Raw genomic sequence first — 72,089 nt, 5'->3', positions numbered from 1 at the left:
TCTCTCACTGTAACTCTTTTTTTTCCTGTTTAAACTCCCACTCAGTGTCACAGCTGCAGCTGATCCAGAACTCAGCAGACAGATCACTGACTGAATCTACGAGCTCCTGTCGTATCACTGCAATTTTAGCATCACTGCAGTGGTTGCCAATCTAATTTTAGTACATGTTAATGTTTTATTAATTACCTACCAGGCCATCCACAATCTGGCTCCAGACTGTATTACAGAGCTTTTAACAAGCCAGACCCCTCAGGTCAGCTGATCAGAACGTTCTGTTCCACAGACCAGACTGAAAACCAGGGGTGTGTTTTGGGTTCTGGCCCTTGGCTGAGGAACTGCTTCATCTTAGTGTGAGATCAGTAGACTCCACTGCAGCTTTTCCTTAAAACTCAACTTTTCATTTCTCCATTATTGTGTTTAGTTTTTTTGTATGCACTTACGTAGATTTTGCACAATTATGCGTTTTAAATTCAGTTCATTTCATTTATTTGTGTATTTTTTTTTCCCTCTCATGAGATACTGGGCCACAAACAAGAAGCCACCTATGAAAAAATCTTATTTTTGTTCTTTGCTAGTATTCATTGATTTCTGGGATTCATCAGTGTTTTGTTCTTATGTTAGAGACAATTTTACAAGTGCTACATTACTACATACATTCTGTTTTCACAGTCCACTGTCCAACAAGTCAAGTTTTAAAAAAACTGAAATATTTGTAATACATGTTCTTAAAAGCACCCTGTTTCTCATGGACCTGGGTCTATTTTCCTGACTCCCTTCTTCACCTCCTGTGTCCCCTGTCTTGCTCTGTCTGTCTCTGTGTGTTGTGGGTGTGTCTCTCTTCTTCTCCTGGCTCCCAGCTCCGCTCCACACCTGCTCATCATGAGCAGCCAGCTCACCTGTCCAGCAGCAGTCATCATCTCTGCTACAAGATCCCTGCTCATCAGCCAGCGCTGGTACCACACCACACACAGCTGGTGCGCTTTTTATTTTTTCCACACCTGCTCCTCAAACAGCTACAGATAGATACATACTGAAAAATAATGTAAATTAAATTAATGTAATGTGAAACAAATGAATAGGCCTATACATTACACATTATAATAATAATAAATTGGTGTTTCCCAACCCTGGTCCTCCAGGCTCACTGTCCTGCATGTTTTAGATGTTTCTCTGCTCCAACACACCTGATTCAAATGATCAGCTCATCATCAAGCCTCTGCAGAAGCCTGATAACAACCTGATCATTTGAATCAGGTGTGTTGGAGCAGAGAAACATCTAAAACATGCAGGACAGTGAGCCCTGAGGACCAGAGTTGAGAAACAGTGAAATAAATAATGACAAACAGAACAGATCACTTGATTTATTATTGTAATATTCTAAAAATAAAATTTTAAAAAATAACAATGTGGGCTCACACACACACACAAACACACCACAGTCAGTAGTCACCATGGAAACAGAATGAGGTCAGGTATAAAAAGGCCTGCAGGTCATTCTAATTTCTCTTTTCACTGTGATTTTGTCATTGACCCGTTGACCTGCTGCAAACCCAAACTCTGGAAAGATTTAAACTCTCTTGGAGAATCTTTCTCAGAAGGACTCTACTGGAGAGTGGATGTTGTTATAAAAAGTAAACTCACGGACTAACTGGAGTGTAGTGGAAAATTGCAGAGCCTGAAAGAGGCTCCCAGTGGACCACCGCTCAACGAGGGACACCTGCTGAGGGGAGACGCCAATGAGCTGGAGTAAGACAGCTTTTACTTATAACTGATTTATTGTTGTGTCCCTTTATTATGAATCCATTTTTTCAGATTATAAAATGACAGATTAAGATGTTTTCAGACATTTTTGTGGTGAGGGATGGAGCTGAACCCTGTGACGAAGGCCACAAAGAAGGGATCCAACATGAATTCCAGAGAGCCATGTGACCTAAACAACTATTGCCATTAGATTTCTGAGGGCCCTGCCCCTTTTTTCAAGTATTGCACCATAATTGTGGACTTACAGGGCCTTATCTTACACTAATCTAAAGCGCAAATGGAAACCGTGAGGTGCAATGAATTCAGTTTATTCAAGGTGTGTCCAAATCCAGGTGTGTCCCTTGTGCCAGCAGCGCACTGCAGGATACACCTATCAGCTACACCCAAGTACCTTGATTAATTCAAAGACAAGTTTAGGCCATGCAATGAACCAATCAGAAAGTTGGCTCTCATCAACTTTAAGTAGCAACACTTGTTTTTATGGTGGTTTTTACTATTGTGTGTGTGTGTGTACAAACGTTCCCAAGGAGCACCATGGCATTATTTGCACGAGGACTATTACTGGCACTGATTGTTTGGGAGCTTCTGAGAATGTGCCAAACTTTTCCACACGTGGAGGGTGAGCTGCCACTTATCTACTCCAGAGAGACACTGTTGTCTCTCTGCTACACGGGAATAACATCGCTGCCCGCGGATGTGTTCAACCTGCCCAAGGCATTTAAAATCCTGCCGTCTCACAGAAAACTATGGAGGAGAGGCCGACGTGGGGGAGGTCCGACAGCATCTCTGCTGGAGAGGCAGCAGACCCCCGCTGCCCGGTGTTCCAGATTAACTGGTGGTTGAATTAACTGCTGATATTCAATGCATTAGACAGATGTGCTGTAGTCGCAGCATGCAAGGACCCATTGTTGACATGGTTATAAACTGCCTGCTGATGGTTTCCCAATGGCGACTTCAGAACTCACGGAGTAAAAGAATACAGCCGGTGTCTCTAGAAGTCACTGTAATGTATACTTATGTACATATTTCATTGAGTCTAGCTTCCACATCAATTCTTTACACAGATAGGTGACCATGTCGATGCCTGTTCAAAACATTGCAGACCGAAATAAATGAAATATAAGTGTTGTTCCCGTTATGTGTGTCGCTTTCTTAATGTGCTTGTCTCCTCATGCACTGCATACGTGAAACATACAGTGTGATGGCAAATTAAATGTTTAAATCATGCGCAGCTCGGACGCATGTGGCGATCACAGCTGTATCACAGTGCAGTATGCTCAGATTAACTTGTGACCACGATCATCAATCATCATGTTGTACATTTAAGTCCACAGACAATCCTCTCGCACCATGAAAAGTCCATCGACCATGTTTTATCAAGTCGTTAAACGTGTTACTCTGTCAACACTATATCCCACGGTATTCAGCACACTCCCTCATCCAGGTGTGATGACTGGAAACTCACTTGGCTAGAGGGAGGGGCCGATGGTGGGCCAGGTGGGCCTCCGAAACTACTTATGAAGAGTTCTCCCAGCTGTTTAATGTTGCATTAAGTATTAATGCAAATGTTACCAAAGCATTCACCACAATGCAAATGTAGTTATTAACTACAGTAAGAGATCTGATATATTCAAACCTTGCAGCAGCATCATTTAGTCCATGTTAAGTCAGTTATTTTGCAAAATGAGGAATTTCAAACACAAGGGTTGAATTGACCAACACATTGGTAAATGTGACACTAACACAGCTTGAATGAATGTAGGGCATTTTATTGTGTGTTTGTAATGTGATGCTGCAATTCACCCACCTTTTACAATGTCCAATGTGTTGATCTGCAGTATTCAGCATACTCTCTCAGTCAAATTAGACAAGATTAAGAACTCATTTGGCTAATAGGGGCAATCACTAGGCAGCTGTTATATACAGGTGAAAAGTAACATAATAAGTGAGGGGGAGTGGCACGTCCCTAGCTATTTAAGGTTGGTTATCACATCACAGTTTTGTGGGTTCTTGAGTAGGTTGGTGAGTGATAGCGAGGAGACAGAGACAGTGATTAGTGAGTGATTAGTGAGTGACGGTGAGCGACAGTTGTATTGAGTGGAAGTTTAATTGATTTCTGCTATTGTTGACCTTTTGAGTGATAGTGGGTATGTGTGGTGTGCTTGATTGCTGGTTGAGTGGTTCTGTGTTTGTGTGTGGAGTAGAGTGGAGTAGGTGTGAGACAGGTGTAGGTGGTGGGAGGTGAGACATGAGACAGGTGTAGGTAGAAAGTGGTGAGTGTAGGTGAGACAGGTGTAGGTAGCAGTATGTGAGTCCAGGTTAGACAGGCTGAGACAGGGAAAGGTAGGGATGGATTCCAACACTTTGCAAGAGGTTCTGGACATCAAGCTCCATAACCATTATTCTGAGGGAACAACGAGCAAACAACGTTATGTTATGAAGAGACGTGCTGACACCTTCAGGGTACAGGGTAAGGACTGATGCCACATGGACGTCAAACAATTATCCACATACCTTGTAAGACTTCCAATTAGTCTAATCTCTTGACTTCTAAACCCAGATGGAGAGCTGTACTATATCTGCAGGCGAAAGCAGCACCAAGCAGAACACCTGGCTGAAGTTGTGGCATCTGCAGAAGAGGCAAACAAACTCTTCATTGAGTTCATTGCCAGCCCTCTTGGTGGACACTGTGGTGTTGAAAAAACTCACAGTGCCATCATTACAAGATATTTTTGGCCAGGCATGGAGGGTGACATTCGCAAATGGGTTAGTTGGTATCCTCAAAATGATGAGGAATACACATTCAGGTTAAATAGCAGAGTAATGTTTGTTTTTGCATATATTGAGAGCCTTTATGTGGATGTAATACTGAACTAATATCCAGTTATGGTTATAATTCTTTGCTGTACTTGTCTGTTTTAGGTTGCTCAGTGCCCAACAATGTCAGAACAAGAGGGCAAATTTGAAGGAAAAAAAACAGTACAGCCCAGTTGAGGTAAAGGAAACCGTCAGGTTTTAAACACATCAGTGCTATCAATCTCACGTCCAAATTTTTCCTTTGTTTTTCTCTCAGATATCGGAGCCTCTTGCGCTTGTTGGGATTTATCTGGCGGGTAAACTCACAGTGACAGATGGTGGCAACCAATACATATGTGTAATGGTTGACTATTTCACCAAATGGGTGGAGGTTTTGTTTACTGCCATAATAATATTTCTTTCGCCGGCTTGTGTTCCACGAGTTTGTTGTTTCGCTGGCTTGTGTCTTTTCTACTGCCTTGTGTTTCACAAAATTGTTGTTTCACAGGCCTGTATTTCACAATATTGATTTTAGTAAACTAAAACAGCGCTCCAAGTATGGGCAGACAACAACAGGAGGATGGGTGGACGGTGGTTTCTTACCGTCGGGGCCGTAACACACTGTGCTGTGGTGCTGAGCCGCTGTACCACTCCTCCAGTGACCGCTACCACCGTAGCTTTGAACGTCCCAGTTATGCATCCATGACCAGGATGGGAAGAAACAGAGAAAGGGACTATTCTGGACGTCACTACAGAGAGCCAGGCTTTTTGATCGCTGGGGGTATAACCTACCCCCACGCACACAATACAAAAATCAGACCTCACGTAAAAAGCACAACGCAAATACATGGTTTGCAAAGCAGTACGCACACACTGCACCACGACAATTTAAGAAAACCCAAACCCTTATTGAAGGTAATGCAAAACATTGGGAATTTACAACCATGCTGATCCTCCGTGACCATTACACAGAGGTATTGGAAAGTGAGTTGGAGGCACTGACCCAGTTGTCCTCCTATGACTGACAGGAGCCCTTCCAGGTGGCTTCGTCCTGGGCCAGGTGGAACCTGGGGAACCGCCTGCAGGACAAGACACTGGAACAAGCAGAAGCCCTGATTATTGCCAGGCTGGAGGATGACAAAGCTGAGAGCAGTAAGAAAGGAGCTACTAGCTTATCACAACTACAAAACACAGCTTCACAAACGCAATCAGACCGATCTAAAATCATGGTCGAGGCAGAGATACACGCTCAGAAGAGCATTAACAAAGCTGAAGTGGTGAATACAGCCACTATGACGGATGAAACAGGGGGCTGGTTCCCCATGATAGAGGATGAACTGATGGACACAGCCATTCCTGTTTCTGTCCTCCCTTCTCCTCCTCTCCCAGACCCACCTCCATCCCTCCTTCCAAAACAACAAAGGGTCCGTCGTACCACCACCACGGACAGACTTACGCTGATCCCCCGTACTAACCAGCCTTCCTCCTCCTCTTACCAATCCGTCTCTCCCTCACCACCTCCCTCTCCACGAAATCAGTGCGTGTTTGAGGGAAATGACTCGATTTTAGACTTGACAACCTAGGAGCTCAGGGAAATACTACAGACGGAGCCAGAGGTGGCCCTGCCAACTCCACTCAGTGACCCTGGGGGAGAATGCGAGGATTCCACATTGGTCAAGGCTCACAAATTGAAGACAGCCATCCAAACCTGTCTTACTTTGCAACCAAGGGTCCCCCCACAACCATCCAGCACACAAAAACAAGCAATATGCAGACCTACCAGACATGTCAATACAGACAGGAAAACACAGGAATGGGGTCTCAGCATAAACAAAAAATAGGTGATTATTGGTGACTCAAATTTGGCGAGACTCCCACCCCTCAGCTATGATGATCTACAAATAGATAGCTACCCAGGTGCTACGCTTGGGCACGCTGTGACCCTCATCACCAATGCCAGCTAAGGTGGAAAAAATTGTTTTGGCTTTCGGCCTAAATAACCAAAGCCAAAAAGTGAGGAAGACCTCTGTTAAACAGCTCCGAGCCGCTGTAAAGGCGGCAGACACAAAGTTTCCAGAAGCAGAGGTTTGGATACCTCTCATCAATTACTCCAGACTCCTACCTTTGAAGGAACAGAGTAATTTGATTCATCTAAATTATCACAAAAAGAAAAACTGTCTACACATTCCTGAGCTTCCAACAAAATAGATATGACATGACACGACCCTCATTAAAATTGATCTGCAGCAATTTGATGACAGTTTTCGGCTCTGTAGGATGAGGCCCAACCTTACTGGGGGGAGGTTGAGGCCTTGAAGGAGCTGAAAAATAATAAATTATATTATTATAAAACTACAAAAACCCATCTACCCCGAAACAGCCAAATTGGTGAAACAAATCACTGCTAAATTAGTGGAAATGAAATTTATTAATAAAAAACAACAAAATTACTTGATAAGAAGCCCCAAGCCTAGAGCCAGACTTTTTTATTTGTTGCCTAAAATCCATAAGGAGCCAGCAAAATGGAGCATCCCATATGAAATTCCCCCAGGAAGGCCAATAATTTCTGACTGTGACAGTGAAACATACTATATGGCAGAATATATTGATTATTTCCTCAATCCCTTGTCGAACAAGCACCCCAATTATATCCCAGATAGCACGCATACATCTCGCTGACGTCGGCGGGATTATGCACGCCATTTCAAAGTCGCCGATAGGTCGGCTATGGATCGATACATCGCACGTCATCCAATTGGTGCCAACAGAACTGAAAGCAAGCCTTGGAGATGGAGAGGCTATTTCATGTCAGCCAGGACTGGTCTTCAGGTAAGCTCACTTAAAGTAAGTTGATTTAGGGCAGCACGGTGGTGCAGTGGTTAGCACTGCTGCCTCACAGCAAGAAGGTCCTGAGTTTGATTCCCCCAGCTTCCTGGGGCAGGGCCTTTCTGTGCGGAGTTTGCATGTTCTCCCCATGTCTGCGTGGGTTCTCTCCGGCTTCCTCCCACAGTCCAAAGACATGCATGCTAGGTTAATTGGTGACCCGTAGGTGTGAATGTGAGTGCGAGTAGTTGTCTGTCTATGTGTCAGCCCTGCAATGAACTGGTAACTTGTCCAGGGTGAACCCCGCCTCTCGTCCATTGTCAGCTGGGATAGACTCCAGCAGCTCGCAACCCTTATGGAATAAGTGGTTACAGAAAACGAATGAATGAAATAGTTGATTTATAAATATGACATTCAAGGTTAGCAAGATAAGTCGGGATTTAGCAACATAAGTTGTTAAGCCCTGACTGGGTATGTTAGCACAGGTGAAGAGCCCAGATGCCGACTCCTAACAGGCTAGCTAGCTAGCTTAACAAACGTTAGTTGCTTAGACCTGACCAGCAAATGTATCAACTAGCTCTAACTTCATTTAGCCATTGCTAGGTAGCCATAAGTCTTTCCAGCACGTGAACAGTCTCCATCTAGACAACAAATAAGTTTTGAATTTGGGAAAGGGTCAGGTAACGTTAGTTAGCGTTAGCTGTTAGCTAGTAGCTGGTGGGCTTCTGTGTTTTTACAGCTGTGGAGCCAACTTTAGCGGTTAACTGGCAGCTAACGAAGGGAAGCTCTGCTCTATTTGTAAATATGGTTCGGTGTAACATTTTCTCATAGTTCGGTACTGGTTATGGACTATTGTTGGTGTGTTTGCACTGTAAGTGAAGTTAATACCAACCTCACATAGGTGTGTCCAAGTTTAGTGCAACGTCTCTGGAAAACACAACAGACTCCAGTTATTTCTGACATGTCCCTCCAATCAACCCCCCCTGCCTCCGCCTCTCCTGTAGAGCTGGCCGGAGTTCAGCAGCTATCCACGGTCAAGCTGGGGCTGTCAGACCACACCGCAAAATAATTCACGCAAACTTTGTGGTTCATATTTTCAAGTCCTGCTTTCTGCTGGTGATTCATACAGTGTTGCTGTGACACTGTATTAAACATGGGTTATTTGGAGGCCTTGTTGTGGTGCTTTTCATGTTTAATAGCTAAAGAGCATAGGGGCTAATACTTTTAGCTACAGGTCTCTTATCAACTACAGTGGCTCTGTAAGGTCAAACAGCGGCCGGGAAAAAAGGCACAGCAACGTTTTCCTTCCTTGGTGTGTCTATTTGCACGTGTTTATTTGTGAAGTATGTAGTAGTAGTATTGCATAGCATAAGTTAATTGAACAACCTGAGCTGATGTGTTTTGTCTTTTTCTCCACCTTGCAGGCTCATAAGTCTGCCAGCATTCCAGACTGTGCTGTCCGTGTGAGTCTCCCAACCGGCCACCTGTATATTTTTATCTGTTCTGTCTTGTTTATCTTTTGTTTTGACTATACAGTCTGAAATAAATGCATGATCATTAACTTGAATAGTTTGTCTCTTTATTTTATTCACACACTAAATTAGGAAGCTATTTTGATGGTCAAGCATATTGTTTTTTTATTGTCTTATTGCCATATTCCTATCACATTATAAGTAAGATATTTGCTGATAGAATGATTTGACCTGAATAAATAAAGGTCATTAAAGCTGTAGAGAGGCTACGCTGTGCAGCTTTGATACATTGGCCAAACATCGTCTGGAGAGCATTTTTGACCAAATGCCAACAACTTCCCAATGAGCAAACGCTCTCCATACGATGTTGCGGCGATGCAACTTTATTCATCGTGCCGACGTCACAAGACGTAGGCGTGCTGTCTGGGATAAAGGATACTTATGATCTTTTTTTTTTCTAAAGGATATTTTTTGGGCTTTTTTGCCTTTACTGATAGTGACAGCTGAAGATATGACAGGAAAGGGGGGTGAAGAGAGAGGGGATGACATGCAGCAAATGAGCCACAGGCAGGATTCGAACCAGTGGCCGCTGCAGAGGACCAACAGCCTCAATACATGGTGCGCACACACTACCAACTGAGCTATAGTGGCACCCAAGGATACTTATGATTTTGTTGACAAAGTGAAACAGCCTCACATTCCTTCTGAATCTCTTCTTTTTACATTGGACATTGGACACAAATATTGACATTAATGAAGGCATATAAGCCATAAAAAATATGTTTATTAAATATCCTGATAAGAGGAGACGTGAGAAGGAGCTCCTTCAATTATTGACTGAACTTGAGAAGAAATGATTAAAGGGACAGCCATGGGGAAGAAATTCGCACCAGCCTATGCCACGATTTTTATGGCTGAGTGGGAGAATTCTGCCTTGGCCTCCTGTCAGAAAAAAACAACATATTATTTTATTTTTCTGGATGATATCTGGGGGATGATATCTGAAGAAGATTTCAAGATGGTGCCTGTGTGTACGGCCTGCCGTCTGTCTCTGCCAGCATTGTGTGTGTTTGCGCTGTTTCTGTCTCTTGTTACCCAATATGTCAACTCTCTACTGGTGTACGATCGCCAAACACTGATGGATCTTCAACTTTCTACCCAAGATCTGGTGAAGTCAGATGATACGGGACATAAAACTTTGCCCCCGTTTCTATCGGGGATCCCAGCTCACCTTTGCCACGCCCTAGCTCCACCTCTCCGGCGTAAGCGCCCCCGCCGCCAGGGTAAACGCAGCGGTCAGCTGGTGAGGCTGAAGGCCTGCATGGCGCGTTTTTCTACGGCTTCCTGGACCCTGTTTGGAGCGATGCCTCGCGTCTATGTTTCTTGGTGCCTGCTGGACTCTGTCGACTCCTGGCTGGTACCCGTTGTCGGCCCGGATGAGGTGTTCCAGACCCACGGCCCCTGCTCTCCCCGTCCCTGCCGGTGCGGAGAGAATCTGTGTAACCTGCGGCCTCTGAGTCGTGCTCCCCGGACAGCTGACGCCGCGGAACCACCGGTTCCTGTCAGGATTGGCCTGGTTAACGCTAGATCGCTAGCGAATAAAACTTTTGTTCTTAAGGATTTCTTCACGTCCCGAGAATTGGACTTTCTCTGTGTGACTGAGACCTGGCTGAGTGTTGGTGAGTCCAGCGCTTTCACTGAACTTTTACCTCCGAACTGCTGCTATTTTAACTCCCCGCAAACATCGGGCAGAAGTGGAGGAACTGCTACTGTTCTTAAGAGTCACTATAAATGTAAGCAGCTATCGTTACCATCCTTGTTCACCAGCTTTGAACCTATTTGAACTTTGTCACTCTCACACTGTGTTGTGTGCAGTGGTCTATCGGCCTCCCAATTACAATAAGGACTTTTTAAATGAGTTCTCTGATTTCCTGGCAGAAATCATGCCTAAATATGATCGTGTCCTTATTGTTGGAGATTTTAATGTTCATGTGTGTTGTCCTGATAAGCCAATGGCAAAGGACTTTTTAAGCCTCATTGACTCTTTTAATCTTGTGCAGTCTGTGTCTGGTCCCACACAAGAACGCGGACACACACTTGATCTTGTTTTATCTTTTGGTTTGCCTGTTTTTAATTTGGAAGTTTGTGACCCAGTATTTTCTGATCATATGCCTGTAGTATTTGAGGTTGCCCTTGCTTGTAAAACAGTTAAACCTCGCGCTGCTGCCTGACCTTGTCGCATTATTAACCCTTCCACTGCTGTTCAGTTCTCAGCCATTTTCAGTCAGACTCATAACTGTGTCACTGAGTGTTTGGACAAAGATACGGAGGAGCTCAGCTCATGGCAGCAATCCACCTGCCAATCCATTTTAGACATCGTGGCTCTGTTAAAAACCAGGCAGTCTAGGATTAAATCTGAACCCTGGCTAAATGACACAACCCGTGCTGTCAGACGCAAGTGCTGTAGAGCTGAGCGGAAGTGGAAAAGGGACAAACTGCAGGTGTCATTTCAAATTTTAAGGGACTGCTGGCGTCATTATCAAACAACTGTGAAAGATGCTAAAAGAAAACATTTTTCTGATATTATTCTGTCCAACTGTCATAAGCCTTGTGTCTTGTTTAAAACCATTGACTCTGTTCTTAATGCCCCACAGACTGTCTGTATTGAGTCCTCCCCTGCTGTGTGTGAAAATTTCCTTCACTGTTTCATTGATAAGGTTTCCTCCACTAGGGCTTTAATCTCACCCTCTGCATATGACACTTCAGTCTCTGTGTCCTGCTCTGCTGTCTTCAACAGGTTTGAGCCTGTAACTCTGTTGTTGTTACAGAAGACTGTTGGTCTGTTGAACCCCTCAGGTTCTCCGAATGATCGACTTTTTAAAGAGGTTCTCCCCACTACAGGGTCCTCTGTTCTGACACTTATCAATAGTAGTTTGTCCTCAGGTGTGGTCCCTAAAAATCTCAAACATGCAGTAGTACAACCTTTGATTAAAAAAACAGGACAAGATACTACTGTTCTCTCAAATTACAGGCCAATCTCTAAATTGCCTTTTATCTCAAAAATCCTTGAGAAGATAGTTTGCAGCCAATTAATGTTTTTTCTGGATGAGCACAACATTCTTGAGGTCTTCCAATCTGGTTTTAAAACCTTGCACAGCACCGAATCAGCTCTTTTAAGATTTTTTAATGATATCTTTTTAGCCACTGATGCCGGTGACTGTGATATTCTTGTGCTTTTAGATTTAACTGCTGCATTTGACACAGTGGACCATGAACTTTTAATCTCTCGTTTGGAACAGTGGGTGGGTATCAGGGGTGTAGCACTGGAGTGGTTCAGGTCATACTTGGCGGATCGAACTTTTTGTGTCAGCCTTGGTGACTCTGTGTCCTCCTCTGCTCGTCTCTCATGTGGGGTCCCACAGGGCTCAGTTTTAGGGCCTCTTCTCTTCTCTCTCTACTTGCTTCCACTTGGTTCCATACTGAGGAATCATGGTATCTCATTCCACTGTTACGCAGATGACAGTCAGATTTATGTCCCTCTCAAAAAGAAAGATTCCCATTCTGTCAAACCGCCCCTCAGCTGTCTTGATGACATTAAGGCCTGGATGGCTTTAAACTTTTTAAATTTTAATGAGAAAAAGACAGAGGTGATGGTGTTTGGTGGCACCACTGGGGCTCCCCCTGTAGATCTGGGTTCCCTGGCCCAGTTCATTAAGCCAACTGTCACAAATCTTGGGGTTAAAGTAGATGCTGATCTCAAGCTCGACTGTCAGATCAGGTCAGTTGTTAAGTCAAGCTTTTTCCAGTTGAGGCAGCTCGCCAAAATTAAACCGATTCTTTCAAGACAGCACTTTGAAACAGTAATCCACGCCTTTGTGAACACTAGGCTGGATTACTGTAATACACTTTATGTGGGGGTTAGTGGGTCCTCTGTCGCTCGTCTTCAGATGGTGCAAAATGCTGCGGCACGTCTTTTAACTGGCACACGTAAGCACGAGCACATTTCCCCCATTTTAGCCTCACTTCACTGGTTGCCCATCCATTTTAGGATCAGTTTTAAAATTCTTTTATTTACTTTTAATCCCTAAATGGTCTCGCCCCGCCCTACCTCTCCGAACTGCTGCAGCCTTACACACCCCTCCGCTCGCTCAGGTCAGCTGATCAGCTGCTTCTGAGTGTACCTAAAACTAAGCAAAAGCTCAGAGGTGACCGTGCCTTTGCTGTAGCAGCTCCTAAACTGTGGAATGATCTGCCTCTCCACATCAGACAGGCCTCCTCGCTGTCTGTTTTTAAATCACATCTTAAAACCCATCTTTTCTCCCTGGCTTTTAACATCATGTGAGATGTTGAATGTATTGTATGTATGTGCATATGTATGTGTGTATGTATATATATATATATATATATATATATATATATATATATATATGTATGTATATATATATATATACATATATATATATATATATATATATATATATATATATATATATATATATATATATATATATTTGTTTAATTTTATTTTTCTATTGCTTTGAATTGTATAGTTGTTTTATGTCTTTTAATCTGTTCTTGTATTTTATTTCTGTACAGCACTTTGGTCCACTGTGGTTGCTTATAAAGTGCTTTACAAATAAATTTGGATTGGATTGGATTGGTGTTTGGTCTTATTCACAGGAGGATTTTGATGAGTTCCTGGTCACTTTAAACAATCACAATCAGTCAATTAAATCTCAGCTTTTGAGATTCCACAGAATATGTACTCACAAGAATGATTTTTTAGAAGCCACAAAAACATTATTCAAGGCATTGGCTATCAGAGGCCACAGTCGCTCGTTTAGGAAGACAGCCCTGAAAAATTTCTTACAAACTAAACCCAAATTAACTTCTAAGATGCTTCCCCTTGTGACAACATATTCCTTACCTGCAGTGAGGTTGGTTAAAGTCATCAGGAACAATTTTAATCATATATTTGATGCTTCTGAGGTCCTGAAGGATCACAAAATAATCGCAGCTTTCAGGAAAAATAAGAACCTAAAGGATTATCTGGTCAAAGCAAAGGTTAAACCCTTGGTGACCCCAAAACCTAGGGGCTGTGGGGCATTTTTCAAACAAAAAACATCGCTACGCAGCAGGTCTAACAACAACGTTTTCAAAATTGAAAACTGCATTTACTTAATTACTTGTTTAAAGTGTGGTGTACAGTATGTTGGTGAAACCAAAAATATTTTATTACAAAGATTCACCAAACACTGTTACAATATCTTGCAGCAAAAGGAGACTCAGACTCCCTTAGTCTGCCATTTTTTAAACCATGGATGGCTATCGGTACAAGCCACAGTCATCCAAAGTAATCCAAAGTGGACACCGAATCAGAGAATCCGGGCTGAAAGACTCTGGATAACCAAATTGGACACAATATACCCCTGGGGTCTGAACCAGAAGTAAATCTACCTCAACAGAGGACAATGATGGCCAGTGCATTGCTCCAAATTTTTATTCTCCACTTTAAAGTAAAAATGCAGTAGAATTTTTACAAATTTGGTGCACCCAAAAGACTGCACAGACCAGGACACTGAGTTCTGCAACAAGGTAAACTAATGATGCTTTATGACTTCTCAATATAGACTGCTGTGCCTATTTATTTCATGTTTGTCCATCTGTTCTTTTTTAGATAAATCATGGCCTGTGTGACAAGTTGGGCATTGAAAGAAGCCTCTGCTCCCCTTACCATCCACAGACCACTTCAGATAGTTAAAATGTAAGGGAAATGTGTAAACCTTGTGTCCAGATGGGGGAGGAGAACAATAAAAGTGAATATAGATCACCTAATGCATTACATCCAGCCAGAGGAGAGGAAATTAAAAAAGTGTCTGGTCCCTCTCCTCTGGCTGGTCCATCACAGGTTCACCACCCCTGCATTGGCATGTCACAAGGCCCCAGAGCCCCCCTCAAGTGACACTATGGACCTATGTGAGTACAATTTCATAAAATGCAGCAGCTTACATTATGCCTTTCACAAATAACTGACATTTCTCTTTTTGCAGTGATCAGAGAAATATGGGCAGAGGGAAAGCCAGAGACCCTCTGGTCAAAAATAACTACTTACATGCTATACACTGAAGACCTGATGGTCCTTGCTCCAGGAAAGGAGTTGGAGGGTCAGGTACTGGTTATTGCTATTTGGATGCATATTTTTTGCCTGTTAGTACACAGTAAATCACAAGTCACTCTTGTACTCAGATAGTAAATGCCTGCATGACTCTTGTGGCAAGGAGAACAGGAGTGAAAATAATCGACTCCTATACCATGACTACAATCTGGCAAGGTTCCAAAAAGGATCACAGAAGGGTGAGTAGGGTGTCTTACCAAGCCAGCGCATTAATCTCATACAAATTGAAATTTGTGGGGTTAACTTTGTTTTCTTATTTTAGTTAGAGTGAACTGTGATGTGGCAGCTGGCGCAGTCTGTGACAAATGGCACTGGACCCTAGTAGTAAGTTGTTTTCAATGTAAACAAACCCAGAATGCACTATTGGACCACCTGCTGTATGGAGGGTGACCTGAAATTTCTGTTTGCATTTCCATAGATATGTATCTTAAGGAGATGCGCACAGTGTTTGTGGACCCATTCGGGGCCACTCAGGCACAGCTGGACCACTGCAGGGACATAACAAGGTGAGAAATAGCTCTACTGTATGCCTTGACAGACTCATGTATTTATTCACTTTGGATGATAGTTAGGGAGCAATGAAGCAAATAAGATGACTTTCCTGTAGACTGATATTGATTAAGCTAAAATAAGCTTGTTCTTGTAGCATCATTCTACTGGCCAACTGACAAATTTTGCCATTTAAACTGGCAACTTTAAACTTATCAACTGTTCTGTGTCCTGTAGAGCACTGGTCAGAAGACACTGTCCTGCTGTTGGGAAGTGGGTGTGCTCCACCGTTGCACACCCCAAACAGCAGGACACATCATCGTGTGGTGTGTTTGTGTGCAAGGTATCAGTTTGACTATTTATTTGACTATTCATCATCAAAGTCCTCACAATCATATTCACCAGAAATATTTTAGCTTGCAGAACAGATCCTACAAAAGGACACAGTCCAGTACCCTGTGGACGAGGAGGGCGTGACCACAATGAGGCTCGATATGGCAAAACATCTGCTGAGAGAGATAGGTGTGCTCTAGGGGTTAAGCCTTCCCTTCTTGCTGCTTTTGGATGTTTCTGTATTTCCATTGAACTGCATCAATTTCTGCATTTTTACAGATGACCTATCCCAACTCTGTCGGGCATGTGGGGAGGAAGGCACGGGGACAGATGTTGACAACTGGGTAAAATGACTAATTCAACTCAAGACCAACTTCTGGCTTGAAGAATGGGCTCCACATCAGCTAGGTTACCTCAGCATCACTGGGTGAACTCTCACAATCACACAGCTATTGGAAATGTGTGGTTTAATTCACCTAACTAGAATGTCTTTGCACTTTAAGGGCACGGGTGCAGCTGAAGTAACAGACTCTCAGACTCTTAAGACTTACACTCTTAAAAGACAACAGCTAAGCTTAAAAACCTGAGTCTGTCACATGTCATTACACATTTTTAATAGATAATGTAATGTCTGAAGTTTAATCTGCATTATTGTAGACCTGCATCTCGATGAAGGTCATGAACCTGTTGACTCTGGAAAATAATCCTTGTGTTTTCCCTTTCAGATTGAGTGCGCAGCCTGTGCCTTCTGGTACCACGATGCCTGCATGGGGTTCCCTTCTGCAGAGGGGAACTTTTTTTGCAGGATATGCAAATAAAGTGTTCACCTTATTGATCAGTGTCTTCTCTTCAGTCACAGTCATAATCACTGTAGCTACTATGTTTGGAAATGGTGTTTTCATTGCTTTCATTTGCTGTTGCTTGTGTTAGGATTTGCTGTTGTGTCTTAACAATTCTAGGTATGAACATGGTTTCTTTTTCATTGTAGGGCATTTTATTGTGTGGTTGTAATGCAATGCTGCAATTCACCTACATTTTACATTCATTCAAGCTGTCTTAGTGTCACATTTTCCAATGTGTTGGTCAATTCAACCCTTGTGTTTGAAATTCCTCATTTTGCAAAATAACTGACTTAACATGAACTAAATGACGCTGGTGCAAGGTTTGAATATATCAGATCTCTTACTGTAGTTAATAACTACATTTGCATTGTGGTGAATGCTTTGGTAATATTTGCATTAATACTTAATGCAACATTAAACAGCTGGGAGAACTCTTCATAAGTTTTATGGTGTCATCAGAATCATCAACAAACATCATACAAAACTGGCATACCTTGTCCCTCCTTCTTGATCAACAGTATGAATCAGATTATTTTAACTGAGGTAGAAAGTGGTCGGAGGCCCACCATCGGCCCCTCCCTCTAGCCAAGTGAGTTTCCAGTCATCACACCTGGATGAGGGAGTGTGCTGAATACCGTGGGATATAGTGTTGACAGAGGAACACGTTTAACGACTGGATAAAACATGGTCGATGGGCTTTGGTGGTGAAAGAGAATACTGAACATGATCGATGGTAAGAGAAGTATCACAAGTTAATCTCAGCATACTGCACTGTGATACAGCTGTGATCGCCACATGCGTCCGAGCTGTGCATGATTTAACATTTAATTTGCCATCACACTGTATGTTTCACGTATGCAGTGCATGAGGAGACGAGCACATTAAGAAAGCGACACACATAACGGGAACAACACTGACATTTCATTTATTTCGGTCTGCAGTGTTTTGAACAGGCATCGACATGGTCACCTATCTGTGTAAAGAATTGATGTGGAAGCTAGACTCAATGAAATATGTACATAAGTATACGTTACAGTGACTTCTAGAGACACCGGCTGTATTCTTTTACTCCGTGAGTCCTGAAGTCACCATCAGGAAACCATCAGCAGGCAGTTTATAACCATGTCAACAATGGGTCCTTGCATGCTGCGACTACAGTACATCTGTCTAATGCATTGAATATCAGCAGTTAATTCAACCACCAGTTAATCCAGAACACCGGCATGATCCTCAGCAACGCTCGCTCTCTTAGGAGCAATATGGAGGAGCTCTGCACTAACATGAGGGTATGTTTTAAATACTGTGAGGCGGGCTTGCTGGTGTTTCCTGAGACCTGGCTCCACAACGACATCCCCAACTCCTTGATCGAGCTGGAGGGTTTCTCCCTTGTCCATGCAGACAGGAATGAAACCTCAGGGAAGAGTCGAGGGGGAGGTATCTGCGTGTTTGTGAGTGACAGCTGGTGCAGGAAATATTCTGTGAGAAAGACTGCGTGCAGCCATGATACTGAACTGCTGTGCATTTCTTTAAAGACCCTTTTACCTACCGAGGGAGTTTGGTGATATTATCATCTGCTCAGTGTATGTGCCCCCCAGTGGCAACGTGGCCCGAGCTGCAGCTCACATTGCGGACTGCAGAGATCTTAATCACTGTCAACTGGAATTGTCCCTTCCCGGATTTGAACAATATGTCAAATGTGGCACTTGAGACAGCTGAGTGTTGGACAAGTTTTATGGGAACATAAGAAGTGCATACAGTGCCAGACCAAAGCCCCCTCTGGCAAACTCTGACCATAACACAGTCCATCTGATACCCGCCTACAAGACTGTTTTAAAGAGCAGTAAACCTTCAACCAAGACAGTTACTGTATGGTCTAAAGATAGTATAGAGACACTGAAGGGCTCGTTTCTCTGTACAGACTGGGACATTTTTCATGGTTTGGGTATTGATGAGGCCACTGACACTATTACAGAGTATATTAAATTCTGTGTGGATTGTGTGGCTACCAAGAAGGTTATCATAATCTATCCTAACAATAAGCCATACATCACAGGGAGGTAAAGGACTGTATCAACCGGAAAAAATGGCTTTTAGGAATCATGACAGGGTAGGGTTAAAATCAGTACAAAGGGAGCTAAATCAGTTGTTAAGGGAGGGCACAGGGAACAGAATTTTGCTTCAATGGACTTTGGGTCTCCATGAAAGCTACTACCAACATGACAACACATAGAAAGTGCCTCATAACATGGGATGAACTGAGTAAAGCAAATAAACTTAATGAACTCTTTCTCAGGTTTTATGCACAGGACTTCTGTTTGGAATGCAATAATGTACTACAGTCTATTTCAACTGCTGACCCCTGTTTAAGGTTGGTAGTTGATCCCCTCAAAATCTAGTTACTTTTTAGTCATGTATGCAAAAAGAAATCTGCAGGCCCTGATGGCATCTTGGCCTTTCTCCTAAAGACCTTTGCAGCGGAGCTAACCCCAGCGTGGTGCCCTGTGTTTCAGAAGTCTGCTGATTCTCATTTGGTTCCTGCCCTCTGGAAAAAATCTACCATTATTCCCATTCCAAAGAAACCCTGTCCTACAGAAAACGATTATAGACCGGTGGCTTTAACTTCTGTTGTCATGAAATGCTTTGAAAAATACATGGTATCCATGTTGAAATCTGAAGTTAATTCTGAACTAGATCCACTCCAATTTGCTTATAGGCAGGGGAGGAGCACGGACAATGCAATACACAGCATCATCCACCTGGTTCTTAAGCATCTTGAGAATCCCAAGGCCTATGCATGCCTTTTGTTCATTGATTTTAGTTCTGCTTTTAACACACTGTAGCCTCATCTGCTCTTACAGAAAATGACCCAGATGAATGTTAATCCTTTTATTATTAAATGGTTTTATTCTTGATTAACAGATAGAACCCAAAATGTCAGGATTAACAACTCACTCTCTGAATCCAAACATATCAGTACTGATGCACCTCAGGGCTGTGTAAGCTCACCGGTCCTGTTCACCCTTTACACAAACGACTGCACCAATAGTCTCCTGGGCAACTTGTTTTTTAAATTCTCTGATGACACTGCCATCCTCAGCCTGCTTCACCAGAACTCAGACCGTCACTGTACTTCACATAGATTAACAGATTTGTCCATTGGTGTGATGAGAACTATCTCATCATTGGTGTGATGAGAACTATCTCATCATTAACACTACAAAAACTGAGAAGATGGTGTTGGACCCTCGGTCAGTGGGGGATCATACTCCACTGTCCACACACAGGAAGGAGATCAAACAGGTCACATCTATCTGGGCATCCACATGGATAACCTTTTTAGCTGGAGTGATCATGTAGATTTTGATTTTGCAGGCTGAGGGTGTTTGGTGTCAGCCAGAACACCATGTTTTTATTTTTATCAGGCAGTGATGGAGAGTGTCATCAGGTACGGGATGACAGCATGGTTCAGCAATCTCTCCACACAGTCCAAATCTAAGTTACAGTGCCTGGTACAGACTGCTATGAAGGTGGGTTAGGGTTCCATCAAAATTTTAAATAATTTTAAATAGTTCTTGAGCTGTGTACGCTGGGTAGTGTTCAATAGTTTGGTGCTCTGGTTGTCTTTGTTTTTTTTATCCTAGCCGGGTTCATTTTATTTATTTTATTTTTATTTATTTTAATCTTTTATTAGATGTGTCATGAGTGTATGTATGTGTACATCTCTAGCTGTCACATGTATATTTATTGTCTGCAAGGGCAGCTACTTATATGCAATGTGAGTCCATGACAAATTTCCCCTAGGGGACAATAAAGTATATTCTATTCTATTCTATTCTATTCTCATCATTATTATGCAGCTCTGCTGGCTGAAGCTCCTGAAGAACGAGCCTTTGGGCAGGAGTGGGGGAGATGAGTGGCCACACAGACTAGGCTAAAGTTCTTTTGCTATCTTGCAGATATGGTAAAAATGGCAACTGCACTGGTGTAAGATAGCAAATCCATTGGTGCCATCAGTGCACTGTCTTTGCACCATGTCTAAAATGGCTTTGTTACCTAGAAGTAACACTTTACCACAGTGGGATATTCACAGTATCAACACAAAAGCTGCTCTTACAGTTGTCGCTCTCTTTTTTCCACAGATAAACCTACGAGAATGGAAATCTTTTTCTTCAAACAGGCCTACAGAATAAATACTGGTCTGTTTATCTGCTCTGTGTCTGCTTGTCAGCTCTGGGATTTCAGTGTACCCATCAAGTCATTACTCAGTCTGGATGAAGTCATGAGTCACTGGTGTTGCAATAATTTTGAGATTGTCAAGTCTGAAGTCATGCAGCTCAAATCCACCACTGGTACATGTGACATTAAAATTAATATACACTGTTACATTTCTCTCTCCGCTCTTCTCACATTACAGTACAGTGTAATGTTTGTATAATTCTGAACAATGCTGATGTGGCAGGTTGAGTCCTTTCCCGCTCTCACCTCCTCAGCCACTTTATTATCACCAGCTGTGGTGTGATGTTGCAGAGCATTGTTTGGCTCTTGGATGAGAGCAGCCATACGTCATGTCCTATGGCCACGCCCCCCCCGCCAGGTGAAAAGGTGCACTGTAAATGCGGCCAGTCAGTATGTGTGTCTGTGACTAACCCTTCATCACAGGTAAGTTAATGTTACTGAGTAAATGACATGTGCCGAACTAAAGGTTTTACTGTGAAAAAAATTATGGTCCCACCATTGAACAGCTACTTTTAGAATGGGGTTTGGTTCAACAGCACCAAAACAGCAAAATAAAGTGTCTTAACAATGTAAAAAGTGACAGGCAACCTGAAATACATGAGCTGAAGATTCAGTAAGGTGGTTCTACATCCACTTTGATTGAGGCAGACTGAAAGGACCACTATTTCTTTCATTTTTTTCCCATGAAGCACCGTTGATCACTGACTGCTCACCTGACAAGCCAGAGGATCTGGGCCCCTAAATGCTAAAAAGCGATACAGTTTTCTTATTTTATGCGTTTAATCTGACAAAAAGGGCACTGAATTTGTATTTACCACCAGTCAAATTAGAGTGGTTGTTTTCACCCAAAAAGAGGCATGTGCATGATGCAGGAGCCAGATGGGTCGCTGTCATCCGTCTCCTATAGCAGGTCCTTGGTGATACTGCTCTATTTTGAGCTCTACACAAGGCAGCTTCGCCCTGTTAAGGTCGGCTGGCTCATTTTTACTTCAGCTTCAACCCACTTCTATTTGGCCTGTAGTTAATACAGCTGTTGTCCTGGTCTCTGGTTGTCTGCTGTTCATATAGATTAAGTCGCAGCCCCCTCCTTCTCTCTGATATGTATGTACAAGTTCGCATTACCTACAATTTCATCTAGTTTCCAATCAGTAATTGTTAATGCTTTCCTGCACTTTTTTAGGAAATGGCACACCAGTGGCTGTACTTTTGACAGCCCGTCCTCCAGCCTCTCTCTGCAGGTGCACCTGCTGTTTTATCTTTACAAGCTGTCTTTCCAAATGCAGTGTCGACACTCAACTTCTGCCTCTACACATACACCGCCTGACCAAAAAAAGGTCACACACTCTAATATTTCATTGGAACGCCTTTAGCTTTGATTATGGCATGCATTTGCCATGACATTGTTTCAATAAGCTTATGTAGCGCTACGAAAGCTCTGGGAAATGGGGCCCAGTTCAGTTAAAATTTGTGGTGTTGTGTCTTCAGACAGACCCACAGGCTCAGGCTGAACGAGCCGAACTGGAAGCAGAAGAGTATAGAGTGAGCACAGAGTCCAAGCAAACAAAGCAGCAGGGAGCAGACAGAAGGTGAGGGACAGGCAGACAGAAACCAGGAACGCTGAGGCAGATCTTGTGGTCAGGGACAGAAAGCTGTGGCTGTGGTGACTTTCTGGGATACAAACAAGGCAGATAAGTCAGGGACAAGAAGACTCTGCTACAGGGACTATCCAGAAAAGACTGTTAGAGATACTGAAGAACAATCTGGCTGAGAGTGACTGAGAAGCAGAGGTTTAAACACTGGCTTGATTGGAGATGAGCAGCAGCTGTGTGCAGACTGGCTGGTTGACAGAGTGAAGCAGAGACGTAGTGAATGGAAAAGCACTGAGTGAGCTGGGGAACCGGCCTTACAGAACTGTGACAATTATGTAGAATTATTTGGGAATCACGTCTCGTCTCTAGTGTGTGTGAACCGCTCTGTCATTTTTGGTGTCCTGAGTATTACATTTTAGGTACTTCCTGGGGTGCAGTTCCTCAGGTGGTGTTGGCAACCTAAAACTAAACCAATCCTCCACTTTGGCTACACTGACAGTACACTGGCTCATTCCCAAACCAGCCCCTACACACATCTACTCCATGATGAGTGTGACTCGATGTGGAGTCAAACTCGTGGCTGCGGAGGGTCCCTTAATTTAAAGGGAAGGTGTAAATACACTGGCAACCTTTGGGACGCCTTCACCAGAACATTCATCATGATAGATATTATAATTTAATAAATATTAAAGCAATTATTGTAGGGACAGCATTGGCAAAGGTGCAAGTGACAATGACATAATGAGCTTGTGAAAGGAAAAGTGATTAATTAATTAAATAAAAACTCGCTCCCTCACTTCTTTGACACATCTGTTCTGTTGAACGTTCTTTTGTCAAATCATTCCATCATGTGTGCACAAAAATTCTGAAGTGTCTGAGGAAAAGTAACTGATTACTGATGGGCGGAAATAACCGCAACCTCGCACGGAACTAACTTTCATGGCGTTTCCTCCATCCTGGACACAACAGAAGAGCTGCACCTGAGAGGAGCGTGATTTTTGAGCCTGCATCGATGCACACTTCCAGTCGGAGGACCTTATAACCAATTCACCCTTCAAGCTGACTGGTTTCGGCTAACAGTCAATATGGCCGACTCTCCACGCAAACGAGTGAGAGTGGGTCGGGGATGTGTGGCAATTTGTGTTAATCACGTCTCCCAGAACAACATTTTGCTTGTGCAGTGATTTTGGCATCATGTGACAGCCTCTGGTTTAGAAATCCCTTTCGCCATACACATTCATTCTTTAATTTCACACATTTGAAATTTTTTTGAATTGACACCTCCTACTTTTGCAGACAGACAGTTTTTAGGACATAGGATTATGGGAATACAATGATCACGAGCAGGTAATGGAATGAATGGGCTGTCATGTTTGATACCCATAAGTTTCTTTTCCTAGAACATCAAAAAGATGGAGAACTGGTGAAAATGTCTTTAGCTGAGTTGTATTTTTTTTAAGTTAAGCCATCTGTATTTTATATGTAAAGTTCTCAGATCAAAGTATCAGTTTCATGGCCCTGCATTAGAAAGGAGCCAAAGACAAGCACAGAAATAACTGCCAGAAACACTTTTAACAAGAAAAGAAAGAAAGGACTACATGAATAAAAAATAAAGGGACAGCTATTCAAGGCCGATGTGGAGGCAATATAGAAACTTTATATGTGCAATAACTTGTTGAATTAAAAATGCAACACTGCTGATACATGACTTTTCCTAAAAGTGTCTGTTTTTTATATATATATTACACAAAAGGCAAAGAAAATGTGATCATTTTAACCTATTTCAGCCACAGGCAGTCATACTGACCACATGGAAGCTGCCACTTACACTGTTACTTTTTGCACAGTTGGAGATGCATCTTGGTTGCTTAGCAACTATTACTGTCTCTGGAAATCGAGACCGCTTGTGAAGTTCTATCGACAATTTCCCAACATTAAAATAAAAATAATTAATTAATTAGATGGACTTAAAAATCAAGTAGGGGAGACCAGGGATGGTTGTAAAACTTTTTGTTTCAGCACTGATAACTCACTGAATTTGCATGTTAAAGTTCTCCAAATTCGACCTTACTTATTACAAATAGAAATGTTTAGAACTTCTTCTGGCTGTATTTTGGTTCTCAATTACAGCCTTTTCCCACAGTTTATGATTATTTTTTGTGATGGTTCTTGATGGAAATTTGTTGTTATTAATGTTAAAATAACATGTTTGGAATCTTTTAAAATACATTTAACTGTTTCTGGCTCTGAGTAATTGAACAAAGAATATTTGCAATCATTACAGTTTACAACATGATGGTTGCATATTGATAAACATTTTGGTGTTATTTCATTTTTAAAAAGAAAAACTAACAGAATAATATCTTTGGTATTTATCATCAGAGATACTAAAGTCTGGAAGCCAAAGATCAAAATAAAGCTTATGGCTGTTAGTTATGGAATTCTGGCACTTCTAGTGTTAAAGCTGTGTGTATTATATGTGTAATGCTGCTCAGATGGCAGTAACAGTTTCATGGCCCTGCATTAGAAAGGAGACAAGGACAAACAGAGAGAAAACTGCCAGAAACACTTTTAACAGGAAAAAAGAAATGATTATATGAAATAAAAATAAAGGAGCAGGTTTTCAAGGCTGAGGTGGAGGCAATATAGGAAGTTAGTCATGCAGTTAGACTTAATAGCATATCATTCAGAGCTGAGAAAGAAGCACATGTCAGTCTGAATGTCACTCATCCAACACTGGCCACAGATTTATTTTATCCCTTTTTTCACTTGCCAAGTCATTTCAGTTCCTCTGCTTCTTATCTTTGCCCTGACAGTAAAGAGATATTCTGCCAATTCAGACTTTACTGTTGGCCAGATCACAATGCAGTTCACTCTTGCTCTTACTTTTTGCCTTCCATCCTCTCGAGTAGCTTTTTGGCATTGCTTTACAATCAGGTTAAGTGGAGTTAGTGTTTGGAAAGCGTCTGACTGATGATCATGTCTCTGTTCTCTTGGATTTGGAGAGATCTACAGTGGAGGCTGCCAGTGGAGCCAGACATCAGGCGGTCCAAAACATTTTGTGCATTTTAATTATTAATGAATAGCAGACTAATCCTGCCTGCCTGCCTGCCTGCCTCCTCAGGTGTTCTCCTTTGGATGTGGAGAAGACAATGCACAGTGGCTGAAATGACTGACAAACTGCAATAAAACAAAATTGATTTGATCACAAAGAAAAACTAGACTTGAGGAAATTACAGTTGTGTGGTTTGCTTTTTCAAATAGAGTGTGTTTTCTTCTTTCTGTGTCTATTCCTCTGTCTTATTGCTGAAGCAAACCACTCTGCAGTCTAATATGTCTGCGCCACTTCAACCAATTCAGTTAAACTGCTGGACTCATTTCTGACTTGGCTGCTTGTGTATGTGGAAGACAACAAATTAAAGTCTTTGCTGAGGAGAGAGATGCAAATGAGGTCATCTGACAATGTAGCTATGGAGCTTGATTGAAAATGCATGAACACGTATATCATCACACGCAGACCATCGCCTGAGCAAAGCTACACAGAATTGTTGAGATTACATGATAGTTTTATCTACTGGTGGACTCGGAGGGGGAACGGGGTGGGGTGGTGGGTGTGACTGTCTCGTCTGGAAAGCTAAAGTGGGTTGTAGGCTGTCTGTCTGGGACAGTGTGGAGCACTGACGCTACTGTTTTATGCAAGAGTTGCATAAAGTGATTAACAGAGCAGTTATGTATCCTGTAGCAGACAAAAAAATCTATTTAATCTCCTTTTGGACTTTGAAGAACCAGTGTAGGATTTAGTTGTATCTAGTGGTGAGCTTGCAGATTGCCCATCCGAACATGTAGGAGACCCTACAGTGGCCATGAAACTCCCAAATATACTGTATCTAGAGCCAGTGGTCACTTTGTCTGTTCTGGGCTACTGCAGAAACATGGTGTTTGGACAAGGTGGTCTCTATGGAAGATGACCCTGCGGCTCACACACGCTGTGGTGTCTACGCAGGCTGCCTTTCTGCTGCAAGGTGGCTGATGAAAGATCTATCTTTCTGCGTTCGAGAGAGAGAAGAAATTGTAGAGAAGAAAATAGCTGTTTTCTGAACGCAATCAGTGATTTCCCCCTCATTCAGAGTGGAAGGGAGGGAGGGATGAATAGATAGAGGGAGAAAAGAAAAGAGCGAAAGAAAAAAAAACTGCTTTGCACCTGATTTTTTCATGTCTGTGATATACTGCACAGATGTAGACGATGACTTAATGATTCTCACTACAACTGTAGTGAGAGCTGTTGTGTTGCTGATATAATGTCCACATGACTGTCAGTGGATCATTTTTAACGTGTTTTTACCGAGAACTGTGCGTATCATGCAGAAAAAATAGGTGAGCCTCCAAATCTCTAGATGAAGTGTGGTGAGAGCAGCACCTGCCACACACGTGAGTAGCGCTGCTCAAGCGGGCTGTGTGGACGCTCTAACTGGTCAATATGGGAGCTGAAATGAAAACCAGCAGGTAACAGACATACTGCTGCAGCGTGTAGTGTGGACAAGCTGAATGAACTAGCTCGGGGGTTTGCAACTGCAGCTCCAGTAGGGATGATAACAAATAATTGAGGAACTTTAATCAGTTGTTAAGAATTTGGTTGATCAAGTAAAATTTAATCCATATACTATCAAATAAAGATCTGAAGTATAAGATTATTTTATGACTGTGCTCAAGTATATGTGTTTAATATGTTGTCAGAGAATATACATTTGTGGAAGTAAAGTTTTGATAGAGGAGGAAAAATGCATTTGTTGCTGTTTGGTATAAGCAAACTTTATGTTTTTCTGACAATGATTAATCAATTAGCTGATCTTAATGTTACCAATGATCGATTTGCAAACCTAGTCTAAAGTTATTCTTACATTCTGCAATTGTAATAAAAAATGTATAATATTTCGTCTAAAATGAGTGTACAGTTACAGCTTTTCCTGGAAATTTTGAAGGTGGCTAGTCTTGAGTCTCCATAAGCTAGCCATGGAGCCAAATCCGAAAAAAGAATATTCTCTAAGGAAATGAGAGAATTTAATAGCTGAGGCTCTAGATATATTTACAGGTGATTTTACACCAATGGAAACATACTGATGAACATCATGTTTAAATATATTCTGTATTATTCTGCCTGTAAATCTCACACTCTGGACCTTTCAGACAGAAGTCTAATGAGAGAGTTCAGTTGTGTGGTGATGTCCTAATATAAGACAGAAGACAGCCTGTCTGAGCATTGACATTGACTAGAGTGCGTATTGATTTCCTCTACAGAGTGACAGACATGGAGACCTCAGTCCCTCTCTGTCCATGTGCAGATGCTCTGCAGTGTAACCTTACTCTGATTAATACGCCACTGTGGCCATGTCAATCAAATATGCTGATTCAATTATGACAGAGTCTCTGTCACAAAGCTAACACATGGCAGACAGCCCAACTCCATCCCAGAGCAACCCCCCCATCACATCTCACAGTGGAGGGGTCTCAGGGGACGGGGCCCATTAGACCCCATTATCTGAGGGGTGGAGGCATTGATCTGACAGTGGGCACATCAAATGGATGGAGTGTGTCAGAGATACTAATCTATGAAGCTGAAAACCAAGAATTCAGGGTCATTCATGCTTTTATCACATCGGGACTGCTTTAAAACCTGCAGCAGCTCAACTTCAACTGCTGCACAACCCTGCTTTAATAAAAAACAAGACAGTGAGCACACATTACACCACTTCAGTGGCTCCATTCTAACATAAAGATTGATTTCAGATTTTTTATTTTTTTTTTTTTGCCCACCATTAGTCCTGTAAGGAGTCAGATCAGAGTCTGTCTGAGGTCCAGGCTCAGTGATGTGTAAGTTCACTTCACAAGCAGTAGCTCAAAGTTCACTTCACAGAGATTCAAATGAACAACTGAACATTCATAAATCATTATTGTCAGCGGTGGGAAGTCACTAAATACAAATGTCTGTATTTTCTTCTCCTTACGTTTTCAAAACAGGCTTGTTACTTTAGTGTTAATCCATTTGAGGGGCATTATTGAGACAAAAAAATAAGTTTAAGACAAAAATAGTAACAACACAAAACATAACATAAACGACGTAACAAAATGAAAAAGATGCAGAAGACAAAAACAATGTAAAAGGCGTATCAGGCCCAAAACGACTACTTTTTACTTTTGTAAGAGAGTAACAGAGTACATTTCACAACCTGAACTTGTTAACTTTACTTGAGTAAAGAAGTCGAATACTTATAGTCTTTTTTTATACAGGTATCTGTACTTCTCCTTGAGTAAAGAAAGTGTGTATGTTTCCACCTTGCAAAAATGAAATAGTTCATTTCTTCAGGTTTTAGCACCGACCAGCAGCTCTGTAGGGCGTTCCAGCTACAAGAAATCCACAAAAATTCCTCACCCTTTGCCAGCCACAGTTTTCACCCAAAGAGGCTGAAATTTGCCATGGGGCTTGTGTGTGTGTGTGTGTGTGTGTGTGTGTGTGTGTGTGTGTGTGTGAGGGTGTGTGTTTCTGTTCATGCCAATTGGCTAAAAGGGGGTGTGACAATGGGAGTGGCCTATCCCCAAAACATGCATTACATCTGAATGGATTCACAGTCTCACACAAGCTTTAGTGGAACTGAAATGGTGGAAATGGTCACACCGAGCGGCAAAAAAGGAGACATGGTGTTTTTGAAAAGATTCATGTACCATGGCCAAACTCATGAACCATTTGTTGTAGACTCTTGCAGGAAGCATCACTGGTCTCAGCAGAATTCCTATTTCAACTGTGTGAGTTTGCCCCACCCCCTACAATTAAACCATGCCCTTAAATAATTCCTGAAATTTGTCAATAATTGGTTGCAGCTATTGTGATTTTGTGCTTTGTTTTTAATTTTTAAGAAGACAGGTTGGAGAAGCTAAATTAGAGAAAAGTTAAAAACAACAACAACAACAAAAAGACAGTTCTTTTCCTTTGGACAAAGCCAAGCAGTGGCGGACTCAGGTTCTCTGAAGAGCAGGGGCGAAAAAAAAATAAGAAGGGCACCAGCTGTGCTCTGAAAGTTGCGATGAAATTGTATCCTAGTGGTCACTTTATCATGTTGTCTTGAGCACTGGGCCACTCTAGAGGGACTGCTATGGAACTTTAAGTTTTATCCACTAGATGGACACTCTAGAGGGCACTTTATCGTGTTTTGTCCACTGGAAGTACACTCTGGAGGGCACTTTATCATGTTTTGTCTATCATAGGAACATCCAAGAGGGCACTTTTGCAATGTTTTTTTGACCATGGGGGGACCAGGGGTAGCAATCGTCTTTGTGCTAAGCTAACCTAACCAGCTGCTGGCTGTAGCTTAATATTTTCACTGTGCAGACTGGAGGGTGGAATCGATCCTCTCCTCTAACTCTTAACAAGAACGTGAATAACTGTAATTCCTAAAATGTCAAACCATCCTTTTAATACCCATTGTGTTGGAATGGTATGCTCAACCATTGAATGTCAGGGCTCTGTTCAGGTGTCTACACATTTTGTGTGGCTTTCGTGTTTTTGGTTCAACCTAAAACATGGATGCATTACTGCATATGGATGTGTTTGCAGCATGTGTGTGTCAGATCACACTGCACTGCCAATCATTACCAAGCAACTGAAATGAGGCTCTAAATATGGTTTCATGTTCTACTTTGAGAAGAAGAATTAAATTGTTCTCTAGTCTAGATACACATTAGTATTATACAGCGTGCTTGAACAGAGGAAGTCTTTAATTCACACGCACTCCAACTTTATCCACACTGGCTGACTTCACTTCCTCGCTCTGTGACTCCGGATGGGAGTACAGTATATCAGTTCTCAAATGAGCCACAGCTTCTGAGAGCTTCACATCCTGAGCTCTGGGGGGGATGAAAGAAAGAAAGACAGGGCAGAGGCAACACATCCTCTGTGGAGCAGAGGAGAGGGGAGAGGAGGAGTAGAAGTCATCTACGATGGGAGCTCTGAGATGTGATGAAAGGGAAAGACTCATCAAGGGGATGATATTGGAGGCTGGGTGGCGCTGGATTGTTCTCTTCTCTTTAAAGGAAGACATTTCTTTGAACTCAGTCTGAACAGCTTAAAAAAGTGATGACAGTTGGTAATGAATATGTCATTGTTATCACAAGATCCTGTTTGACTGTATAGCTCCCTGTGGAAAAGCTGTTGAAGAAATGGAGCTCAGATATGAATCAGCACTGAGACCTGGTGTTTTTTCATAAGTGTTAAACCTAGCAAGAGTTAGAGCTGCTAACCTGACAGTAAGATCTAGCGTGGGGAGTCAAACATACACCCTGGGGCTGTTTGTTTTTAATGTTTTGTGGTTTTATGTATAGCTTTACTTGAGGTGGCACATTGTTTTGGTATCATTGAGAAATAACTTCATAAAACCTTGCAGCACATTGCAAACCCTAAATCGCTCGTGGAAACTCTTGCAGAATAAGTTGTCATAAAACAGGATTATCAGAAAGAGAGTCTTAAAAGCCTAACTAATGAGCAACATGCTCAGTCCAGGAGTTTGTCATCTTACCCGGTTACTTTTGGTTTCACCTTCAGCTGTGTTCATTCACATCTATTGCAGGGCTTCTGCCAAGAGCTGAGAGGACCGGGCAGAGCTGACACACAGAGCCGACAGACAGCTATTCGGAGCAGGGGAGCTCTGGATGAGAGAATCAGTGACAGGTTGGAGCTTCTGGAGGAAGAAACACCGGAGTCACTCCTTTATTGGCAGGAAAGTATGTGTCAAACTTTTGGGATTAATAAGCAGATGTATTTTCACTCCTGCTTCTCAATCCCTCTTCGGCAGCAATCCATGAAGAAATCGTGGACCCACAGACTGGTCAGACGAGAGCTCAGTGTTTGTTTTTTAAACTTTTGAGATTAAAAAGGTGGATTCATCTTCACATTTGCTTATAAACCTGTGTGCAGCAGTGATTGTGGAGGAGCTGACCGCACTGTTTACAGTAAGATAAATAGTCTTTCTGTCCATGTTGACTTGAGGAGAAACATATTTGAAAGTCACTTCATGAGAGTAAGAGATGAGGAGGGTACTGTCAGTACTGATACACAGATACACACTCACCATGGTAAACTGTTGCATCCACACTTGAAGGGTAGGAGGTAGGAGCGGCTCAGGATGGCAAAAATGAAATCTAACTCACATCCTGGAGATGAGACTCAACAACAAACTTTTTTAGGCTTTCTGCCTGCTGTAGCTTTAATTAACAGGTCATTCCTGACCGGTCTCTTAGTAACTACCCGTGTTTTTGTGATCCATACTGTAAAGTGTTACTCAAGTTGTAGACAAAACTTCAGATTTGACATGAAAGGACACATTAACAGAGGCAAAGTGGCTACTAAGACAATAAAAAACACACATTTGACAAAAAAAATATTGATACATACACATACAGACAGTGAGATTCAGTCTATGCATTTAATCCTCTGTATTAGGTTGCAACTAGTTGCAAAAGCAACCAGTTGGTTTTCAATGTCTAAGTCTGTTCTGTCTGTCTGTTCTGCTCTCCTGACAGGGAACCCAGGAAGACCCTCTGTTGGGTGGAAGTGAAACAGAGTGTATAGAATAAAACTTGGTTGGTGGCTGTAGAAGTGCTGGACTCCAAAACCCTTGCATTTCCTGCTCTGCTGGGATCAGAATTTGTTTTTTTTTCACTTTAAACTGATTGATGTTGCAGGAGAAACATACCGGTTCCAGAAAAATAAGGAAAAAAATAGTTCTCTCAGATGGGCTTCATTGCTTATACATGGACCACTTTGGAAGATTCAGACTTTGTTCCTCCAGATGAGATTCCTCAATTGCCTTCTGCACACCGGAAATTCCAGTCCTTTTAGTCAACAACAGTGCTGTTTTTACAACCAAAATGGAACCAATCCACTTCCCATTTGGCAGAAACTATTGTGTCTACTCTCCTAAGCTGAAAGTGATGAAGTACGTCACTGATGACACAATAATGGTTGATGTTATTGAATCCACTTGCTCTGCTCAGGCTTCTACAGTTGTTCTGATTCTCAGGAAAGATAGCAAACCAAGGTTCTGTGTAGATTTCAGGAATGTGAATGAAAACACAGTCATGGATGCCTTCCCCATTCCCATAGTCCAGGAGATACTAGATAGTTTCTGAGGTGCCACTGTTTTCTCTTCTTTGAACTTAGATAGTGTGTACTGACAGGTGAAAATGGACCCTGAGGTGTGAGAAATCACAGCCTTCATCTGCCCTCTGAGTCTGTTCCAATTTAAACTTATACTGAACAATGCTCCTACAACTTTCCAATGGCCCATGGAGAGAGCACTAGAAGAATTAAAAAGGTGTCTGTTTTGTATGACTTGATGACATCATCATTTCCCACAGTGCTGGGAACAGCATATTGTGTCTGCCACTAGAGTTCATTTTGATCCAGACAAGACTGAGGTTGTGTGTAACATCTCGGTCTCCACCAACCTGAAAGCCCTTCAATCCCCTGTCCAGTGTCAGTGAGACAGGGCTTGGGGCAGTAATCATCCAGGAATGATGAAGTAGAAGCAGAGGAAGTCTGGTTTTGCCATATTTCAAGTCCTGGTGAGAGACATTTGGATCAAATGTGACTGATTTCATTCATAAGTAGATATTGTCAAGTCTTTGCACCAAGTCTCAATCAAGTCCCAAATCCAGATGTTCGAGTCCCAAGATGGGGAATTAAGTTACTTAAGTGTCCAATATTATCACAATAAAACAACTTGAAAATGATCATAGATGTACAAGAATATAGTTGAGTTTGCTGAAAACTATTTTAAAAGATTTTTTTTTGTCTGAATTCAGGCAAAAAGTGGCCAGACTAACATTTCTTTGAGCCTGTTGATCCAACATGACTTATTTAGTGTTGACACAGAGACTTTAAAAAGTGCTGCTCCTGAAATAGGACACATGGACCTGTGTGTCCTTGTTCTTTTAAAGTCAACATGAAAGCCCCCTCTGGATCTGAGAAGTCAATATAGGCCATCTTCATTAGGAATTAAAGAGGCAAACCAATACTTAGTGCCATAATCAATCACCCGTCTACTGTCAGGTATGTCTGAATCCATCCACTCATTTGCAGAATGACAGCTCCTGACTAGCAGCTAATCCTGTTAGCCTCTTGACCCCTGCGCAGGATCCCTCCCTGGGGAAAGTGGACAAACAAGATTCTTTTACTTACAACAGAATGAACTGACCAGTGATGTCGCTCATTTCCGTCTTTGCTCGTACTTGCTTCATATACTAAAAGCCATTTATTTGTAATTTGAAAGAATAAATTCAATTTAGCTCAGGCCTCTCTGTAAACACTGCAAGCCATCATTATTTACGTAAGGAATAAAACACTGTGCAACTCATATTCACTGTCTGCATTCGTTTTGCTTGTGTGTTTAAATCATTCAAAGCACTGCAGTCATGTTTGTTTGGACTTCATTTGTCTTTGTGGCATCAGTCCCCCATAGAGTGACTGAAATGTCAAACATTTATTCTGTTCAAAGGGAAAAATAAATGGAGCCTGTTCTGAGTTTGCCAGAGAAAGTTTGCCACTGCTGCATCAGAGAATACTGAATAAGTTGGGCTTGTAGGTATCTGAATACATATAAAATGTTATTAATTAACTGTTTCATTGTCAATGTTGATTGTCTTTGCATTGTAAGGACAAAACCTTAAATAAGTACACAAGTCCAGTGTCTACTGGACCGAATCACAACCCAGATTACTCTGCCTCATTCTGGTGCCACACACTTCAGCTGTCCACTTAACTAGTTGCCCTCTGGTGAGGCTGATACAGATACATCACCAAACCACTTGTTACCATTACCAGAACAGTTTCTCTACGTGGCTCCAGCAGCAGGTGATGTTAGCCTAGAAGCTACAGCAGTAAACACAGTTAAAATGCCAAGCTAAACCATCTTAAGTGTGGCTGTATTTCAAGTTTACACAATAAATTATATATGTATGAGTTTTATGCGTGATCTATGCTGTTGTTATTTCTGAGGTGACCTTGAGTGTCATGAAAGGCGCCACTAAATAAAATGTATTATATATGTATATATATATATATATATATATATATATATATATATAGCTGTTATATGTGTTGTTCAAATTAAAGTTCAGATTGTCCCCAGTGATGAAAAATCCTTTCTTTAATGTCATCTACCATCATTTTGTGCTTCTTTGTAAAAAGTAGCAGTTCAGGCAACATTTAGGCACCAATACCTAGTATCATTTTAGCACCTGTACTGAAAAATCCCAAATGATAACCAACCTTAAGCCCTCATCCTAGCTGAAGTTATTTCTGTGCCTAAAAGTAACCAAAAAAAAACACTGAGTTGTCACATCATAAAACAGATTTATGTTTTTAAATTTTGCTTTAGTGGGGGACACATTTTTATTTAAGGTCAGCTTCACTAACACTGTAGAGTAGGAGCAATGGGAAGACACTGGGCAGTGCCTGGGGACCAACTCCAGTTCTAAGCCAGGGCCTTGGTCTGGGTTAATGACTGGAGAATTAACTTAGCATACTACATGTTTTTGTAAAATAACAAGGAAAACTTATATCAAGTGTATTATATGTACTAAACTCTGTCAATGCAAAATGTTCATGCTCACTGGTGACATACTTCATTTGTTCTCCTAAAGCACTGAAGCATGAACAACATTTTGCACGCTTTTACTAGGGAAATGAAAGTGCTTGGATAAGGTCAGAAAAAGATGGTGTTGGTTATAAATTCAAATGAATGTAGCTCAACTCACTGTGAGCCTGTGAAAGGGGTGAGTCGCATTTACTCTCTTTCTCTCTACAGTCCTATGCTCTCACTCAGATGTGCTCTCAGGTACCGAATTTTGCCATCAGTCCCCCGCAGAGTGACTGTAATGTCAAATATTTATTCTGTTCAAAGAGACAAATAAATGGAGGCTGCTCTGAGTTTGTCAAAGACAGTTGCCACTGCTAGATCAAAGTACGCTGAATAAATGTGGCTTGAAAGTAACTGAATACATAGAAAGAAATGATCAACTGTTTACAATATAAAGCAGACAATCAGACTTGACAATGAAGGTCTCCTAACCTTGAATAAGTACATTTTAACCCCTCCCTAAGAGGGTTGGGTACAGAAGCTCAGTGCAAACACGGCACTAGTTCCTATCTCACATATATACCAGTCTCACACTGGTCTCACACCAGTCTCACATATATAGTCTTGCATAGCCAGACCTCCAGAGCTCAGTGCTGGATAGAGGTCTGGCTCCACACATACACATTCCCATATAGGGGAAAAACACCCTGCCTTGTTTGCATTTCTAGACACCAATCACAAACATCTTGGGCGATACTATGCCCAGGATGCAGTGACAGTGTTACTGCAAAATAGGGGGGAACTTGTTTTGGCGGAACAATGGAACACATTGGAAGGCATGTTCTGGTATTAAAATGACTACATCACTGCAAAAGAAAAGGAAACAGCAGTTAGCTTGTTTACATTCGTACTGTTAGCATCCCAGGTGCTAATTTGCAGTTTTCAGCGTGCCGTGTTGCAGCTCAGAGGTTGTTTTTGTTGCCTGGGGACTTTGAAAATCAATACAGTGGATGCCGCAGCCAATGGCAGAACCTATACCCGCGGTGTGCATCCGGTCAGTCAGACTAGTTTCTATATGACTGGTACCTACTGAACTAGATTATGCTGCCTCATTCCGGTGTCAATGCAGTGGATGCAGATTCATTCTTTGCATTTAATCCACCCTAGTATTAGAAGCAGTGGACAGCTGCGGTGCAGTACCTCAACCACTTTAGGCTCGCCATTGTTCCAACTCACTCTGAGTGAGTCGCAGTTACTCTCTTGGATGCACTTGCGGGTACTGAAAGTTGTAATTCAATTGGTAACCTTATAAGTACCAAGTTTGGCATGCAGCCCTAGTGCTCTTACCCCCGCTATTCTACATTTCCTATGAGTCAAGGCGGTCAATAAGCTGTATGTCTGCTCCACTATGTGTCAACAACTATGCTATTATCATTTGTGTATTCAAATGATAATCAGAACGGTTTGATTTATGCCCCACAAATACAGCAGGTTTGTAGATTTTTGTGGTAACAATGGAGAAACTGAACTCTAAACAAAGCCTGAACCTTAATTAATTTGCCCCCCTGCCCTCCCCAACGTTCAGCCCAAACCCAAAGTGACAGCGGCTGTGAAGAAACGTACTCCGTGAATGATTAATAAAGATCACTTAAAGGCTCCCCCCAATTAATAAAAGATGTGCTTGTTTTAACCTCGACCCCCCTGCTGCGCCCGCTCTCCTGCAGCCCCTCCATCCTGTCCCAGCTAGACAGCCAGTACATGGAGAAATCCCCAGCTGGGACCCAGTGTTTGGGCTGGGTGTCTGCTCAGCGAGGCGCTGCTAGCCATGCGGCACACAGAGGTGGAGGAGAGGGCGGGAGGGGAGGGAGTGGAAAGTGGTGTTGGAGGTGGAGAGGGAGGGGCTGAAAGGAATGGTGGGTGGTCAGGGATAGCTCACATGTTTAAAGTGAGAAGTCTGGTTACATTGTCTTCTCAAAAACTTCCATAAAATAGCCAAACCCAACAATGAATCAGTCTGTCTCTCACTGCTGTCTTACTTCTCCGCCCTGTCTGCGGTTCTCAGCTCCAAGCCCATTAGACCCTAGTGAAGAAGTAAATCTTGAAAAACACAAATGTATAATTTCACATTTGAAAAAGTCTCAGTAATTTACAAAAACCATCTGGTTACAGTAGTTTTTTTTAGCAAACATTATTCAAATAGGAGGAAATATTGCATTTAATGAGGATTATTTTCAGCTGTGGACATGTGGAGCTCTGGGTAATATTTGGGAAATATTCATTTGATCAGTTGACAATAAAAATTGTGGCATCTTGTGTTAAGTTTTCAGATTGCAAACATCTTGTGTCAAGCATATAGGAAAACCTACGGTGACCACGAAATTTGCAAAAAAATATGTTTCTAGGGACAGTGTTTGGTTTGTCCATTCTGGGCTACTGTAGAGACATGGTGGTGCAATCACAATGTTTATCAAAATAATTGCACTTTTTTTTCTTTTGCATATTGTTCAGCCATAATGTCAACTAAATAGTTTAGATTGTCATGCATAAAATGCTTAAAGTTTAATAGAAATAAAAAAGAAATAAAAAAAGACAGTGCCCAGGCTGCTCAACATTTTCTCAGTGTAAAAAGCCAGTTCTTCATTTTAAACAAAAGAACTTCCAGCTGCAGCTGCTTCTGTTGGAGACACTTTGTTCCATCACTGGCACAAAGACGATATGTGAAACTGCTCTCAGTGAATTTATTTAATATGAAGTGTACAGGGGTAGAGACTGTATTCTTCATAATGGTTCACAGTGTTTTCATTATTGTAAAAACAAGCAGCCATGACTTATTTTAAATGTATTAGAGACACCAGCAAGTTTCAATCACTTGTCTTCTTCAAACTATTAAAAAAAACAGGGTCTCAGGAGAGTTGTAACTCACACAATGCATGCTGGGAGATCTGCTAATATGACCTGTTTTTTTTTTTTTTTTGTTTTTTTTTTTGTATTTTTGGAAACTTGACTTGAATTGATTGAATAGAAGACCTCATGTTTCTGAACTGTTCTGAACAAATGTACTAGAAATGTTAAGTTTAAATAACCTGAATAAATAAAACGTGTATTTAGTTGTTAAGTTAATAAGAAAATATTAGTTGATTTCACTAAATTCCTTCGTGTCGGGGTCCTGCATCACCCTGTCGGGGTGTATTTCTCTATAGTGACCCGCTCGCTTTACATTATCCTGCTTACGACACGGCTACTTACTGAAGAAATCAAAAGTTTGACATGAAATGTTGATTTAAATATGATTTTATTGATTTATAAACTGAACATTTCACAGTCATGACCCATCCCATGTTCCGTTCAGTATTTACTTTGTGTCTCTCTTCTTCAGTTTTGTCAATTTCCTTGTCGTCCAGCACCTTGTGTCTTTTCACCTCTGTGCTATTTTCCTCTCCTCTTCTTTTCTTTGCTGGGGACCAATCAGCCATGAACCATGAATCCAAAGTGTCATTCTCTGCAGATATATTAAAAATGATACTGAAAAAATATTCCTTTTTTTTTTCTGATGGAACAACAGAAAACTAACGGTTTCTTGCCGCAGGGTGTAGACGTCTTTCTGTGGAGTGATATGACAGGACGTGATCCACCAGAGTCAGTGCGGTGTCCATAGCAACGGTCTACTATACAGAAATAACAGACCTTAGAATGCTGTGATTGACCAATCAGAATCGAGCATTTGACAATGCTGTGTAATAATTTTAGATAAAAAAATCCCAGCAGCCTTAAATTTCCCTGCGTTAAAGACATGTTTTTTAGAATTCTCTTCTAGAATATTCTTCAGCTGTGGCTCAATTAACCAATTTTAACCACAAAAAAAAACACAAAAAAAAAAAACTCTAGAGCTTAAACATCAACATGCAACAATTTAAAACCCAAAACATGTGTAGTAACCTTCCTTTGATACAGGTTTAGTCATTTAGCTGCCACTGTAAAACAGAACATAAAAGAAGACTGTATGTTCTACGAAAGCCAGCAGAGTCTACTGACTTTAACAGGTGTCACAAGCTACACTTTAAATTTTAGTGTTGTATAACAACTATTTCTTGCACTGTGCCGATGCAAGTCATTACCTATTGCAAATAAAACAAAGCAAAGTATTCAAAAAGTAGATATTCAAATCAAACTCCTCCTTTTCTCCCTCATTTCTCTTGTGGCAGCAAAACAAGTCCAGGCAAATTCAAATCCTTTTCCTTAGCTTTTTAAATTTGCTCACTACATACTCAAGTTGCTCTACCTTAATTCTTTTCTGCTGATAAGTAAAGGCAATGTTTGCTCAATATCGAAATATTACTGAGACAGTTTCCTTCATTTAAATTTTGACAAACTTCTTAAAATAATGTATAACTCATCAAAACATGTAACAAACTTCATTTGTTATGCTGAAAAAGCTCCTGTTGTATATTACACTTACTAGCCCCATTATTATTTCTTATGGTTTTGGAAAGAAAATTAAAATACACATTTTAACCTCACAAAGTCCCTTATGACTGTACATTAGAGAACAGACACCTTTGTGATTGAACTGAACAGAGTGTATAAATATGTACAGTGTGTGTATGAAAATGGGAGTGATGAGAGTGAACCCCACTGATTACATTATTCTCCAGCTGGGATCATTTCTACTCAATTGAAGTATAATAAAACTTAATTATTTATCATTTGTTTACTTATTTATCAGACCCCAGTTATCGCCTCCAGGGCCCCTGAAGGTCCTCTGAGGCCACTTCACGTCTCATAGACTCTGACTCATTTGTTTTAGCTTAGATAGATTATATTTTCTTCTGCTTTTAATATTATTATTGATTTTAATTACAATTTAAAGTATCAGGAGAAAATAAAACTCTGAAGCTAACTCTGGATCAGTTAACACACACACTGGTCCGTCAGCCTGCAGAGACAATGGGAAGGAGGAGGCAGTGCGGGGGAGTGGGTCTGGGTGATGTGTGTGGGGGGGCGTTCCTCTCAGTGATATGAGCTAATGGCTCTCCGCTGGCATCTGGCCACTGTGTATACATGCAGCTCATTACAGAGTCACTGTGTAACCCCCGGGAGAGAACCAGAGGGCGGGCGGGCAGGCGGGGGATAATGCAGGGTGAGGCGTCACGCTACGATGACAGCAGCATCAAATTAGCTCCATTTCCGTCTACAGCGGGACATTGTCCCACATTGATTTTTGTCACAGTACGTTTTGGTGAATACTGCTGCTCCCTCTGGTAATGATGCGGCTGTTTGCTGTTTCTCATGTTGCTGCAGACTCAGACAAGTTCAAGCTGTGCTCTGGACCAGAATCATTACAGACTCTTTCACTGATGAATAATAATTCATCATCTGTAATTAATTGGGTGATTGGTGAAAGAGCTGAGAATGTATTTCTATTTCAAAAAGAAAACATTTCATGAGGTTTAAGAAACTGAAACTGTAATTAAATGAAAACTGAAAAAAAAAACCTGATTAAACAGGAAATGAATTCAAGTCAAGGCATGTTAGTCACCTGGTGTGACAGTTATTTGGACACTAGATAGTTCAAAAACATAAAAAACAAAAAAGTTAAATCCTGTAGATGACGCACAACCTACAAGCTGGCACAGATATGTTTATGCTCAATGTGTTGTTCTGGCATACAAGCAAAATATTCTATGAATAACCAGAGGAACGTCTTTATCCAACATAGCAGCTCCTGCTGACCATGGAGCTTGTCGCTGCTGAGAATAATTTATCTACTTATGAGTGTTAAAAACAACAAAGGCAATGCGAGAGATTGGATGAGATGAGAAGAGAGCAAATAATGGACTTAAAGTCACCTAAACATGACCTAACATGGACACAAACATGACTATATAATAAATAATAATAAACTGCTTCCTAACATAAACCAGCTGTTTGAGTATTTTGGGAAGTTAATTAAATCTCCCCAACAAGGAAAAAAGTCAATCACTGACGTAAACCAAAAATACTTTTAGGTTTCAGATGATCAGTTCCCATAGTTGTCATTCAGAGCTAAATAAGTCCTCTGTTGATCTGTTATGTTTTCTGATGATGTTTTATGTATTCTGTTGATCAAAACATACCACCAAAGTTAATATGAACAGCTGCTAAAATAAAGTGACAATATTTCTGTGGGTAGAAAAGGAATATGTAATTGTATTTATAATAATTTAGATGTTATAAAGGCTTTGAGAGTCTGGAAAGTTTTTGTTTTAGGTACCTTGAGAGCGTTTTAATTTTATTCTTAAAAGGCTGTGGGATTCCTGAGGAGAGATCGGTGGGTGTTTCATCAGATTGTCAGGGGACACTAAAAAGCACTTGCAAAAACTTGCAATGTGCTGGTGTGTATAATTCGGAAAACCCACTTACACCAATGCAACTGGACAAGACGGGTCTCGTCTCTGTAGAAACAACTCTGTACTAACTGCCAACTGTTGGATATAATTTTTTTCTAAAACGGTTTTGTCTTTGTGAATCTTAGATTTTTCTTCCCTGGGGGAGGACCAGACTGATTCCTCTTGTTTTCCCAACAACATATCTTGTTGAGAAAGATTCAGCCAAGTCCACCACATGCAGTCCAAGTACCACAATCACTTGGACGCGGCTGTAAAGCCAGGGACTATGGAAGGAAACTTGCCTTTTTCACTATTCACTATGGCTGAACCTAACATCTCTGCACACACAGTGAAGAAACTGCCGGAAACCACAAAGTGTAAACATTTTTCCTGGTCAGATAAACAGCCTATAATATAGAATAGCCTATATATCCTTCTGCTTTTGTTCCAGTTGTGTCAGACTTTTCCCTCAGTAAACTGCTCTTATTTTCTATTGGAACAATGCTTTGTGTTCATTGTTTGGCATTTCTGATTGGCTGCTGTTTGTGATCAAACGAGAGTTTGAATATGACATTTCTGTTGTATTTAACATAACTAATAGTCAATGTTGGCTTCTTTTTAACATATGTAACATAAATAAGTGACATACTGTACCTAAGTTATGTTATGTAGGCTACATGAACTTGCATAAGTTACATTATGTATATGAGCTTACAAAAATAACACACACAATGCACACGCTCACAGCTAACACCAGGCTGCAAGTAGCCAATCACAGCACAGTAGTAGTAGCTAATTACAGCATAGCAGGGTCTTGGCAAACAAACTGCATTTCAAATCTTTTTTTTTTTTTTTTTTATTTTACTTTTAGTACATGCTGCAGCTGCCCTTACAAATCAGATACTGCTGCCTGCAGTGTGCATACTAAATGGGACATACCACTTCCTCATAACATCACACCTTGAACTTTGACCCTGTTGCTCATACACCCAGTACAAAAGATTGTGAGTCAGAAGGGGCAGAAAAAGTATGCTGGCTTACACACTGCAACATCCAGCCACATGTAGAGGGACATCCTGGTATTTTTGGCAAACTATATTTGACATACTCTCTATTGGGAAGTAAATAAATCTTATTATGTGTATTGTAATTGGAACACACAGGAGATAACAGTGTGGTTTCTCTTCTTTGGAAATCACCGTGTTGTACTGGCTTGTTTCCACAGTAGCCTAGAATGCTCTACATTTGTCCTTTTGTGTTTTTTTTGCAAATGTGGCAGCCACAGTAGGTTCTCCTACATGTTTGGAAGGGGACAGTGAGGCGAGGTGTAAGATCATTGCTACATATAACTAAATCCTATGCACTGATCCTTTAAGTTATTAGTGATAAATGACTACTGATGATGTCTACAGATATCCCATTTTCCATCACACTCAGCTTCCTGTCTATCTGTGTTATTGGGTCATGGCTGTCTTCTTCACTGTATATTAGTGTCTGGCAGCAAATGTAGCTGCACTGCAGAAAAGGAATTTCAAGAAGGTAAAAAGGCCTTGTTTCTGGGAAATAAGTTCTTATTTTTTTTCTCTAAAAAGCAAAATAGCCTTGTCAAGGAAGGTTTGCAGTAGAAAAGCAATCTCATTTTAAGAAAATACACCTACCTTTAATAAGATATTACAGCTAACACTGAGCTATGTTTAACCAATAACAAGCTACAATAATATCTCAGCAAAAGAACAAGATTGTTTTTTGTATTTTAAGATAGATACCATTTTCACTTCTTCTCAGTTTGAGAATCTTATGAAATGACCCCAATTAACAATGAATGAAAAATGATTAATTCAAACTTTAGTGGGTGTGAGTGCATCAGAACAGAAGCTGCTGCTTCACATTATTAAAAGAACCATGATCTGGTCTACACAACACACATACAGCAAAGTACAAATGGCCGTACTAAACACAACCTCCATGGCTCATTAACACATTAACATGAACCATTTGAAAAAATCATGAAAGATAGCAGAGCTCGTAGTAGTTTCTGAGGACATTTTCAGATCTGAATACAAAATTAGTCACAGTGCAGCGATGCGTTTGGTTCAGTGATGCAGTCAGATCCTGCAGCATCATCATTATCAGATATGAAAGATGTTATTACTTCCAGAAAACTGTATGTCCCGCAACTATACAGCACCAAGTTTCAGTCTGAGTCAGAGTTTCTCTGATCTCTATCTGTTGCTCACACATTCACTGAATGATTCACTCACTGTTGTCAATATTTTTCTGCAAAGCAGCCAGTTTCTCCCTCACTGCTTATATAAAAGAAGAAGAATGCTTCTGCTGCCTTAATTTAAGACAAGGTCACTTGTTTTTATCATGCATTTTGAAGAAAATGTGTCTTATTGTAAGTTTTTTTTGTTTTGTTTTGTTTTGTTTTTTTTTGTGAAGAGACCAAAGTAAGAATTTCTTAAAATAGTGAAAGTTTGGGCCTTTTTTCTAGTTTTAAGGCCCATTATGGTTTTAAAGTTCCTTGATTTATAAGCAAGTATTAAAACTTCTAGCCATGCAAAACTGTCTTTTTTAAATTGCTTAAAACAAGACTATTTTATTTGATTTCAGAATATTTGGCTTCTTTCTAGTAGGGTTATTTTTGCAGTGTGATATTGGATGCAGGGCGCGTGGCTATAACTCAGGGTTTAGTGAAGTGTCCAATTGTTTTGAACAAAAAATAGCCCCCTCCCCCAATTTGCATGTTAATACATGTAGGAAACATCAACAGGAAAAATATGTAAATGTAGAAAAAGCAGACAGAGGGAGGGAACAGATGGACAATGGACAGGACAACGCTGCCGCCAACAGAAGGGAGACCTCAGATTTTTTTCCCCTGCGAGGACGACATGATGAGGGACAGGACGGTGGTCACAGTAATGGTTAGACGGTGACGGAGAAAGAGGTGTTGAGAAAGAGATGGATGAGGAGAGGATGAGCTGAAGATGATGGATGAGAGAGGGCTGCCCAAAATAAGGTGTTAAGGCGTCCCATGATGCATAGCGTCTCGCCGTGGCGGCTGCAGAGGTTAAGTGCGGGGCGGAGGTGGAGCTGCGTGGTGACAGAGAGATGAAGTGGTTTACACTTAACATTCAGTTCTGAGGTAATTCACATTTCCACCTCACTCACCTCAGCTACATCTTCATCAACACACTGTACAGTAAGTGTGGAGCAATATGTACAAACAGGTGAACTGTGGAGAGGAATAACATACAGAGACCAGGAGTTGAACTGGTGCGGGGGGGGGGGGGGTGCAGCAGGCCCACACACAGCAGGGACTGAACAGCCTCCACTTCTAACCACTGAATTTAAAACCAGTGTAGAAGAGACATCCCTCTAACATAAAAGGATTACCCCCCTTCTCTGGATGAATCTCATTCTTTTCTTAATCTTGTTGGTTTGGTTTTAAGAAAAGGGAAAAAAATTCAACAAACTGAAGGAGAAGCAGGGAAATACAGAGTAGCATTGAGGAGAAGAATTTCATTCTAAAATGCAGATTTAATACTCACTGGAGTGTGGGTTTAAATTCAAGGTTGACCAAGCAGTACGACAACAATGGGAGAAAGACTCCACAGCAGACTAAAAATACGTCTGTTATTATTTGAGATTGTTCTCACCACAAAAATTGTTTTAAAAGGCCTAGAAAGTTGCTGAAACATGTGCAAAGACTGAATTGTGGAGTTAGACGATTTCTGTGTTCAGGATTTTTTGGGTGAACCTGAAACATGGCTCCATGACGCAACAGAGCCATGGTCCCCCAACACTATATAAGTCCCATGAACCAACACATGAACAACACTGCCTCCCCAATGGTCACTAACGTACCTTCAGTGACTCTCAGTCCAAATCAGCCCAGCACTTCACTTCAGTTCACTTCAGTTCCAACAACCCAACACAGAAGTAGAAAAAAAAAAACATCCTGTCAGTGTCCTCTGGCTCTGGTGGCTCAAACACATCTGGAGTGTCTATGTTTCAGGTCATTTTCAGGTCATAGTGGTGTTTGACACTAAGAAAGTGGAGCAGACACACCCCCAGTGTTTCAGAGCAGAGAAAACTGCTCAGTTTGTCATGACTTTAAGACGTAATTTTACATTCAAAATTATTTTTAATCTTTCAAATTTGGCTGAATGATTAATAAAAATGTTTCTATGGTATGAAAAACACATTTATTATTGCTTCACACAATCTTTAAATGGGTAATTTCTGGAAACCAATAACCAAACAACCCTATTTCTTCTTCTTCTAACATGTCTGTAGAATCTGTTGTCCTTGGCTGGAGGTCTGTTTTGTCTCTTCTCAGTTCTGTGGTGCTGACTGGACCTGTGACCTCACTTCACCAGAACACCGTCCTCCCAAGAAAAACGACAGCAAATGCCGCAAAACATCACATGTTATGGTCAAGTGACAAAGCCCTCTAGAAGCCACGGGAATATTGATTTTTGTCTGCAAGGACAACAGAGACAAACAACAAAAGTGTGTAATGGGTAAAAATAATATATATTAACATATATATATGGTTTCAGCAGTGGGTGAGAATAAAAATGTTTATTATTTTTTTCTGGAAAAATCAGGAATGAAGATGATTGTGGAGTATTTTTAACATTTAGATCAGCTAATAATATCAAGCCCAATCAGCTGCCAGGATTTCCTCTATTATAAAAGCCAGTGATACAATCTTTGACTCTACATACAGCCAAATGATGGGACACCCTGATCTACACTGTAAAGAGAACACACACAGCTAACTTTAGCTATATTGGTGACAATGATGCCACACACGTAATATGACCTGATTAATAAGAAAAGTGAAGTTGATATTCTGCTTAGAAGTCTTTCACAAAAACAATGTTTTCTCAAGTACTTGTCAGACAAGTGGATTTTTTGATGCGACCAACCAATATTAAAGTGTATATATATATATAAAAAGAATTAATGAAGCTAGAACAAAACATTTTCGTGTCTGAAACTAGAAGATCAGTTCTTTCTTTTGATATATTCCATGTTAACTGTTACGTGCCACTCAGGATAAGAGTTGTTTCTTGTTTATCCCTCTTGTCTGCCCTTCCCCATCCCCCCAACCCCTTTCTCTCTTTTGTCTCCAGGTGATAATTGCTTCATGAGGATTCACCTGTAAAGACATGGACAGGCTCCTCATTGGTCCCCTAAACTTGGGAGCTGTCCAATTAGGAGTTAGAGCAGTCAATAAGAAGGACCAGCCTGAGAAGGTCAAGTCTCTCTGCTGCACTGAGCCTGCCTGCTGCTGCCTGTGGCCTTGTTGAGTAGACTGGCCTTTGTGTTTGTAACAAGGTATGTGGTGGGAGACTGAGGACATTAGGTAAGTTTGGGGTACCCTGTACATTTTCACACGTAGTTGTTGTTTGTTAGAACACAGTAGATTTATTGGTTGGTGCCATCCCTGTTCTTTTGATGAAGCCATTTTGTTAGACTAGGTAGTTAGGTCTTTTATTTGTTTGTTTTTGGAGGTAGAGAAGAGTTAGACCTAGTTGTTATATTTCTTTCTTTTGTTTGGCACAACCACCTTGTCCCATCTCCCCCACATTTTTGAAAACCTTGTGTCTGTAAATACTAAAAACATGGTGTAAATAAACCCTCTAAGTTTTGCCACTTCTACTCTGACTCCATCAAATTCCTGGTTGTCGTGTTACTGTCTCTTGTAAGGGTATGTAACACATTTTGGGGGTCGTCCGGGATACTGAAAAAGGAACAGGAAACTGTTACTGTGTAGGCAAGTTTTCTTTGTGTTAATGCTGTCTGTTTACTGTCATGGTAAGTGTTAATGCTTTGATGTCAAACATTGTCTAGCCTTTGTGTATTTTTTGTGTAAAACTTCCCCAGCTAGTCAGGTGAGTGTCCAGCTAAGCTGCCCGTTAGCTTTTCCATCAGGCACTCTTTTGTTATTTTGCCTTTTTTATGTTCGGAGTTTATCCTAGGCGGGGATGAATTTCTCAGATGGGGGCAGGCTATTCAGGGTTTCGACCACTGAAGTTAAGCCTATAAGTCGCCTCGAGCCCAGCAGGTGAAGTCACTTGTCTTCATTTCCTGTGCCTTGTTTACCTCCATGGTTGGCAAGGGCACTCGTTTGGGCGCCCCATGTGCTTTGCTAGTCCCGCTAGCTAGCAAAGGCACTCTGTGGTGTTTTTGTTAGCCTCTGTGGCTAGCATGGACACTTGTCTTTTGTGTGGGTGTTTAATTTAATAGGTTAAGTTACCCCGTTTTGATTTAACCTAATTTGACACATTTCTTAATAAAAAACTTTTTTACATCAGTGTTTCCCAATCCTGGTCCTCAGGGCCCACTGTCCTGCATGTTTTAGATGTTTCTCTGCTCCAACACACCTGACACCAGGGCCACATTTCCCAGTTTCAATGTATCTTAGCGCTCTACGAAGGTCTCTAAGGTATACGTTAGCAAAGGAACTTCTTTTCCTATGAGTGTTTCCCAAACTGTCCCTTAGTGGGTGCTCTTACGAGGAGCTGTTAACTTACATCGTAAGTTGGAGCTGCCAGTGCTGAAAGTGTATTAATCGAGCTGCACGCATCAATTGGTCACTTAAAAAGGTAAATAAATGATGTTGTAATATTACAAGCCTTGCCACAATAATTTTACCTCCATCAAATATTATATCATAAATGCTCTGCCTCCCAGAGATCATCTGCTAAACTATTTGAAACCTAGTCCACACATACACAGGTATTTTAAAAAAAAACAGTGTTTTAAAACCAAGTCTCCGTCCAGATGAGTGTTTTGGCACCGTTCATGCAAAATCCCCGTCCTACCTATGTTCTACATCATGTTGTCCTCTCTCTCTCTCTCTCTCTCTCTCTCTCTCTCTCTCTCTCTCTCTCTCTATATATATATATATATATATATATATATATATATATATATATATATATATATATATATATATATATATATATATATATATATATATATATATATATATATATATGGTAAAACTGATAACGGTGGGCTTGTTGTGGGGAGAAATGAGGTTGCTTGTGTAGTATAAACATTTAGAAGTTGCAGTAAAACCATGCTGTTTTTCATTGCTAAAAGGAAGGGAAACACTTGATATGTGATTACATCTTTGCAACTTTTCATGCATTTAAAACTTTAGAGATTGGGAACAAAGGGGTATGGGGGGTCTCTTGAGCGTGCTTCTGCAGTCTCCCAGAGACAAAGCTGAGCTGCAGAAGCGCACCAAGTGCGCTCAAGAGATTCACTCATGTCCATATAAGGAAAGGTCCGTCACACAGCAAGTTTTGCCTATCTTGGCCACCCTACATTTTATTGGCTAATTGTTTTAAAAATGAATTTGGGTGCCACACTTTATGATAGTGGGTTTATTGTGGGGAGAAATAAAGGGTAATTGTGATGCTTTGGTGACTGTGGGACATGGACCGTTTGCACAGGAAAAGTGGAGGAGAAAAATCAGGAACTTCAGGCAAAAATGTTTATGATGTTTTGTCGTTTGAAAACCGGCATTGTACAGTGCTGCACAATGTTCGGGCGGGGGGTTGACACCATCTTATGCGTCGTCATCTTCCCCTTCATTCTCCTCCGGAGGAAGACGTGCTCGCGCATGCACAGCAATGTTGTGTGACAACGATGACAGCAGGTAGCTTCGGAGCGGGTAGCCACTATCCCCGAGGAAAAAACCTCTGCCGAACACTCCTCTGGCAGCATCTTGTCCCACAGCCAAGTCGGCTCAGATAGAACTGTTGTGCGTGCTGCCGGGCCACTTGGCAACAACATCCCCAAAGAGCCCTCTGGTCCATCACCACTTGGGTGTTGATGGCGGAGTATCCCTTACGCAGGATGAAAATATGAAGGCCTGGTCGTCCATGGACGGGTTGGACACGGGGATAAGGGTCCCATCCACCAGTCCAATCACCTGGGGAATGCCAACCATAACGTGGAAGCTCTGGTGTGCCTCTGATGCCCTCTCTCCTCTCCTTGCTGGAATCTTGATGTTCTTGATGTTTCAGGTTGTTATCAGGCTTCTGCAGAGGCTTGATGACGAGCTGATCATTTGAATCAGGTGTGTTGGAGCAGAGAAAACATGCAGGACAGTGGGCCCTGAGGACCAGGATTGCGAAACACTGGTTTACATCATTGTCTCAGTTCTCCTTCCTTCCTTTTTCTCCTGGGAAAATTTAATGTTGCACCCCTCATCCCCTAACATTCATAGAACTGAATATTCTGTGGGTGTTGAAAAAAAATCAGTGAATTTTGTCAAATGATGGTACTGGGTAGCAACTTTTGCAGGTGAAGCTTTGCAAATCTGGACCCATGCAGGACTCTAACACCAGACTCACAGTTCTACAGTGGGTGAACAGGCAGTCAGTACTGACTCTAAAAAGGCCTGAGAGACATAACACAGGTAAGAAAGAGACAGAGCAGCAGAAACAGGATGGCTGGAACACAAGAGCAGTAAAACATTTCTGCGTGTGGCAGTGAGGAGAGGGAACGTTGTCTGTATGCATACACTGAGCCTTAATGAGAGAACAAAGGACAGGTGTGGTCTGATGAGAACAGGAGGGACAGGTGTGCAGGGAGCAGCAGAGTCAGGTAAGCATCAGGAGCAGGAAACTCAAAATTTTGGTTAAACAGGATGTATAAAATGATGCACACTACCTGGTCTCATGTAAATAACAGTCCCTTAAAGTGATAGTTCACCCAAAAATGAATTTAGTCAATATCTCCTCACCCCTGTGCTGATGTGAGGATGGGTGAAGATCTCCAGTTCACAAAACACTCCTGGAGCTTCAGCAGAAAACAGCATTACAGCCAAATCCAGTACAATTGAAGTGAACGGTGACCAATTTTAAAATGTAAAAAACAACAACACAATGTCTCCATACTGCTCATGTGGTATAATCCAAGTGTCTGTAAGCAGTGACATTAAAATTTGACCCAAAAAGACGGCATTTACACCATGTTTTTAAACTAAATATCAACTGTAGCCTCTCAGATCTGATCCTCGTGCACACGCCTGAAGCAGGTACACAAGCTCTCGCCCAAGTGATACGACACAAGATATACAAGATCTCGTGATACCTTCACGTCTGTGTTGACACGCTACCCGGAAGTAACTCAGACAACAGAGAGAGATCTGCTCAGAAACTGTGACTTGTTACGAGCACAGTTAATTTCAACATAGAGGAGGAACATCATTTCTTTGCTGCAGTCGTGCCACTTGAGTGAGAGCCTGTGTACCTGCTTCAGGCAAGTGCACACAGATCAGGTCTGAGAAGTTACAGGTGACATTTAGGCTAAAAACATGCTGTAAACTGTCTTTTCAGGTTAAATTTTAATGTCTCAGCTTACAGACACTTGGATTACACCACACGAGCAGTATAGAGACATTTTGTGGGTTTCTTGTGTTTTTTTTTACATTTTAAAACTGGTCACCGTTCATTTCAATTGTACTGGATTTGGCTGCAAAGCTGTTTTCCACTGAAGCTCCAGGAGTGTTTTGTGAACTGGAGATCTTCACCCATCCTTACATCAGCACAGGGGTGAGGAGATATTGAGTGATATTTCATTTTTGGGTGAACTATTGCCTTAACCTTCAACAGTAATAGTGCATTATTGCTTAAGTTTCTTCAAACTCAAGTTCTTTCTCTCCACACAGAAATGGAACACCTTCATTATATCAGCCAGACATCACTTTAACTGAGCTGCTGCTCTAAATATCTGAAAAACAGTAGGCAATTAGCACAAGACATTTGTGTTTTTTACTTTGCAGGCCTGTAAGAACTGTGCAGACTCACTGGGGATCAAAATTATAGATGCTAATGAATGCTGCAGACATTACAATCACAATTACAGCAGCACTGCCAGTTCAACTGAGGCAGAGTGAACGCAAGCTTTTGTGCAGGAGTGAAGCAGAATGTTAAACAAGATAAACAGAATAAAAGACCTTCAAACATGTGTAGAAGAGGTCATCGTCCTCCGTCTTTGATTGATTCCAATGTCTTCCTTCTTTTTTTGTCTTCTCTCTCATCCTTCTACTTTTGCCTCTCCTAATTTACACTCGGCACCTGGCTGAGTTTGGAGTAAATGACACTTTAATCCATCACAGAGGTAAGCAGTAGCACTAAGGCAGTAGATACAACAGTGCCTGGCATACAAATAAAATGAAATCAACGAAAGGTGTTAAGACAAACAGAATATACAAAATAGATCATGAAACTACACAACATGTTCTCATCCCAACTTGTCACCCACTGACAATTTTTGACTGCTCCTTCGGGTCTGATACTGATACAATTTAGTGGCTGGACTTGACGCAGTCAGAAAGACTAAAACCACACCAACAACTGCTGCTAGTGCCTCCATGGATGCTGATCAGCTGCATCACTTTTGGTGCGGACACAAACGGATAACTTGAAGCCTGGTAAGATGGATTCTCCCATGATCTTGCAAATTCAGCTGCCTTGCAAGGTAAGAAATGTACAGGAGACAGAAACATGAAACTGCTCTCATTAAAGGTCTGTGGAATATCTTTTTTGGTGCTTTGAGTGCCATTATACTGGAGAGAGGAGAGACATCTCTACAGCTATGTCCAAAACTCTGCAACTCACACCAAAACTATCTAGCTGGATAAACAGCACAGACTAGGGGAAAAATATGTATTTTTGATTTGGGGGTGAACTGTCCCTTTATACCATACCCTAACCCTATATCAATAGTCTGGGGTATCTTATACAGCAGCAGATGGGTTTACACTAAAGTCACTTTCAGTGACAAACAGGTACCGCCTGTGTCTGTATGAGTCACAGAGGGGCGATGACAAATCATTGGTATGAGGAGAGTTGGGAGTGAGGCCAGGCTGAACAACATATGAATTAACATTATGAAAATGTGAATTTAAAGCATTTACATAAATGCATTTCTAATATCTGCCCTTGTAGCTTCATATTGAGCGGACAGATTTCCCAACATGTTAAACCAGTGTTTCCCAATCCTGGTCCTCAGAGCTCACTGTCCTGCATGTTTTAGATGTTTCCCTGCTCCAACACACCTGATTCAAATGATCAGGTTGTTGTCAGATTATTTTTACATTTTAACAAAACCAAATACATGTTGTTTGGAAAACCACAATACAGACACACAAGAACAGATGACGATCAATAATGTTAATGTGAAAAGAATCTATGAAACCAAATTTCTGGGCGTGATTTTACACCACAAAATCTGCTGGAAACTTCAGATCAATTATGTAAGAACAAAGCTGGCAAAGAGCATTGCAGCTCTGGGGAAAACAAAACAATACTGGACCATAAATCACTGCACACTCTGTATTCTTCACTTGTATTACCATATCTGAATTACTGTGTGGAAGTTTGGGGCAAAACTTAGAAAAGCAACTTACAACCATTATGCACACTTCAAAAGAGCAGTCAGGACAGTACACAATGTGGGGTTCAGAGAACACACCAACACACTGTTTTTAACATCAGGTGCATTGAAATTCATAGATCTGGTCAAATTTAAAACTGCAATAATCATGTTTAAATCAAGAAGTAATTCACTTCCAGGCAACATTCAAAAAAATGTTTTGTGACATGGACAGTGGTTATAATTTCAGAGGAGAATTAAATTGTAAAAAACAGTGTGTTCATACAACTAAGAAGAATGTGTGTGGGTTGGGTGATGAGCTGAAACAAATAAATATAAATCAATTTCAAAATGTATATACAAAATATATGTTTGGCAGATGTATTGATGAGAATAGGTTGTGTTAGGGGAGTACATATTTTGTAACTGTTTGTGGATATTTGAATTATAAATAAACTGGAATTGTATTATTTATTTAATCAGGTTGTAGAAAAGTAAGAAAGGTGTAGGGATATATAAGTTTTATTTCTACCTCCTCCTGTTCAGACATTATTACTCTTGTTTGTTTTGCTCTCTGCCTGTATTTCCTTATTTTCTCATTATTTTGCTACTCACCAGTAGTAGATGTATTTTGGTATTTCTGGTATTTTTCTGGCGCGTTTAGAATCAGCAGGATTCATCTGAGCTGTTCTTACTTTCACTATGAATTTTTGTTGATATGTTGATTTGACAAGACTTGGGGAAACCTACTACATGGCTGAACCGTGTGTGGTCAATGTTTATAATGTGAATTTCTGGATATTAAATGTTCATCTGAAATTTTCTGTAGTGGGTCCCAGTTATTAGTTCTTCATCATATCATAAAATGTTTGATTTGAAAGAACTTCTAATAAAGCAAATGACACTCAGTATCAGTAAATGGTAATTTACTAATTAGTCAGTATACAAGATGAAAGGTATGAGCATGTAAAGTTGAAAGCAATTTCTGTTTTTTCATAGCAGCACGTGTTAAATACATGATTTAAGTGGTGTGTAACAATATACATAATAGGATGATATGATGATGCAGCCTAATGATAGTTTAAAACAGAGGTTGTTGGGTGATTTTGAAAGCGTTAAGCTGACATAGACAATGAAATTACGTGTTATTCTTTTTGTCATGCACAATAGTTAACAGTGAAGCAGTCACTGGCAATGAAGATCTGTACTGTACACCCCTCCAGTATCCCAGCAGCACTTCACACTCTGACACAGTAGATGGCAGTAATGCAGGGTAACAGTCAGTCAAGTGGTTGCCAGTGTTCCGGATTAACTGGTGGTTGAATTAACTGCTGATATTCAATGCATTAGACAGATGTGCTGTAGTCGCAGCATGCAAGGACCCATTGTTGACATGGTTATAAACTGCCTGCTGATGGTTTCCTGATGGTGACTTCAGGACTCACGGAGTAAAAGAATACAGCCAGTGTCTCTAGAAGTCACTGTAACGTATACTTATGTACATATTTCATTGAGTCTAGCTTCCGCATCAGTTCTTTACACAGATGACCATGTCGATGCCTGTTCAAAACACTGCAGACCGAAATAAATGAAATGTCAGTGTTGTTCCCGTTATGTGTGTGTGAAGGATTCGTGCCAAGCAAAGAGGCTCCGGATTGTCACGGCCTTCATATGTTCCCTTAAAGAATTCAATGTCATTTCCTGTCGCCACTAGGTGGCATTATGAGTATGTGTCCTGATTGTCATGTAGATGTGTTCAGACTGGGAATTTTATGATACTTGTGAAGTTTGGTGCAGATTGGACCATGTACACCCAAGTTATACCAATTTCGTCTTTCATGGCGAGACACCAAAACTTGACTACAGTGATCAAAATTTATTAAAAGATTTGGTCAGCATTCAATGCTGACCAAATCTTTTAATAAATTTTGATCACACACTTGTCTAGATGATACACACCCATTTTGAAGTCTATCGGATTATTTCTGTAGGAGGTGGAAAACGCCAAAAATGGCCACAAAATTCAAAATGGCAGACTTCCTGTTGGGTTTGGCCCATGGGTCCAAGAGGGATTTTGTGCGTCTGGGTGTGATACATATGTGTCCCGATTTTCATGCATGTTGGTGAAACGTGCCGCAGGGGCTGCTGTTTAAAGGGCGTGGCCAAGCCACAAACATCAACGAAACTCATGTCATATGATCAGGGCAGGACTGCTAACGTACATGTCAAGTTTCAGGCAGATGCGACATAGTATAGTGAAGTTAAAGCCAATTTCTTGTTTTTGGCAAAACATCGACGCTCCGTCACGAAAACGCCATTTGACAATATGTCACAATTTTCATAGTATAGCATTACTAAGGTCTTAAGGCCTTCCTGACCAAATTTGAGTCAGATATGGTCAACATGTCCAGAGCAGCACCTCAAACTGTAAAACATGTCATTTCCTGTTGCCACCAGGGGGCGGTATGAGAATTCTGGAATATTTTCATATTCGTGTGTTCAGGGCAGGACTATTATCAAACATGTGAAGTTTGGTGCAGATTGGACTATTTGTGCTAAAGTTATAGCAATTTCGTGTTTCATGGCGAAACATCAAAATTCACCCTTCCGCAGCACGCACGCCTTTCAACGATGCAGAGATCTTTTAATAATTTTGATCACAAACTTGTGTAGATGATACACAGCGACTGAAGTCAATCGGATTAATCCTGTAGGAGGAGTTCGTTAAAATATGAAACATGCAAAACACCAAAAATTGCCAAAAATGACCATAAAATTCAAAATGGCTGACTTCCTGTTGGTTTTAGAGTATGGCTCCAAAGACTTTTTTGTTCGTGTGGGTGTGATACATATGTGTACCGATTTTCGTGCATGTCGGTTGTACAAGGCGCCCTGACTGAGTTTTGGGGGCGAGGCTAAGCCATTTCGCCACTCCCATAGACAAAAACAATTTCACATCAAAATTTTCACAGGGGCTGAATTTTCTGCCAAATTCGGTGAGTTTTTGAGGCTCCCAAATAAGCGATTAATTGTACGAAATAATTATAATAATAATAATTTTAGCGATTCCAATGGGGTCCTTGCACCGGACGGTGCTTGGGACCTAATAAGAAGTAGCAAGACAAAAATGACGCAAAGGATATAACATGACGAAAATGGACATAAAAGGACATAAGACAACTTTTCTTCTGTTTACTCCTCAAGCCTGAGTACAGAAAAAATGACAGTCAGTAAGAACAGACCAAAGCTAACAGTCTGTCAAGGCGCAGTGGGTTACTGCTAAATAAATGAACATCTGATGGAGAGAACTTTGTTGTGTCATGTCATTTCTTCAACAATAAGAGAAGTGGAGCTGCAGAACAGTAGCTAACATGTAAAGTAGGCTTTATTTCACTTCCAATTGTCCAAAACACAAGTTAAGATTAATGTAACGGCAATTTTTTATCATTTTAGGTTGAGCCTACAGAGAGTTAAAATTATTTTTTGAAGTGAGGTTATGACTTTCTCCTTCCAACAGCTAACATTAGCTGCCGAAGCTATGATACCTGTGTGTTTGTGATGTACAACACAACAACGGGTCTTACCACCAGGAGTCTCTGGATAAAACAATTCAGGTGAGATAACTTTACAAGGTGCAGTGAGATGGGTGTTGATGACTCACACTGTGCGAGATGGGAGAAAACTTAACCAATAATACGACAAACCGGGACTTTTACATTTACAAGCAAGACCAACCACTAACTTTAGCTACACAGACCAGCTGATAGCTACACAAACAAACCACCAATATGAGCTAAACACAACAGCCGCTAACATTAGACATAATCCAAAAGTAATCAAGTTACATTATTTTGATATTGTGATACTTGTATTAGGTTACTATTTTTTTAATTGCATAATAAAGTAACCCTTAACTCTACCAATACATTAGGAGTAAGTGAGCAAGTACTATTTTTTCATAAATCACTTAAACAACTTCAGACTTGCTCAAAACTACCAAACATTCACCCTTTTTCAGGATTTTAACCCTTCTACCACCTGCACCAAGTGTAACAGAAAAAAAGCAGAAAAAAATATTGACATATTGATTTATAGCAGTTTTTTTGTGCGTGTACATTTTTGGCACGAAGGTGTCCAGAGGGTACAAAATGCATCAAGAGAGTATAAATGACATGTAAGAGTAAAATATATTGGATTTCAAAAATTTGACTAAAAAGAAAAGTTCATACAAAAATCCATGCCAGAAGCTGTAACACAGCCAAAATGATCACCAAATTAAAAAAAATTGAGAAAAATGCCAGAGGAGGGCTTAAGGATTACGTGTGTACCAAGGAGCTGAAAAATAAAACCAGAGATTTGTACTGTGATTTGTAATTTTACTGTTATTTCATTTTGTTAAAATGTTTTTTATAAAATTGGTACTGAAAAAAGTATCATTCAGTATCGAAGTCAAGATATCATTATCTGTACCAGGAGTGAAAACTTTCTGGACAAAACCCAGCCTTACTTATAAATGTGATCTATAAATCATCTGTAAATAATGTATTAACTATATAAAGTATCAGTCAAAGTCTTTCAACATTCAGTGTTTGTTTTCCTACATTATAATGGAGACATCAAAACATATAAAGTATGGAATTATATGGAATGATGTGAGCAAAAAATGTGAAAAGAAGGCAAAAATATGCTTTTTATTTTAAGAATCTAAAATATAAAAGACTCTCCGATACTATCTTACTGTCTGTTGTTATTAAATCTTTGATTGCAAGTGCAGAGGACAGTCTGTGTTTTTGCTTTTGCACCTGTCAACCTGCAACAGAACAAAAGTTTTTTGCTCTTAGATATTTCAGATTCTTCAAAGTTGCTACGTTTTGCTTTGCACACTGTTGGAAAAATCACAACCATTTCTTATAAAAATTAAAATAACGCAAAAAAGACTTTGACTGATGCTGTAATTAATAATAAAGCCGTTATGTTGCAGTAATGATTTATGTTATTTAAATTTATCATTAGAAAGTGCCTTCTAAATCAGATTTATGGATCACACACTCAAGTATCTCCACAACCTGAATCCACATAATTAAATAATATAAAATAAGTAGAAAGGTGGATGTCTGTACATGTGGTGTAAAGATTTATTTGGGCCGAGTGAAGGAGTTTATATGAAAGATGTGAACACGCTGTGAGCAGGTGAAACTGGGTTTGACTCAGTTTTATTCTTCTCTTTGAAACCGAACCACTTTGTGAAATAAAACCAGGTTATCAGCTTCACACAACAGCAGCAGAAATATTTGTTTTTATTTAAAATTCAGACATTTTCCTTTTATGGAAACTCAGAATCTAGAATGTTGCAGAGCTGCGTTCAGGTCTCATTGTGACATCATTTAGAATGTGACACGTCAAGGCCAAAAAACTAACAGCCAGCAGACAAACACTCATATCTTTTCTTACTTGCTGGAGAAACTTTAGTGAAACTCAGTCGTTGGTGAAAATATTTCTTGTTGGACTAACTTTCTTGTTGGAGAAACCCATTCATTAGTGAAACTTAAGGAACTTTTTAGTGAAAACTATGGATCCATTTCTGGCCAATCTATTTGGGAGGACGAGGTCTGGTGACGATGTAAGTACAACTATTTTATTTTAAAAACTTTTTGCTGTTCTTATATGAATGTTATTCAGAGACACATACAGAACATCTGATTGTTTTAGTGATTTAATGTGTAATTAATTATAGGCCCAAATAATAATATTAGTATTTTATATTCTCTCTGACTTGGTTTTCAAGAGATTTTCTGTCTTGAAATTCCATGTAAAGTGCAACTTTTATCTGACAATTGAGCCTGCAAGTTAGTGATTTGTACACTTTTTGAAAAGGACAGTTCACCCCAGATTCAAAATTAAGAGGAGATATTTTTGATTTTGTGCTGAACTGTCTCCTGAAAATACAAATTTTCAGTTTAAAGGTTTAGCACACTGAATCATAGGCAAACCACTTGTGAAATACAGCTGTCTTTTGGGGCTAAATCAGATCAATATGGCCCTTTTTTTAGCCCAAAAATAGATGTATAAAACTGGGTCGTGTGAAATTTGTGTCTTGTTTGGTCTGTCCAATTTAGTCCAAATGTAGCCTTTTCAATGACAACTTTTCACCTTTCACTTTGAATTAAAATGGGACGTACATGGACGTCCTTTAATAGTCTTTGATTGACAGTGAAAGGTGAAAAGACAAAGTCAGACACATTTGGGACATCCTTGACTAATAGTCTTTTTGACAACATAAAAAAGACGTCTTTTCATCTCTCACTTTCAACCAAAATCAAACGTTTTGTACACAACTGAAAAATGTCTTTAAAACCACATTTTTCTGGATGGACAATTGAACTAACTGTTGAAATGACTTCTTATTTATGACAGAGATCTGATAACTACCAGAGACAAGATGTCTACACTAGTGAGTTCAAGATCCTGGACATGCAGAGGGCTGACGTAGAGTCTCTCAAACGTCAGTCAGAGAGGCTGTATGCACAAAACAGAAGATGCGCCAACGCTGTGCTGGAGAGACTGCGAATCTCCACCCAGCAGGACCCCGTCCCTCCCCCTCAGCCCCCAGCAGTTCACAGACAAAGGCCTCAGTCCTCAGTTCGAGCACGGAGGCTCAAGCCTATTGAACATGGAACTTTTTGTAATGGGGAGACAGTCAAGACCCAAAGACACCAGAGGAGCCTTGAATCACTGGATGAGGAGCTGTACCTCAGTCCCCGGAGCTCCATCAGCTCACTGGATGCTCACACTCCAGATGAGCTGAGGGCCATCCCACTGATCGAAAGTCCAGTTGAGGTGTCACCTCCTCAGACGCCCGTCACCCCATCTCCACTTCCTCCAACACCCCCAAGAAGACTGTCCCGTCTCCCCGTGATGATGACGTACGTCAGTGGAGCAGGTAAGTTCTTCTATTACAAACTGATGAGTCATAACGGCAGAGCTACGAACTTTGAATTTTTAAAAATGAGGTTTCGGGGGGATATGACGTCACCGGGCTGAGAGGGTGAACTGGCACCGAGCTCCCGCTCACATCGAACCTAATTTGCATTATATATGATCAGGGGCAGTTCATTTTCACTTCTGTCTGGCTCTATTATACTATCAGACAATGTCGAGCAGGGAAAGTAACACGGCTCCGTTTGAAAAAGCAGGCAAAGCTCAAAGAAATCTGAGGAGTAGACCAGGTGATAGCGAGGTACAAGATGGCGACTCCGGTGACGGCTACTCATCACAGCTTGTTCGGGAAGTTACTGAGAGCGTCGGCAGGATTTTGGAAGAGAAGTTGGCCAAATTCACCACTGCTTTAGAAACAATGACAGCCCAGGTGGATGGCAACACTAAAAGACTGGATGAAGCCGAGCGCCGAGTATCCACAATGGAGGACGCGCTTACCGCCACAGAACACAAGCTACGGGAGGCTGAGCTGAAGTTGCAAAAGCTCACTGAAAAAGCAGACGACATCGAGAACAGAACGAGGCGGGATAATATTAGAATTGTGGGACTGAAGGAAGGCGCCGAAGGTAACCAACCCGTCGCATTTTTTGAATCCTGGCTTCCAAAAGTTCTAAATTTGGACACTAAGCGAGGCAAAAAATCGACCGGGCTCACCGAAGTTTCGGACCACCGAGGGAGGATCGCCCTAGACCCGTCATCCTTAAGCTACACAACCCCCGGGATAAACAACGGGTCCTGGCTGGGCTGAGCAAACAACGGCAACTGCTGCACGATGGTCAAAAGGTGTTTATTCAACAGGATTTTTCTGCCACGGTTAAGGAGCAACGCCGCAGTTTCAACAAGGTGTGTGAGCGACTGATTGAACTGAACATCCGCTTCTCTATGCGCTTCCCGGCTATCCTCAGCCTCACTCACAATGGAGAGAGGTGTACCTTTCGGTCCCCGGGAGAGGCACAACGCTTTCTGGATAGACTGCCATGATCAAAGTAAGAACTGAAACTCTCTTCATACATGCGTAGCGCAATGCTGCCGCCCGGAGATTTAAGAGTTCGTGACTTTCCTAATACTGAGTAAACACATCACATAGTGGCTCTGAGTGCAGCTCCTGATGATACACAAAACTTCAATGACATACTGCATTGTTTATATAGTTTCACTACTTTTTTTGTTTTTGTTGTTGATAATTCAGGGTTCCCATGGCTGCAGGCAATATATCATGAGAAGCTGGTCCACTACTTTATGTGAGCAGCTATGGACATGCAAAAAATGACATGTCTTTCTTTTTTTTCTTTTTTTTTGATCCTGTGGTCAACTTCATTTTGAAATATCTTGAGGTATGGCTTTTTGAATGTATAAAGAGATGCTTTGGGTTGATGGGGCGGGAGGGAGGGGGTTGAGGAGATTTATTGGTGCGGTTGTCTAGCAAACTCTGTCGGGGTGGCTGGATCACTGATACCGGTGCTCTTCTTTGGTGCATCAATCCCTTTCAGCGTCATGTACCCCTTCTTGAGTGTTTTACAAACCTGTTGTTCCTGGTTTTGTTCCATGCGAGTTGTTAGACCCGTTAGGGCTATTTTCGTTGTTCTATGCCCATTGTTTGTGGGCAAAGTTTTGTCTAACAGTACCTTTATGTGTTCTTTTCCACCACCGCCACCATTGAAGCCTTGGATATTTTTTTGTAATACATTCACGCTAAGATCCACATATTTAATACTAGACATAGCTTCTGATCTCACCTTACATGGAACTTGTATTATGGGTAGCCTAAATTATTACACCATATAACAATGTGTGATGCTAAAATTATTTCTTTGAATGTCAAGGGGGTTACTCATGTTGTGAAAAGACAGAAGATCATTTCATTTTTAAAAAAAGGAAAATGTACAAATTGTTCTTCTACAGGAAACACATTTGACAGATTTGGAACACATTAAATTAAGGAGAAGCTGGGTAGGCCAAGTTTTTTATTCATCTTTTAATTCTCATAGCAGGGGAGTTGCTATACTTATACATAAAAAAAATGCCTTTTACCTTAGATGAGGTCATTATTTCCGGTTTTCTGTATGGGGAACGTATTACTATCGGTTCTGTCTATGCCCCTAATAAGTATGAGCCCCCGTTTTTCTCTAAATTAATTGCTGCAATCTCTCCAATTATGACTCCTCTCACAATTATTGGAGGAGATTTTAATTGTGTTCAGGATGCTAGTATTGATCAATCCCCACCAAAACCTTCTATTTCAAATAAGACAGCAAGATTGAAGGAATTGTGTGTAGATTTGAATCTTTTTGACATTTGGAGGGTCACAAATCCAGGGGTTAAAGATTATACTTTTTATTCACATCCCCATCAATCTCTATCAAGAATTGACTATTTTCTGACTTCCAGAGAGGTATTAGATAGAGTTAAAAATTGCTCTATTGGCATATGTACACTGTCTGACCATAATCCAGTATCTATAGTTATTTCCCCTCCTTATCTTGATCCTTCCACTCGCCACTGGCGGCTCAGTCCCTCACTCCTGAGTAGTCCCCCATTCATGAATTTTCTTGAAAAACAATGGGAATTTTTTATGTCAACAAATAACACTCCTGGTACAGATCCTTCTTTACTATGGGAAACAGCTAAGGCGTTTCTGAGGGGGTCCATTATATCCTATACAGCAGCTCTAAAAAGAAATGCAATAAAAAAGCAACTTGAATTAGAACGCTTAATTCAAGATTTAGAAAAACAATTGAAAGTATCTATCTCTAAGGATGTTTTAAAGAAACTGGAAGTTGCAAGATCCACACTAAATCAGCTTTTAACTAGTAAAGCAGAAACTTCTATCCTGTTTGCAAAACAGAGGCTGTACGAACATGGTAATAAGCCTGGTCGCCTCCTCGCCCGCTTGGCTAAGGGCAGAAGTGATACTAATTTGATATCATCACTTAAAAACAATAATGGAGATAGATTTTATGAATCAAAAAAAAATAATGCTATAATGAGACAATTCTATTCTCAGTTATATTCTTCTGAGTGTGATACATCAGATGACTTGAGAAGGTCCTTTCTTGAAAAGATTAAACTGCCCTCTTTTACTGAAGAACAACAGGCAGTTCTAAATAGGCCAATCACTAAAGATGAGGTCCTGGACGCCATCCGTACACTTAAATCTGGAAAGGCACCAGGACCGGATGGTTATGGGCCAGAGTTTTACAAGAAAATGAGCAGGGTTATAGTGGACCCCCTTACTGATATGTACCTAGACTCTTTCAAAAAAGGTTTCCTTCCAACTACACTAAATTTAGCAAATATTTCCCTAATTCTAAAAAAAACAAACCACCAGACGAGTGTGGCTCATACAGACCTATAAGCCTTATAAATGTAGATAGCAAATTGCTCTCTAAGATTCTAGCTAGGAGACTGGAAGATTATCTACCCTTACTTATAAACGCTGACCAGACGGGGTTCATTAAGAATAGGCTTTCATATTCTAATGTTCGGAGGCTTCTTAATGTTATACAATATTCTTCACAAACAAAACAAAAAACGCTTGCCATTTCACTAGATGCCGAAAAGGCGTTTGACAGGGTGGAATGGGGGTTCATGTGGGATGTCCTTGATAAATTTGGATTAGGGGGGGAATTTTTAAATTGGATTAAAATAATTTATCATTCTCCTGAGGCTTGCGTCTTGACCAATGGTGTCCGCTCTTCCCCTTTTCCACTTCACAGAGGGACGCGACAGGGCTGCCCCCTTTCCCCCCTCCTTTTTGCCCTTACACTAGAGCCTCTTGCAGAATGTATTAGAAACCACAAAGATATACATGGTGTTACTTTGGGCAGGACTGTACACAAGATGGCTTTATATGCGGACAACATTATACTTTTTGTTACAAGTCCTGAGATTTCAGTTCCGGCTATTCTATCAGTTATAAATGCATTTAGTTTAATATCAGGTTACAAAGTAAATTACACTAAATCGGAAGCTATGCCTTTAGGAAACTTTGGAAGTATAAATTCATTGTCTAATTTCCCGTTTAGATGGGCCACATCTGGCTTTGTCTATCTTGGAATTAAAGTGTCACCCAATGCTGGGGATCTGTGGAAACTTAATTTCACATCTACAATTGGAGCTATTAAAAAAGACCTGGAGAGATGGCATGACCTCCCTCTCTCTTGGATAGGCAGAATTAGTTTGATAAAAATGAGCATACTCCCCAGATTACTTTACCCCTTACAGATGCTTCCGTTATGGATACCCAAGAAAGTGCTTTTGGACCTGGAGAGAACATTTTCAAGATTCATCTGGCACAATAAAAAACCGAGGATTAGGATGAAAACTTTACAGCTGCCAGGAGGACGAGGAGGCTTAGCCTTACCCAATCTGAGATTTTATAACTGGGCATGCCACACCCGCATAATTTGGGGGTGGCTGCAGTCACATTTAAACTCAGTGACCAGCATAGATGAATGGTTTACTACTCCCTTTTCTCTATTAAGTAAGCTAACGAGTGCTGCTAGAACTACCCCCGAAATTAAGGACAACCCTATCATTCACAATACTATCAAAGTCTGGCAAGATATGATTAAATTTGTAGGGAAGAACACGCCAGCATATGGTCTAATACCATTGACTAAAAATGAAGGGTTTGTCCTGGAATTAGAAATAGTGTATTCGATATATGGCATGCAAAAGGGATCAGGCTTCTCGGAGATTTGTATCAGGAAAACATACTGATGTCTTTTCAGCAACTGCAAGAAAAATACAGCATCCCCTCAGCACATTTTTTTGGGTACCTACAGGTCCGACATTTTATCCAGTCGAAAATGGAAAATTTCCCTCCAGACACACCTCCTTTTAGCGACATAGATTTATTTATATTGAAACGAAGAGATATAAAACATTTTCTGTCGCACTCCTATTCATTATTCTGCTCTATAGATCCCTCAGACATACGCAAGGTTATACAGAAATGGGAGGGTGATCTCAGTGGTGAATATATTGAGGATGACTGGGAAGAAGCAATCTCTTCTGTTAAGTCTACTTTTATCTGCAACCGAATGAGAGAAACTCAATTTAAAATTTTGCACAGATGCCATATCACACCTGTGATACGTAACAAAATAAATAACCAGATCTCCCCCCTTTGTAATAAATGCAAAAGAAATATTGGAACATACTTTCATAATTTTTGGGAGTGTCCCGGGATTTCTAAATTTTGGAGTAATATAGCACACGAATTGGGTAAGATTTTTTTAGTAAAGGTTGCTAAATACCCAGGCCTCTTTATTTTGGGCTTGCCCTCTAAAACGCTGTCCTTAAGCAAAGTGAACTTCAAACTCTGTGATAAACTTTTACTTTTGGCTAGAAGATGCATCTTAAAGCAGTGGATCAGTGAGAGGCCTCCCTCAGTCAAACAGTGGCTTCATGAGACCTATAGTATCTTACCACTGGAAAGACTAACTGCACATGTAAAGGGAAATGATGAACTGTTTGAGAGATCCTGGTCAGCCTAAGGTATCTGCCTCCATCCTTACGTGACATCATTAAAAAGGGGAGATTTACACTGGATTGGAATACTCTTTCTCTCTTAGACCCTAGAATGTTTCTGTGACTTATCCGGTGTAAAGTGTCTATGCCCTATCTGTAGGACAGGATGTATTTATCCGTTTATTTATTTATTTATTTATTTTTTTCTCCTTCTTCTACCTGAGGAGGCTGGGAATTTAGAAAACAGGTCTTAAAGGGAGATCAACCCACCCCAGCTTTTTTCTTGTTGGGTCTGTGGATTCGGCTGGATGAGTTACTTGACAGCCCGTGTTAAAATTTGGTGGTGGGTGGTGGTGTTTTGTTTTGTTTCCCAAACATGTATTTTATTTTCCTTATCATTCTTTATTACTTTATTTGTTATTACTAAGAATGCTGCTGAGAATGTAAATGGCACTATGTTGTTAAATCACATTTATGTTGAAAAGTCAATAAAAATATGTTTAAAAAAAAAAAAAAAAAAAGAGGTTTCTATTATTGCTTAGAATCATTTAAACCTGCTGGTCTCGGTCTGTGTTACACCCCATTTACACCTGGTATTAAAATATGATCTTTATCCAGATAACGAAAAACGCACCTTAATGTTAAGGTGTGAACACTTTGTGATCAGATCTTCCAGGTCACATCTGGAGCAAGTGTGAGTCTAGTCTGTGTTTGGTGTAAACGCAATCCGTAAAACAGTCAGGGTAACCTATCTGGATACAGATCATATTTTAGTACCAACAAACTAGAACTCAATGTTGAAATCCTGGTTGGAGCTCACTGGAGGTAGAAATGTAACTGACACATATTTTGATCTTAATCTCAACAGACAAACAAGTATATGGATGCAAACTCCAAACAGTTGAAGGTAAGGTAGAGGAAATACAGAGGAGAATTGAAAACCTCAACGGAAACAGCGTCCACCATTCGCCTAAACCGCCGAAGGAACCGAAAAGGAACCCTGCAGTCAGGAGTGAAGAACTGAAGACAAAAAGACAACTGAATGTACAAAACAAGAACACGAGGATGAACAGCCATGAACGCAGGGAGGAGAACATCAAGAACAACCAAGTGCAAGATCCAGAATTCACACCTGTGCCTGCAGTGACGCCTGTCAGACCAGCTCCTCCCCCAAATCATGCCCCGCAGAAGAAAACAGGACCTCGTCGCGGGACGACTCGAAAGCCCGCCAAGACCAGCAATGGAGGCAAGAAGAAAGACAGCACCCTCCAGACAGCTGACAACCAGGAAGTTGAGCAGCTCCCGCGGCTGTCGAACCCTGCAGAGGGTCTGTCCACGTGCTTCAAGCTGATCAACACTGAGGACTGGTAAGACTCTAAACACAGTGCTGAAAAGATTTTATAGATGAATTTTGTGGTTTGTGTGAGAAATTGTCTTTGCTCAGTCTTTTGCTTTGAACACTGAGGTGCTAAATAAGAAGCGTATCTCTCTACAGGCCCCACGGACACGCCGTCCTCCAACAACTGGCCCTTCACAAGGACTTCAACGATCTGTGGAATGACATCATTGCTGACAAGGACCGACACATGCTGGAGAGGATCCTGAGGACTGCGAAGGTGTGATAGGAGAGGAGAAGACAAAGAGCAGACAGTGAGATATCAGTAGGGCTGGGTGTTGGTACAGGTATCAAGTATCAATATCCAGCCATCCCTGTCTGCTCTTTGTTTTCTCAAAACCTTTAAAGACATTTGTAGTGTTGCAGTTGTGTTTGTATGTTATGTCATTTCAGGAACACTTCCATTCACATAAGTAGGGCAAATAAAGGTACCAAATAACAACTTTATTGGTATCGGTATCACTTTAAGACTGGGCTGCACCATCAAAGATTAATTTCATCTAAGATTTGTTCCAAAACAAAACAAAACTTAGATTAAGTGAGAAAATCCAAATTTTGAATTAAGCAGAGCTCTGTTGCACAATTAAAAACCAATCTCGGTTTAGGAAATCATGTGAACCAAACAGTTTGATCAAAATGCTTGCATACCCAAATTAAAATAAAGAAAATGTGAAAAATTAAATTTGAATGCTGTCAGGACCTAGTAAATATAAAAGGGGTAAACAATCAAGATCTGCTTAATTTGACCAAAAAATGTTTTCCCTGTTAAAGTTACTACTGGATGACAGTTTAAATTAGAGTTTAAAGTTTTGGTACAAGAAAATTAAATTTAGTCTTGGTTTAGAGTAAAAACATTAAACGAAGGTTTAAATTTAACCTTTCTCCATTTTAAGATAGTTTAAAAGTTTGGTGCAACACGATAAAAAGTCAAACCATGATTTAATTAGGTTTAAAAGTGAATCTTTGTTGGTGCAGCCCAGCCTAAGAGTGCAGGTACTGGTATCATCTTTTTAAAACGGTACCCAGCCCTACAGGGTGGCACGGTGGTGCGGTGATCAGCACTGTCACCTCACACAGACATGAGCAGAGGCTGCTTCTCGCCGTGTCTGCGTGGGTTTTCTCTGGGTGCTCCGGTTTCCTCCCACACTCAAAAAAAAAAACATGCAGTTTAGGTTAATTAGAGATTCTAATCTGGCCAAAGCTGTGAATCTGGTTGTGAATGATCCATCTCTTCTCTTTACCAATCTGATCATTGGCTATATGAATTTGCAACACTGCTTTTTTTAATAAATTATTCTAATTAGCATATTGTGTGTGTTTTAATTTTGTTTATTTTGATGTATCTGACAGAAAGATTCTTTGGTGAGTTCACAAAAAAATGAAACATCTGAATGTTTTTCTGTGGGTTGCTGCTCCATCAAAGAGGGAGAATAAACATTACTGTGACAATTTCACCATTTGAGTTCTACAAAACATTAAAGTGACATGAGATTTTGTATTTAACATACTGTACTAGACATAAAAATAGTTTTGTTTTCAATGGCACTCAGTATAAAAGGGAATTTGTAAGAAATTACTAAAGTATTTGGATAAAAAAATAGAGTGATGAGGTAAGAACACTCATTTGCTTAAATATTTTAATCAATATTTTACTTGAAGTCAGCTACAAGGAACCTGAATCTGAAAAATAAAACTGACCAGTTTACTGTAACTGATATTTAATGGTAATAGAAACATTACTATGATGATAACACATACTTTTTCATTACTCTAACCTATATTGAAAGTTTATTTAGAGTTGAATGCTGTGTAGCTGCTTACTTGGGTAAAAACAAGTAAGTCATGTGACTGAAGTGTTGGAGTTAGGGTTACTAAATATGTAATCTTATCTGAATACATTTGGATTACTTCAAAATTAAGCATTGAAAATATTACAACTTATTAGAAATTGATTCCACAAGTATTATTTTTTCTCTTTAAATATCAATGCAAATAAAATGCATTATAAATAAACTACAGGTGTTATATTGTGTGTAATATAATTACATACTTTTCAAATATAATCTGGGATGATAATAGTAACTATTTTTTTGTAATCTGATAATGATGATCCTGTTGGCAGACCTCAGCTTCTTTTGGCTGCTGTGCTAACGTTATTATAGACTGACAGGAAAGGTTAGATTCACACTTTTGTAAAAAAAAAAAAAAAATCATCTTTCTTTTTGTTATACAATCTTGTTGCATTGTAGTTCAAATTGAATCTAAGGAAAATAAAGATGCAGAGATTGTCCAGGTGTCTGTTGATGTCAGCGACAGACGTTTTTAGTCTGTATTCTCATGCAGCCTGCAGTTTTAACATCTTAATGCAATACACAGTATTAACTGTTTTAATTTCATTCAACTATTTTGTTTTATGGAAATTTTTGCTATCTAGAATGGAGTAATGTTGCTCTACAGATTTAATCAAAGTTTATAATGATTGAAAATGATTGCATTGCTCCTCCAGAGTCTATGATCAGAACTGTGTCTATAGCAACTGTCTATTGACAGCAGCAGTCTGCTATTCAGAAATAACAGACCTTTTATTAGAATTGAGTATTTACCAAACCAGTGTAATACACTGCTCATACACATGAAGTTTGGTGCAGATCCGACAATGTACCCCAAAATTATAGCAATTTCCTGTTTCATGGCGAAACATCAAAATTCTTTTGATCACAAAGTAGTCTAGATGGTACACAGCCATTTTGAAGTCGTTACAACGAATCGTGTCGGACGAGTTCGTTCAAATTCGACACGTGTGAAACGCCAAAAACAGCAGCAAAATCCAAAATGACCAACTTCCTGTAGGGTTTAGGCTCCAAGAAGATTTTATGTACGTCCTGGTGTGTTCTATCTGCGTACCAAGTTTCATGCATGTCAGAGAAACATGCTGTCGGGGCTCGTCTTTAGATGGCGCTATTGAGCCATTTCGCCCCGCCCATTTCCGAGACCCTTAAAATATGTAATTTTTCGCCAGGACTGACGCGCCCATGATAAGGCCCCCAAAAAAGAAAAATGCGATTCATTTGTCTGAACAAGAATAATAATAATAAGAAGAATTAAAGCTGCAAGCAGTGTTGAACGGGCCCTCGCACCCCGCACCACTCGGGGGGCCGGCCACCGCGGCCCAGCAGCCAAACCCGTCCCGGGCAGAGAGGCTCTGTGTCGTCGTGACCGTCGGACGTCGCCCTGAAGCCACAGTCCACCCTGAAACGAATTGTCGCTCAATACCCACTCACCCCCGTGCTGATGCAAGGATGGGGGAAGACCTCCAGTGCACAGTAAACTACTGGGGCTTCAGCGGGAAACAGCTGTGCAGCCAAATCCAGTACATTCGAAGTGAATGGTGAGCATTTTTTAAATGTGAAAAAAAGAACACAAAAAACCCACAAAATTTCTCCATACCTTTCATGTGGTGTCATTTAAGTGTCTGTAAGAGGTAAAAGTCACAAAGACACCATTTACACCATGTTTTCAGCCTAATTGTCAACTGTAGCCTCTGAGACTGGAAGTGCATGTACACGGCTGAAGCAGGCACCCAAGCTCTATCCCAAGCGGCACAGCTGCAGCAAAGAAAAAAATTTTTCTCTTCTATGTCGAAGTCCTCAGACATTTTCTTCTTTTTTGAAAGTTTGCTAAGTAAACTGTACCCATATCAAGTCACTGTTTCTGAGAAAACGTCTGTGTGTTGTCTAAGTCGTTTCCAGGATTACAGCATTTGAGCAGTAGGGAGGCATTTTGTGGGTTTGTTTTTGTGTTCTGTTTTACATTTTAAAACTGGTGACTGTTCACTGCAATTGTACTGGATTTGATGGATTTGGATTTTCTGCAGTTCTGTTTTCTGCTGAAACTCTGGGAGTGCCTTGTGTGCTAGAGATCTTCATCCCTACTCACATCAGCACAGGAATGAGTAGTTATTGAGTGCAATTTCATTTTTGGGTGAACTACTTTTTAAAGGAATTCACTGTCATTTCCTGCCCCCAGTATTACGTAGATGTGTTCAGGGCATGCCTATTATCACACATGTGAAGTTTGATGCAGATTGGCTCATTTACATTAAAGTTATAGCAATTTCCTGTTTCATGGTGATACATGAAAATTCGCCACCCCGCTACAGCCATAGCGTTTAACGTTGACCAAATCTTTTAATAAGTTTTAATCACACACTTGTCTAGATGCTCCACGCCAGTGTTGAAGTCAACTGAAACATTTTTGTAGGAAGAATTCGTTAAAATAGGTCATGTGGAAAACGCCAAAATTGAGCACGAAATTCAAAATGGCTGACTTCCTGTTGACTTTAGCCTATGGGTCCAAGAGACTTTTTTGTTTGTCTCTGTGTGATACATATGCATACCAATTTTCTTGCATGTCAGCGAAACGTCTATATATATACTCATTATTTGCGGCGCCACATGTTAAAAGGGCGTGGTCAAGCCATTTGACCACACCCATAAATGAAACTCATATCACATGTTCAGGTCGGGACTGTTAATGAACATGTAAAGTTTTAGCCAGTTTTGACCAAGTACAAGGAGGTTAAAGCCATTTCCTGTGTTTGGCTAAACACGTTAATGGGCGTGGCCAAGCCATGTGGCCATGGACATCGACTAAACTCATACCATATGTTCAGACCGGGACTGTTAACAAGCATGTGAAGTTTCAGGCAGATCAAACCACGTACAGTCCAGTTATAGCAACTTCCTGTGTTATGGTGAAACATGGACCTTTGCCACACCGCCAGGGCGACGCAGTTTAATGAGACGTCCTGATCTTCATGATATAGCATCGTCAATGGCTTATGGTTTTTCAGACCAGATTGGAGTTTGATATGGTCAACGTGGTGGGAGCAGGACCTCAGACTGTAAAGCATGACATTTCCTGTTGCCAACAGGGGGCGCTATGAGAATTATGGAATATTTTCATATAGGTGTGTTCAGGGCCGGACTATTATCAGACATGTGAAGTTTGGTGCAAATTGAACCATTTATACATAAGTTATAGCAAAAAATTAAAAAATTAAATTCATGGCGAATCATCAAAATTCGCCACCACACTGTGGCCACGCCCTTCCAAATCTGCAGAGTTTTTTAACAACTTTTGATGAGAGTGTAGTGCAGAAGGTAGCCAGCAAATTTGGCACCGTTCTGATTCTTCCTGTAGGAGGAGTTCGTAAAAATAAGTCAAACGCCAAAACGGCCAGGAAATTCAAAATGACCGACTTCCTGTCGGTTTTGGCCTATGGGTCCAAGAGACTTTTTTGT

The 72,089-nt window shown here is 40.7% G+C and overlaps 1 protein-coding gene across 1 annotated transcript; it reads left to right on the top strand.

Moving 5' to 3' along the window:
* The first annotated feature begins 17,914 nt into the window (after nucleotides 1–17,914).
* LOC146331027 (uncharacterized) lies at nucleotides 17,915–66,256 on the top strand. Its single transcript, XM_084742779.1, has 5 exons — nucleotides 17,915–18,139; nucleotides 20,114–20,218; nucleotides 22,413–22,466; nucleotides 59,334–59,929; nucleotides 65,915–66,256. Exons 1-5 carry the CDS (start codon nucleotides 17,915–17,917, stop codon nucleotides 65,940–65,942), a joined length of 1,008 nt encoding a protein of 335 aa, XP_084598905.1. The 3' UTR covers nucleotides 65,943–66,256.
* The last annotated feature ends 5,833 nt before the right edge of the window (nucleotides 66,257–72,089 follow it).

The sequence above is a fragment of the Lutjanus erythropterus genome, chromosome 2 (assembly GCF_056507025.1).
Source record: "Lutjanus erythropterus isolate fLutEry1 chromosome 2, fLutEry1.hap2, whole genome shotgun sequence".
NCBI lineage: Eukaryota > Metazoa > Chordata > Actinopteri > Lutjaniformes > Lutjanidae > Lutjanus > Lutjanus erythropterus.
The sequence above is the reverse complement of the archived record's forward strand: the minus strand, read 5'-3'. Positions and strand labels throughout refer to the sequence as shown.

Bases quoted from the DNA above. Each gene is read 5' to 3' on its own strand.
- LOC146331027 (XM_084742779.1), top strand. From the start codon at position 17,915: ATGATCCTCAGCAACGCTCGCTCTCTTAGGAGCAATATGGAGGAGCTC. The intron at 18,140-20,113 runs GTGAGTGACAGC...TATTTTTATCAG, and splicing joins GGGGAGGTATCTGCGTGTTT to GCAGTGATGGAGAGTGTCAT. The intron at 59,930-65,914 runs GTTTCGGGGGGA...AAAAAAAAAGAG, and splicing joins TTTGAATTTTTAAAAATGAG to GTTTCTATTATTGCTTAGAA.